General features: G+C 29.5%; 4 protein-coding genes across 4 annotated transcripts in view; all 4 read left to right on the top strand.

Annotated features, from left to right (window-relative positions):
• Phum_PHUM253810 (dystrophin, putative) overlaps positions 1-797 on the top strand; it is a gene marked incomplete at both ends in the record, with an annotated part of 11,861 nt that extends 11,064 nt beyond the window's left edge. The window contains 2 exons of the mRNA XM_002426403.1: positions 1-304; positions 695-797. The exon at positions 1-304 is cut by the window's left edge and continues 91 nt beyond it. Of these exons, the coding sequence (XP_002426448.1) occupies positions 1-304; positions 695-797 (407 nt within the window). The remainder of the gene's footprint in view (positions 305-694) is intronic.
• Positions 798-35,433: 34,636 nt separating this feature from the next.
• On the top strand, positions 35,434-35,888 carry Phum_PHUM253800 (uncharacterized protein; the record flags this gene model as incomplete). The annotated part of the gene is made up of 3 exons (XM_002426402.1): positions 35,434-35,457; positions 35,505-35,610; positions 35,851-35,888. 3 exons carry the CDS (start codon positions 35,434-35,436, stop codon positions 35,886-35,888), a joined length of 168 nt encoding a protein of 55 aa, XP_002426447.1.
• A 10,543-nt stretch (positions 35,889-46,431) lies between these two features.
• Positions 46,432-47,589, top strand: Phum_PHUM253790 (micronuclear linker histone polyprotein, putative; the record flags this gene model as incomplete). Its single annotated transcript, XM_002426401.1, has 2 exons — positions 46,432-47,261; positions 47,331-47,589. 2 exons carry the CDS (start codon positions 46,432-46,434, stop codon positions 47,587-47,589), a joined length of 1,089 nt encoding a protein of 362 aa, XP_002426446.1.
• Positions 47,590-58,591: 11,002 nt separating this feature from the next.
• On the top strand, positions 58,592-61,601 carry Phum_PHUM253780 (uncharacterized protein; the record flags this gene model as incomplete). The annotated part of the gene is made up of 4 exons (XM_002426400.1): positions 58,592-58,667; positions 59,701-59,912; positions 60,938-61,092; positions 61,367-61,601. The coding sequence occupies 4 exons, from the start codon at positions 58,592-58,594 to the stop codon at positions 61,599-61,601; spliced, it is 678 nt and encodes a 225-aa protein (XP_002426445.1).
• Between the last annotated feature and the right edge of the window lie 10,488 nt (positions 61,602-72,089).

Raw genomic sequence — 72,089 nt, 5'->3', positions numbered from 1 at the left:
CGGCACTGGGAACCGCTTTGGAACAAAGGGAAAACGTCGAAGGAAAATTAACGTCTTTGGAAAAATACACGGCTCGATTGGAAGTTGTAGCCGAATGGTTGTCGAGTGCGAAAAACAAATTGTCTGCTCCGAATCAATCATCGACGGACTCAATAATTGCCGAAGTCATAGATAGAGAATCCGAAATCAAAGAAGTTTTAGGAAATTTCACGAATTTGGAAAAGGAATGTAATGTCGTCGAACAAACTGTCTCCCCGCAACTTCAGGTATTTATTCTCAATTCGTTACTATTTAAACTATCAAAGTTTATTTTTGTGGGGGGAAACACGTTTGGAAGAAACGTAAAAAAGCATCGGTTTTCCGTTCATATGCCATCATTTTTTCAAATAAAATTGAAATACATTGAAGAGAGAAAAAAAAAAGGAAAAGATAGTAATAATAATAATAATAAGGAATAGGGTTGGCTGAATTCCCAGTTATGGCTGCCGATGATGTTGATGATTCTGTTGTCGAAAGAATCAAAAGTAAATAAAATAAAGAGAAATGAAAGAAGAAATGAAAGAAGAAATGAAAGAAGGAAAAAAAAAAAGAAAACCTGACATTCGAAAAATTATTATTATTTTTTTTTTTAGGCGCGCGTTCGATAAAATGAAAACAATTATTTTTTCATTTTTTTTTTTTTTTTAGGGTAAAGTAAAGAAGCTGCGAGAGGATTGGCAATATATAAAAAACTTCAATTCCGAAACACAAACACCGGAACTTCCTCATCATTATTCGACAAAGTTCAATTCGGGTGAGTTTTGTTTTATGTTTATTTACCCCCCACTACCCTCTCTCACTCGTCTCCCTCTCCCTCCTACGTTCGAGTAAATTTAAACGATGAAAATAGGATTTTTTTTTTTTTTTTTGTTTGTGAAATAGTAAATTGAATGCGTAATTGAAAATGGCGAATTATTACTGTTGAAATGAAAGAAAGAAGGAAAATGAAATGATGAGAAGGAGAAAATGTCATTTTATAAAAAGGAAATAGTGCGAAGTGTGATTTCCGTTTTTGTTCAAGTCTTTAACGATAAATCTTTTTTTTTTTCCTTTTTTTCCTTTTTTTTTTTTTTGGGGGGGTTCTGTACCTTCGCTTCCCCCCCCCTCTCTCTCACTCTCTTTCTCTGTCTCTTTTTCTCATTATTTTTTCCCTCTTTTGTAAATTTTTAAATCGTTTTCATGCTCATTTAATTTTTATTTTACTTTATTTTTACTTTTTTTTTTTGTTTTATAAATAATCTTGTTTCATTTCCTTTATTTCGCCATGTTAAAAAAATTGATGGCTTTGCATTTTTTTTCCTTTTTTAGTCGTTCTTGTTGTTGTTGTTGTTGCTGCTGCTGTTGTTGTTGTATTTTATTATTTCTTTTTTTTTCTGCTGCCTTACAACGGGAAAGAAAATTTCATGTTTAGAAAACTCGTTCATTCGAAGTTATTTTTCCCGTTAAATAATATAAAAATGTTTGACTTAAAGCGAAGGCTTACTTATTATTATTATTATTATTTGGTTAAAATCTGTTGCCAAAATATGAAAAAAAAAAAAATTGATTCGTCAACGTTAATAATTGTTGAATTTTTTTTTTTTTTTTTGTGATGAATACAAAAATCTAATCGATTGCAAAATCGATTTCTTTTATATCCGGTTAAAAATGTCGTCTTCTGCTTTTTTTTTTCTTTATTGTAGAGTATCGGCGATATCGTAATTAGTCTCGGACATTTTCCGAGTCGTGAAAAACCTTTTTTTTTTTTTTTTTTTTTTTTTTAATGTGAGTTTTCCTTAGTCGCGACCGAATCGCGTCGGAGTTTGTTTTTACAACAAACGCAAACGGTTGCGTCGTTTGTCTGTCGTTACAAAGTTTGTTATTCTTTTTTTCGATCGTTTTGTTATTTATTGAAAAAGCAAATCAGATGATTGACGATCTCGAAATTTCTTAAATCATTTTTTGATCGAGTTTTTCTTTTTGGAAAAACGTAAACAAAAGATTTCAATGCGTGAAAACTAAATTTTATTTACCAAGTAAAAAGTGTTCTTTATCGAAAATGAAAAGAGAGATTCTTTTTAATCATCATCATCATCATCATTATTATTATTTTTTTTAAATCCAAAGTTTTTGCCCTTTTTTTTTTTTTTCTCATCAGCTAATGGCCGTTCGAACTCATAATCTTTTATGTCTTTTTTTTTTTTCTTTTCCTTTTTTTTTTTTTTTTTCTCTTTCTCTTTCTCTTTTCTGTAAATTTTTTTCAATTATTAAATTCGTTTTATTGCCAAAAGATGTAATCAATAACGAGGTGAGACAAAAAAAAAAGAGAGAGAGAGAGATAGTAAAAGGTGATAAATGATGTGAAAAGTTTGCGAGAAAGTGGAAAAAAAAGAAAAAAAGAAAAGAAAAAAAAATTTCCCATCATTTAATTTAAAAAAAAAAAAAAATTTCTTTTTTTTTTTTTCTTTTTCATATTAAAGTCATATAATAATTTATCATAAAATTTTGTAGCCAATTAAAATCAAAATGCATAAAAAAAAAAGAAGAAAAAAAAACGGTTTTAATTAAAAATTTTTTTTACCGTCTTCTGCTTTTAAATAAAAATAATAATAATAATAATAAAAAATTTAATGGAAGAAAAATATCGTATCGTATCGTATCGTTTTTTTTTTTTTTTTTTTTAATTTGATTTTAAAACATCTGCCACGTGGCAGGTAGAAAATAATTTTCCTTTTTCGATTTTCTTGAGGTTTTCTTTTTTTTTTTTTTTCCTTCTTCTTTCTATGTTGAGATGATGTTTTGTGTAGGAAAAAAGAAGAAAAAGAAAAAACAAATAATAGAAAAAGCAAAAAGGTATGTGCTAAAAAAAAGAAAAAAAAAAAAGGAAAATCTAATCGAAATGACAAAAGAAAAAAAGAAAGAATGAGAAAAAACGTTGGAAAATCGTGGAAAAAGAAAAAAAACTTGTTTGAATGAGGGTGTCAAAAACGTGTCTCAAATATGAAAAAATCAAATTTTTTGTATTTTTCTTATTCAAAGGTTTTCGCCATTGTTTTCTCTTTTTTTTTTTTTTTTTTTTTAATATTCGAAATTCGACAGACGAGTTTTTAGCGGTTTCGAATCCGTTCAGGTGTTTTCGTTCTCTCGCTTTTCGATTTGTTTTTTGCGTAAATTTTCGTGTGAAATTCAGTTTAAAAAAAGGAAAAAAGGAAAGGTTATAAAAAATGAGATTTACGGTGTAAGGGAAAAACCTTTGCCCCATCCCCCTCCCCCTTTCCCCCTCTCCTTCTTTTTTTTTTTTAATTACAACTAAAAGGTTGAGTAATTATTAAAGGCTTAAAATAACAAGGTTTAATCACCCGAAGAATTAGAAGTTTTTTAATGGATGTAAAAGTTTTTTTTTTTTTAAAGGTTTTTCTTCTTATATTTATTTAGAAAAATAAAAATTAATTTTCAAAGGTTGTTGTTGTTGTTGGTTGTTGTTGTCGTTGTTGTTTTCGAACTTCCTTCTTTCCCTTCCGTAGAAAAGGTAACTGACCACCAAACGAAGGATTATTTCCTTCGTTATTATTATTATTTATGTGGGTTCGTTTGTTTTTAATTCAACTCTTGAGGTTTTTGTTTTTTGTTTGTTTTTTGTTTGTTTTTGTTTGTTTTTTTATTTTTACGACGTTTTTAAAATAAAATAAGAAGTGTTTCGATCGACGTTTGAAACAGATGAAAAAAAAATAGAAAAAGAGAAAGAAAGTTAAGTGAGTTTTTAAGTTTTTTTTTTTTTTTTTTGGCAAACATGTAAGAAAAATTTTATTACGGTTGTTGTTGTTGTTGTTTCAGGGCTCAAATATTTTCAACTTAAGTGCACTTTTGGTTTTTTTTTTCCAAAAGGCAAGGCAAGGCAAAAAAAAAGAAAATTGGGGTGGGGAGAGGGAGGGGGTAGAAAAAATAAAAGTCAAACTGATGTTTTTAATTTTGTGGTTTTTCAATTCTTGTCTTAATAAAAAAAAAATAAACAAACACTGTCACGTCGATTTACGAAAAGTATTGGGTAAAATATCGGGGAAAATGTGATCGTAAAAAGTCGTGGCAAAAGAATAAAATTCAATTCCGTTAAAATGTAATTACACGATTACAATCTGTGATGAAACTTATGAGAAAACGACAAAAAATGGAGGAAATTGTTTTTTTTTAAAGAATTTTTTCACTTTTTTTTTGCGAAGATTTTTTTTTTCACGTCGTGAGGATTCGAATTTAATCAAAAGAATGAAAGATCACGTTCTTTCTCTCTCTCTCTCTCTCTCTTTTTCGAAACAACCGTTTGTTATTACATTTTTTTTTTTTTATTGCCACCATTATATATTTTACCCTTGAAAAAAAAAAAAAATGGATGAATAGATAGATAGATAGATAGATAGATGGATAAATAAATAAATTTTATTACGACGAGAAAACATTCCACCACAAAACGTTCATCAAATAACGAACGGGGGGGGGGGGAAGTTTAAAAAATTTTATTTTTATCTTTTTACTATTATTATTATTATTATTATTATTATTATTATTTATTTTTATTTTTATAGAAGCAGAAGGTTCAAAAAAGAATGATGACGTCGGATACAAAAGAGACGAAGTCACGGATTATGGTTATCGTGGCCGATCAAGCTTCGGTAAGTTTTTTTTTTTTTTATTTATTTATTTATTTTCTCTTTGTTTTTCTTTCATTCTCTTTCTCTCTCTCTCTTTCTCTTTTATTTATGTTATTGCTAAAAAAAGGTTTAATGAAAATTCGTTTTTTGTGCGGTTTTTCTTATTAAAAAAAAGAAGAAATTCGTTTGTTGATTTTAAACGTTTTTTATGCGACAAAAGACAAAAGTTTTTCCGAGTCACATAAAAATTCGATCGATTAAAAAAATATATGAACAAAGTTGTCGAGGGGGGGAGGGGGTGTGTGTGGAAAGGAATCACCGGAAAAATTCGAAATAATAATAATAATAATACGAAAAGAATAAACCAAAGTAATAGAAAATTTTCATCATTATTTTATTTTTGTCGTTTTCTTATAAAAAGACAATTTTCATTATAAAACGTTGGAAAAATCAATGGTTGCAAAAAAAAAGAAAAGTTCGTACGGAAAAAGAGTAAAAGAAAAAAAAAAAAAAGATAAGTTGAAAAAGTGAAAAGGAAAAAAAAAAGGAAAAAAAGGAAAAAAAGGAAAAAGTTGAAGCTCGACGTAAGAACCTTGCTTTTTCATATAATATTCGTATATAAAGAAAAGAAGAGGAAAAAAGGAAAAGGAAAAGGAAAGGAAAGGAAAGGATTGGAGAGAAGGGAGAGAGAAATTTTTTTTTTTTTCATTTCCTTTTAAGAGATTTAAGAAAAAGAAAAAGTATTACTTAGTTTTAAAACTTGTCGAGTAAAGGGGGGTAGGAGTGGGTGTGCGTGTGTGCGTACATCATTTCATAGAAAAACTTATGAATTTTCCGTTTGGTGGTGGTGGTGGGGGTAGTCGCGGCGGTAAATGTCCACGATTTTGGAAAATTGTACGTGTGCGAAATGAAATTAAAATAAAATTGATTCTCGTTCAAATTTTGTTTGTTTGTTTGTTCGTTTGTTTGTTTGTTTTTCTTTCTTTAAACGTACAAAACGTTTGTTTTCCTTCCAGACTTTTTTAAATAAAATAACTTTAAATTAATTTGAGTCTGATGAATATTATTAAATTGTATTATTTTTTTTAAATTACGACGCTTTCGAATTTCTAACGAAGGAAATGAGTTGAAATCTTTTTTTTTTTTTGGGTTCATTAAATAAAATTAAATTTTGCATTTAAAAAAAAAAGAGGGGGGAAGGAAGAAAGAAAAATCGTGCTTGTAGTCGTGTTTTGTGTTCGGTTGGTTTCCGGTTTTTGTTTTCCGCCCCTTCCCCTCAACCCTCTTCCCCCCGATTGAAATTCGGTCGTTTATTATTATTTTTTTTTTTGTGCGTATTCGTGATAAAATGTCATCATCGTGATTTTGTTTTTTTTTTAGTCAAAATGTTTTTATTATTATTTTTTTTTGACATTTTGAAAAGCTCCCCCCCCTCCCCATTTTTTTGTCGTACGAATAAATTTTAAATAATTGGGAAAACGGCGGAAATTTTACAAAAAAATTAATGGAAGGAAATCCGCGAAATCGTCGAGCGCTCATTAAAAAAAAAAAAAACAAGAGAGAGAAAATTTTTTTTTAAAATGCGAAAGGTAAAATGGTTCAATTAGTAAATTAATTAATAATACGATGACGCCCCCTCTTGCCCCCTTTCCCCTAACATCCGAACGTTCGATTACCTACCTACCAACCTACCCCCCCCCCTCGCGATTCGCTCAAATTGATGTCGAAAGGTAAAAAAATTGTTTTTTTTTTTTTTTTTTCCTCCCCTCTCAATACTCTTCCGGTTTGTTTTCTCTTCCTGTTTTTTTTTTCCTTTTCTTTTCTTTTGTTTCTTTCTTTCTCTTCTCTTATTCTGATAAGGTTGACAGTTAATGAGTAAAATTTTGCTGTTTCAAATTTTGTTTATGAGGGTAATTCCGGTGATTGTTATAACGGGTTAAATTTAACCCCATAATTGATTGTAATTATTATTATGTAAAATGCGATAGTACCCGGATGATTCATTAATTAATGGTTTTTTTATTGTTTGTTGTTGTTGTTTGTTTCGTTTGTCTCTTCAACGTCAAAATTCGTTTCAACTGTCAAAAAGAGAAAGAGAAAGTGAAAAAAAAAATTTTCCGATATGATTTCAACGCATTCAAAAAAGGAGCGTTTTTATTTAAAAAAAAAAAAAAAAAGTATTTAAACGTTTTTTTCAATGAAATCAGAGGAAAAGTTGTATGAAGAGGCATTTGTTTTTGTGTTCATCCCTTGTTTAACTTATACGAAGTTAAATCAATTTAAAATTTTTTTTTTCATTTTTTTTTTTTTTTTTGGAAAGAACAACCTCGTTTGGGGCTATGTTCTGGATCGATGCTTTCTTCTCTCTCTTTCTCTCTTTTCCATGCCGTTCCATAAATTTTTTTTTCTCCTTTCTTTTTTTATATATACATATATTCCATCTCTCTTTCTTTCCTTTCCTTTACTTTTTTTTTACTCTCCCTTTCATTTTTTTTTTTTTTTTTATCATATTCTGTGTACATTAGTGAAAAAGCGTACACGGCAGAATTCCTTTCTTTCCCTTTCTCTCTCTCTCGATATAGAAATTTTTTTTTTTTTTAAAGTTGACAGAAACAATTTTGTAAAAAAATGTTGTCGCCTTTTAATTTTAATCTTGAGGAAAAAGTTTTCTTTTTTATAAGTGAGAAAGAGAGAGAGAGAAAAAAATAAAAATTTGAAAAATTATCGATAAAAAAAAAAAAATATTTTTTGCCTGTCAAAATTTAGTATTTGTTTTTTTTTTTTTTTTTAAATTGATTGTGGTAATATTTAGTTTGTTGGTTTTTATCAACTCCTACGTAAACCCCCCCATTTAATCTCCCTCTCAATCTTCCCCTCAAAAAAAAAACGGAGGGGAGAAAAAGTAAAAATAAAAAAAAAAAAAAAAAAAAATGTCACAGAAAGCGTAGAATTTAAAAGAGTTTAATGTCAGAAAAAGCTTTTCTCTGGAATTCCTGCCGCACCCTCACTTTCAACAGACTGCGTGGCCTCCCTTTAATTCCCTTTAGTTTGCCGGGAAAGTCGAGGCGTGTCGAATTCGGGGGAACAAAAAATTTTTTCTTTTTTTATTTTTTTTTATTTTCGTTTTTGTTGTTGTTGTTGTCGTTGTTGCGTTTTTCACATTGAAAGAAATCTCGCGAAATTTCCACGTGTTGTTTACTTTTTTTTTTTTTTTTTTTTTTTTTTACGGGGAGGAAAATCTTGGGGAGACAAAATTTATTGAACAAAAAAAAGAAAAACCTTTGGAAAATTTTTTTTTAGTAACGTAAGTACTAAAAATTGATTAGCCATTTAAAAATGATTTGACGTAAGATTGATTGATTGACTGATTGACTGACTATCTTTGGCATTCAATTTTGATTTTGTTTCTCAATATCCAAGAAATTTACGAATGTGAGGCCAAACATTGCCGACACCGGTGTCTTTGTTTTTTTATCGGTCCCTCAAATGGAAAATTTAAATTCGTAATAAAATTTTAAAAAAAAAGGCAATGAAGGGGGGAAGGTAGTAGTAGCATAATTAAAACTAAAATAAACGTTTTTTTTGTACGACCGAAAGAGGTTTAAAAAAAAAAGAGGGAGATGATATTACTTTTCTAGAATTTTCTATTTCTTTCCCTCCTATTTTTTTTCTGTTCCACGTTTTTCTTTGTTTCGAAACTCTGATGATCTTTATAGTATCTTCTTTGTAATATGAATGATTGATTGACCAAGATTGAATTTTGTAAATTTGCAATCTTTTTCCGATCGGCGATATCCAAAACGTTTAAAAAGAAGAGAAAACTTGTTCAGAAAATCATTTATTAAATTTTTATTATCATCATCGTCGTGTTCGTCGTCGTCGTGCGTGGTTGAGAAGACTTTTTAGACTTTCGGGAATTAAAAAAGTTTTTTATGTTTCTTTCTCTCTCTCTCTTTTACATTTTTCGAGAAAGGAAATAATAATAATTTATAAAATTTCGGTTAGGTAAATTTAGGGGGGAAAAGATTTTTTTTTTTTTTTCTTTACTTTTTGCCCTCCTGATATTTTATATATATTATAACGTTTATATAAATGTATGAATGTTCGTATGTGCGCCCTTTTCTCTATCATTTGGTTTGCGATAATGTAAAACTTAAACCCTGTCATAAATTTATTTGCACGTGGCGTTCCCTTTTCCGCCGGCTCCCCTCCTCTCCCTCCTCCCCAACCCCGACATTCATCCCTCTCTTTATGTTTTCGTGTTCATTCCTGGTCCCTCCTGCCATTCTTACTCATTTAATAAATTTTGTAAAATTTTCTTAGTCGAGATTTTTTTTTTTTGTTTTTTCTCCGGTGCTCTTTTATAATAAACACGAACGAAAGCCGGTTGTTGCTGTTGTTGTCGGTTTTTAATTTTTCCTTATGTTTTTCGGTTAATTTTCGTCCGAAAATGATGGGAGGCTTAAGTTTCTTTTTTTTTTAAGGGTAGTACGATTGTTAATGATTTGTTTGTCGGTTTGAGGATTAATCTCTTTATTTTATTTTTTTTTGTTTGTTTCTCTATTTCCACGATAGAAACCATAAAAGAAAAAAAAAAAAAACCTTTAAAACTTTTTCAGGCAGAAAAAATATACTTTTGATTCGCTTTGTGTTTTGTTTTTTTTTATGCGGGAGGGGAGAAATTTTTTGGGGAGGGTGTGACACGAAAAGGTATGGAAGAAGAAGGAAAAAGACAAACCACAAACCAATCGCAAAACATCACTACTATCCGCAATGCGGAAATTTTTATTTTGAATAATTTTTTTTTTTTTTTCCAACTATTGTTTGTCCTTTTCTTCTTTTTTTCTCTCTCTCTCGTCCTCCCCATCGCGCTCGCACACACCCACACACGTATATATTTTCTTTTTTTTTTTTTTGTCCTTTTGCTGCAGAAAACGCCTTTTCGTCGGTCGGGTAAGATTACGAACGCAAAAAAAAAACAAATAAATAAATAAATAAACATTTTATTTTATTTTATTTATTTTTTTTCCGAACGGAACGGATTATATATATATATATATATATATTTATAAAAAAAAAAAAGTCCCCCCCTCGTCGTCGTCGTCGTCGTCGTCAGCGTGTGCGTGGCAAAAAAAAAATCAACCCCGAAATAAAAAAAAGGAAAATTGTAATTTAAACCCGGATTCACGTTTGTTCAAGCTGTCGCGTTCCTTTGTTTTAATAAAAAAAAAAAAAAAAAAAAAAAAAAAAAAATAAGGTGGCGGTCAGTTAAAACTATCATTATTATTTATTTTTCTGGTAAAAGTTTTTAATTAATGTTTGTTTGTTTGTTTGTTGTTTGTTTGTATAATAAGAATCGAATGAAAATGCGTACCGGAGGGGGAGAGAGTGGAGGTTGGGAACAACAGGAACGGTGTTTCGATTTCGTTTCGTCGAAAAAAAATTTTTTTTTTTTTTGTCCTGAGGGTTATTTAATAAATAAAAATAATAATTATAGTAATAATAATAATAATAATAATAATAATAATACAATCGGAGAAATTGATTTAAAATCGAGTAAATAAAATGATTTGTTAATTTTCATTAGGTATAGGAAAGCGCGGTTAAATCCGGATTAAACAAAAACATGTTTATGTTAATTATTTATGTATCGAAACAAAAAAATGGGAGAGATCGAAAGGGTCGTCGTCGTCGTCGCCGTCGCCGTCGTCGTTTTTATGTATAAATAAATATTTCGATTATTAATTTTAATTAATTGCCTTGTTCTCGTTTAACGGAGAAGAAAAGGTTTGTATGAAGGATAGTGCAACGGGGATGCGGTCGAAAAGGTTTTTAAAAACCTTACATCACATCGACTTACTTCAAAAAAAAAAAAAAAAAAAAATTTAACTTTCATACGGCGGCCATCATTTTGATGTTAACCCTCGGTCCGTAATATCGACTGGGGATCGACGACAAAAAAGACCCGAAGCGAGAACGGGAGCGAGAGCGGGAGCGGGAGGAAAAGCAGGAGCAGGGGGGATTCTGTCTTTTAAATCAATTTCTTTTTTTTATTCCTTATAGTTCTTATAGAAAGGTTTACGGCGGATTAAATTGTAGTTTTTGTAATAACCATTCGATTTCATTTCTGTCGCATCTTTCCATCTTTACCTTTTTCCATCTTTTCCCTCCTCGTTTTTTCGATTCTTATTTCCATCGGTTTCGTTAAAAAATTAAAAAGAGTAATGATAATAAAAATGAAAATCTTTTTTTGTTTTATTATAAATAAATATCCGTCGCGGCTTTGCGTGAACGCGGATAATTATTTTCTTACGATAATTTAAACGCGAACCTTTTCTGTTGTTGTTGTTTTTTTTCTTTTATTTTTTCTCTCGCGTGAAAATTATTTGTTGTTATTATTATTATTATTATTATTACATCAGGCATTATGAGAATAAGTTTTTGGAAACGAAAGAGAGAGTGAAAAAAAAAAAACGCAAGTTTTATCATCATCATCATTTTTATTTTTTATTTTTTTTCCCGCCATTGACATGAACGAAATGTTTGAAAATTAATTAAAATCAAAATTTAATGAATGTTGGGGAGGTTGGGGAGAGAGGGAGGAAGTGAGAGGGGGGTAGGTACGTAGTCATGGTAATACAGATTAAACCTAACAGAACTTCATTAAAATTTTAAATCAAAAATCTAGTTTTAAGATTCTTATTAATATCGTTAACCAGAATTTACTTACAAAGAGAAAATAATCAGAGAATGTTTAGTTAATAATAATAATAATAAAGCCTTTTTTTTTTTAAATGCTTTGACTCGAGAGTAGAATTTCGAAGGGAAGCCTTCGTCAAATAGAACCTGGGAAAAACCGCCGCTTTCGTTTTCCCTCATTTACCGGAAAATATCAAAATAGAAAATTTTCCGAATAAAAAATAGTACGACATAGTATATAATAGTAGTGTGAGGGACAACTTGTTTTATTATTATTAATATCATTATCATTTTTCCATTGTTTATTAATGAATGAATGAATGAAATAACATGAGACCGTGTAAGAAACAAATAAATTGAAAAAAAAAAAGACTTAAATGAAATCACGAAAGAATATTAAAAAGTAAAATAACTGGAAAAATGATGAGGAAAGGGGGAAGAGGGAGGGGTAGTCGGTGGTGGTGGTTGGTAAGAGAAAGAAAAGAAAAAGGAAAAGAGAAAAAAGTTAAAAAAAAAAAGGAAAAAAATGGGAAAAATGAAATAATAACAAATAAAAATAAACTGTTTATATTTTATAACCTTTTTTTTTTGTTTTTCCTGGGGGTTGAAAAGAGGTTGACCGATGCCTCCTCACTTTTTTTTGTTGCTTTTGTTTGTGTGTGTGTGTATTTTCTTAATAAAAATTTGCTATGAAAAACAGATTAAAAAGGGTTTGTTTGTTTGGGGTTTTTTTTTATTTATTGTTTCGACGGAAAATTTCGTGATGTTTTCATGCTGTAGGACAAGAACATGAAGGGAGGAAGGGGAAGAGGGGGAGGGAAAAAAGAAAAACTCGCATCGCGGTTGCAAAAAAAAAAAAAAGAAAAGTGAAATCATTTTAATGTAAGATGAATGTAAACCCTCCACAAACTACACATCCCCAAACTCAGACACTTAAATGCGAAGAAAAGAAAGAGAAAAAAGGAGAGAAATACCTAAGAAGTGAGAAAGACAGAGAGAGAGAGAGAGAGAAAGAAAAAGAGAGAGAAGTACCCAAGAAGTGAAGGACAGACAGAGAGTGAGAGAGAGAAACGTTTATAAATTTTTAAAAAATCCCTCAAAATATAAATTTTTTTTCCCGTACCCCCCTCCCCACTTTTCTAAAACTCGTATTTTATTACCTCATTATTATTATTATTATTATTATTATTATTCGCATAATGACAGACGCCATTTTTTATTTTGTCGTCGTCGTCGTCAAATCTTCGAAATCTCGTATAAAAGTTTAATTTTTTTTGTAGAAACTCACGCTCGTTTAAATTAATTAAGGAATTTATTATAAACTCTACTTATTAAAATTTATTTTACCTTATTATATAAATCGATCGATCAAATCCTCGATTGATTGATTGATTGATTGATTGACTGAACGATTGATTGAAAAGATCGCATTACATTTTACTTTATTTATAATAAGGGTTTCTTTTTTTCTTTCGTTTTTTTTTTTTAGTGAGTTTTAATTTTGTTTTTTTTTTTTTTGTAACTGCTAATTAAAATCCTTGTTTTAATTTTACCTTTGAATATTTCATATTTAATGAGAAAACTTTATAAAAGGAAACAAAGGTTTTAAGTTGTTAACTTTGGAAAAAAAAAAAGAAAAGAAAATTTTTTTTTAAAACGCGCTTTGAGCGCTTGCGAATGATGGAAGAGGAAAAAAAAAACTTTTCTTACATTAACGAGGATCAAAAAAAAAAAAATTTTTTTTTTCATTGCTTTCCATTTTCCCGTTTTCCTTTTCCCACTCCTCTTTCTTCCTTCCTTCTCTTTTCCCCCTCCCCACTCCCCTACGTCACATCACTTTATTATTTTCATCCAATTTATTTATTTTCAATTAACAAGAGCAAATATTAATTAACTTGAATGATAACGATAAAGAAATGCGGATAAAAAAAAAAAATAAAATAATTTTCCCATTTCTCTCTCTGTCTCTCTCTTTCTCTCTCTCTCAAATAATGCAAAATTTTAAAATTTTATGCGAGCGTGTGCTCGTGCCACGTCTCGGATCCACCATCAAAATTTAAAAAAAAAAAAAAAAAAAATTGCGGAAACTGTTATTGCCGTATCCGGTCGTGGTGGTGATGGTAATGGTGGTGTTCCAGCAGTTTTTTTTTCATTTTTTTTCTTCGAAACCTGGAACTTTTTGGTTTAAAGTGAGTTAGGAGGGGGGTAGGGGTCGGGAAAAGAGAGAGAGAGAGAGAGGGAAATGAAATTTCACCGTATGCAAATATAAAAAAGAAAACGTTTTTTTTTTTTCCGATTACGATTTTTCGAATGCAACCGAAGTTTTTCCCTTGTTTTTTTTTTTTTGTTTTCTTTCTTTTTCTAAAAAAAAGTTTGTGTGTGTGCGCGCGTAAGTATTTTCCTTTTGTTTCGCGAAATTTGATAAAATTGATATTTTTACCGTCTGGGCTAAAAAAAAAAAAAAAAAAAAAAAAAAAAAAAAAAAAAAAAACTAAAGGAAAATATTGAAAATGAATTTTTCTTATTTATATTCGTTATTCAAATGAAAATTATCGTTTTTTTGGAATTATTTTACATTTTTGCGGTTGTTTAAAAAATATATAATATATGTATTTTAATAAATTTTACGAAATGGTATTTAATAATAATAATAATAATAATAATAATAATAATAATAATAATAATAATGATGATGATGATGATGATGATGATGATGATGATGATGATGATAATCGTTTTTTGTTGTTGTTGTTTTTTTTTTTTCTGGTTCGTTGTGTTTCTGAAAGATTGTTTTATTTCTATTATTATTTTTTATTTTGTTTGTTTGTTTGTTTTCTCTCTCTCTTTCTCGCTCTCTCCTTCTCTCTCTCTCTTTCTGTGTTTCTCTTTTTAGAAATTTTTAAGAATATTTAAGTCGCTTATAAATGAAACCAATAATTAACTTTCTTTTGTTATTATTAATCGAGGATTTTTTATTGTTGGTTTTTTTTTATTCCTCCTTGCTTCCCTCCTCTTCCCCTCTATCACTTTCCTCTCTCTCGCTCTTTCTTATTTAAAATTAAAATATTTTCAAGAGATTTGTCGCTAAGGAGTTTGGTTCGTTGTATGGGTTTCTTTGTTTTTCTTCACTCCCTCTTTCCGCCCTTTCACTCTCTTTCTCTCCATCATTTAGAATTCAAATTTTCTCTCCGTTTCCCTGTTTGTTTGTTTGTTTATGTTTATTAGTATTTTTCTTTTTTTTTCTCTATTTGTTTAAAAAAATTAAAAATCGATCGAAAAAAAAATTTTGCAAATCGCATGAATGATGTCACGATTTGATTTTTATTGACCGATAGACCGACCGATCGCGATCGAGAATTTTTCTTTTCTTTTCTTTTTTTTTTTTTTTTTTTTTTTTTGGAAAAAAACAATAAAAAGGCTGGAAAGGGAAAATGAAAGAGGTTTATTATTATTATTATTATTATTATTATTATTATTATTATTATTATTATTATTATTATTATTATTATTATTAATATTGCTGAGTCGTAGATATTTTTCCGACAAGATATTTTCTTCTTACATAAAAAAAAAAAAATAAGAAAAAAATATTCAAAGAATTTTTTTTTCTTATTTTTTATTTTTTTTAATATTAATTATTCGCCCTTTTTTTTAATTATTATTATTATTATTATTATTTTTGATAAAAAATTTTCCCCTCCCCCCGTTTCAGTCATTTTTTCGTTACTCGAATAATTTTTCTTTTTAATTTTTTTTTTTTTTGGAACGAGGTAATAATTAATTAAAATTTTATTAAAAATATATATTTGTTTTTTTTCTTTTTTTTTTTTAATATCGTTTTATTATTTTTTTTTTTATGGGGGTGAGTGGGAGAGGGTGGAGGGAAAAATGGGGGAGGGGTTTCTTTCGTTTTTTCGTCTTTAAGAAATCCTCTTTTTTTTTTTTTTTTCGTTTCTTGACAGCACTTGACAGTATTTTTTTTTTTTTTTTAAAACAAAAAAATGTCTTGATGAATTTTTATCCTTCTTCTTCTTATTCTTCCTCTTCTTCTTATTCTTTCTCTTATTCTTCTTCTTCCTTTTTTTTAAGGATCATTTCCCAGACTTGATTCGAGTATTCTTAGCATTTAATTTAAAAAAAAAAAAAAAAGTAATTTTTTTACAACCAACGTAAATTTATCACGGTGATGATAACACGGTTATATTCTATTATTTATAACCTTGCATATATTTTTCTTTCTCTAAACGCGGGTGTGACGACACACAAAAAAAGGCGCGAAAAATTTAAATTTAAATTTTTCAAACGAAGGAAAATTTCTTTTTTTTCTTTCTGGTTCCGGTTTCGGTTTTGTGGGTGCGCGTATGCCTTTGCGAATGAAATTTTCTTTAAAATAATAATAATAATAATAATAATAATAATTTAAAATAATAATGATGATGATGATAATGATGATTTTTTTAAGTCGTCGACAAATTGAAATCCGTCGGCAAAATTTACGTAAATTTTTGCGTTGCGTTAAAAAATTTGCCCAAGAGTCACGTAAAACTTTTTTTTTTTTTAATTAGTTTTTGATTAACACTTTTCGTGCAAATTTGTTTTTTCCCCCTCCTCTCTTGTTGTTTTCCACTTTTCTCGCGAATGCATTTATTGCGAATTTGTTTGTTTTGAAACTTTTTTTTTTTCCTGCTAATCGCGATTCCTTGCGGGTTTATATTTATTATAAACATTTCGAATGCGATACGAATAATAATCCACCCAAAAACGGAGAATGATAAAGAGAGATTGAAAAATAATAATAATAATAATCCGGGGGATATCGCGCGCGCAAAAAAAACAAAAATTTTCCCTAACCCATTTCCTCGTTTTTTATTGTTTCATTCGAAATAATAATAATAATAATAATAATAATAATAATAATAATAATGAAAAAGAGAATTTTCGATTTCCCGCCGCGGAGAATGAGAAAAGAGGTTAGAAGATTGATTGGTATCCTGCGAAATTTTTTACGTTGGTATCTCGGAGGTTTGGTTTTTTTTTTTCCTACCAAAAAGGTTTTCCGTCGTTTTCCAAAAAAAAATAATAAAATTTCCCGCGGAAAATTTTTAAACGAAATCGTATTTATTTAATTAATTATTTATTTATTTGAATTTACGATAAAAAGCAATCGGGAAAAGTTTCGTTTTTTTATCGGGGGAGGAATGGGAGAGATGGGGGAGGAGTTTGGAGTTTTATTTTTTGTTCGTTGATCAATCGAACGGATTTTCATTTCTCTTAAGGTAAACATAAAACGGAAATAGGAAAATCGAACGAACGGTTTTCGGTTTTTTGTCAAAAACTTTGGATTCTGATAATTTCCAACCGCGAACGCGGTTTTTTGTTTAATTTTTTTTTTTGGAAAATTTATGAGAAAAATTTTTTTGGAAAAGCGTTTTTAATTATTTTTTACCTCTCTCTCTCTCTTTAACTCGTTCTCTTTCATTTTCTTTCATTGCTCGTTTGGAAAAAGGCGGAAACGTGAAAGAAAATTTTCTTTTAGATTAGTGTGTGTATATATGAGCGCACGTTATTCAAAGTAAAAAAAAAAAAAAAAAAAAAAAAAAGAATTTATTATTATAATTAAATTTTCCTCCTGGAATTTTTTAGAATATGACAAACGATATATATATGTATTAAAATATTTTCTCTTTGTTCTGGAAAATTTTGTTAAAAAGGAAAATGAAAAAGGAATAATTTATACGGTTTTTTTTTTTTTTTCGTTCAACCGCGGTAAAAAGATTAAAATTAATTGAAATTTTCTTCTCAATTTCTCAATGTGAAAAGAAAAAAAAAATCATTTAATTTTAAAATGGGGAGGGGGAGTCGTTGAAAAAAAAAATATTCACATTTTTCTTCTGCTTTTCTTACTTATTGTCCTTTTTTCTCCTTTTTTTTTTTTTTATCAGTCGATAATGTTATCATTAACGTACACGTTTAAAAACCGAAAAAAAAAGTAGTAAAGAAAAGTTTATTTATTTGTTATTTTTACGGGGGGGGAGAAAAAGTGGGAGTGGAATGTGGGAGCGAGAGGCGGCGGGAGAAAAAGTGGGAGCGAGAGGTGGTGGGAAAAAAAGTGGGAGTGGAAAGTGGGAGGGAGAAGTGGTTGGGAGAAAGTAAAAAAAAATTCCAAAAGTCAAAGAAAAAGAATTTTCTTTTCTCTTTTCCAGTTTTTAAAAAAAACTAAAAGAAAAATTCATTTTTTAATTATTAAAAAAGAAAAAAAAAGTGATTAAATTTTTTCATTAGGAAAAATAAAAAATAAAAAAAAAAAAGATTTAAATTAAAAAAAAAGAAGAAATTATTATCATCATCATCATCATCATTATTATTATTATTTTTTCATTTGGTTTTTTTTTTTTTTTTGCGTCTTAGCAAAAGCAAATTTTGCGCCCGTTTGCGTGTGTTTCGCGTGAATGAGGAAAAAAAAATTAATTAAAAGTCTTTTTGGGAATTTGGGTTAGGATAGAGCGGGGAGGAAATGGGGAGGGGAGGAGGGAGGGAGAGAAAGGAGGGAAATCATTTTTTGTTTGTTTTATTGTGAATTAAAATAAAATGAAAAGCGAAGAATAGTAGGTAGGTAGTCTTTCTTTCACTCGTCGCGGTTGTTTCATGGGGGGAGGGGAAAACGAAAGAAAAAAAATTAAAATAGAATCCCAAGGATTTCGTTTTGTCCCTTTTTCAGAAAATTTCGGGAAAAGTTTTTACGAAATTAAATTTGACGCCACGGTCTTTCTCTCTCTCAAAAAAGGCCGAAGCCTTTGAAAAAGGGGAAAATCTCCACTTTGAAAAGTTTTGAGAAAAAGAAAAGCCAAAAGATTTGACCGATAGAGAGGGAGAGAGTATACACAAAATTTTTAGGAAACGACCACGATGAACCGTCGTCTTTTTCGTCGTCGCTTTCATCGTCAACAAAATCTTTATTCGATTTTCTTGTTTCCCCCTTTTCCCACCCCCCCCCAAAAAAAAAACTTTTTTTATCAATTTTTCAACGTGCACACACAAAAAGGTTTTTTTAATATTTGTTTTAAATTCTTTTTCCTTTTTTTTCTTTCTCAAAATACGTTTTAAATTTTGCAATTTGCGAGGGGGGTGGGGAGAAAGGAGAAGAAGAAGAAGGAAAAGGAAATCGATTAATTTTTTCTTCTATCGCTCCAGGTTGTTCAGGTTTTTCTTTCTTTTTTCAAAGTAAACGAATCAATTTTTTTTTAAAGGTTTTCCTTCGGAATGAAAATTTGGATAAGATAAATTAAAAAATTTTTGAATTTTTGACTGAGAAAAATTTAATTAATTGATAACACAATCGTGAGAATATTATTATTATTATTGCAGTTGCGAATTTCGTATAAAAAAAAAAAAAATTTGGAATGGATGATTTAAAATGTTTGAGGTAAAGTAGGCGTGGAAAATTTTTTTTGGGTTCGTTACTTGGATAAAAATAATTAACTGGAGCTGGAACGTACCGGTATAAAAAATTCGTTTTTTGTTTTGTTTTGTTTCCTATCCTTATACGTAAACGATGGAGAAAGAAAAAGATTTTGATGAGGTTTCGTTCGTTCGTTCGTTCGTTTGTTTTTTGTTTTTTTTACGTAATAAAAAAGGAAAAGGAAGGGATAGAGGAGAGGGGGTGTGTGTAGAGAGAACGGGAGAGATAAAAGGGTGGGTGGGGGAAGGAGTTGGAGAAGAAACGAGAAATTTAATATGATTAATATGGGTTCTACCCTGAGGAGAGAGAGAGAGGGAGAACGAGCTAGCAAAAGAAAAAGAAGAAAAAAAAATTAGCTTTATTGTTTTTAAAAAGTTTTTATAGTCGATGTTTACTTTGAATACACAACAAAGGAATTTTTTTTTTTCCTTTTCCTTTTTCATACGTCACGAAGAAAGAAAACTAATAATAATGATGATGATAATAAAATGAAAAAAAAATTTTTTCCCCTTTGTTGTGCAAACAGGCTTGCACACACACTCGCAAATATTTTTTTTTCTCCCATCTATCTCTTCCCCTCTCTCTTCCTCTCTCTCTCTCTCTCTCTCTCTCTCTCTCTCTCCAAATCTATCTCACACTTTCCTTTGACTGAAATGGCATATCAATTTTTTTATGTACAAAATTTTTCGTGTATTTATATTACGAACACGTAAAATATTCATCTTTTTTGAATTTAAATTCCATATTTCGCCATTAAATTCTCTTCCGAATAATAAAATTTTCGTTGGGGGGGTCGTAATTAGTTGAAAACAAAAATTTTTTTTTTAATATATAAATATATATATATATACAGTTCGTCTGCCATTGATTTTTCTTTTTTTATCCCCCCTTCCTCCCTGCTATATTTCCCTCTTTCTCACTCTTCTTTTTCCTATATCCATTTCCATCCCTTCCGTTACAGTATTTTTTTTTTGTTAAAACAAATAATGAAATAATTTTAATTAATTAATTAATTAATAATAATAATAATAATAATATCAAGGGAAAACTTTTATTTTTATTTTTATTTCCGGTGAGTTTTCGATGTGATAAATGACCGAACGGACGGCGGAGAACATGAAACGTTTCGGGGATGATCTTTAAATTTTTTTTTTTTACCCCTTTGGACATTCTGTATCAATTTACTCAAAGATTGGAGGGAGGGGGTCGTAAGGGAAGCAGAAGAAAGGGAGGTTGCTACTGCTACTGCTTGTTATTTTTTTGTTTTTTTTTGTTCAGGTATTCGACCGACGGTCGGTAGAAACCCGAAACTTTTCATAATTAAAACTTTTTTTTTTTTTTTTGGAAACGGTTTTGTTTTACATCGTTAGGAAAAATGGAGTCGAAGGCGGAGGGGGAAACTCAAAACAAAAGATTTTCTTTTCTTATTTCTCGTTCATTTCTTTATGTCTTCCCCATTCCACCCGTTTTTTTTTTTTTTTGTAAAATATTATTTATTAATTATAATTAATTAACCTTTTGAAAAAGTTTTTTTTGGCGAAAGGTTCTCTTCCTATTCTCGACGTAATAGGAAAATTCAATAAGATTTGTTTTGTTTTGTTTGTTTGTTTGCGCTGTTGTTTACAAAAAGGTTCGAATCGTATTGAAAATTCCTTACTGGAAAAATACGTTCTCTCTCTCTCTCTTTTTATTTCGGATAGTGATAATGATGATGGTGGTGGTGGTAGTGTTGATGATAAAAACGTTCGGGTCGTTTAGTTCCAGCGCATATATATATATTTTTTATTTATAAGATTAGTCTGAGCCAAGAGAAAATCGATCGATAAAATCTGGCACAAGATCACGAGGAAGGATTCCAAAAAAAAATGTCGTTAATTAATTGCAATATCTCGAAGCAATAAAAAGGAAATAATGATGATTTCAGTCATCGCATTAAAGAATTTTCCGGAAAGAGGAAAATTGATAAAAAAAAATTTTTTTTTTTTCTCCCGATAAACAAACGACGTCAAACATAAAAGATTTTTTTCATTTTTTATTCGTGTCTACTTGTAATGGGGGGAAAATCATAATAAAAAAATAAAAAAAACGGAAAACTTTGGAAAAAGTCGGAAAAGCGGTAAACGGAAAACGTGTCGCGCATATATGTGAAGATAATAATAATAATAATAATTGCAATATGTTTCTCATTAGATTTCATTTTTTTTTTTTTGTTTTTTTTTATGAGTTTCTTTGTTTTCAATAATGTTTTTTTTTTTTTTTTCATTCTTTTTCTTCTTCTTCCCCGTCATCATTCGATTTAAAAACCGTAAATTTTTTATTTTTAAAAATAAGGAGGTAAGAGGGGGGAGAGGGGAGAAGATAAAACACTTTTCGAATGTTTTTTTTTTTTTTTTTTAGTGTTTACTGGGAGGTCTTTTGACGTAAAACAAATGGTTAATTTATTACAGTTTTAAAATCGGTAGAGAGAGAGAAAAAAAAAAGAGGAGACGTTCGTGCATTAGTTCATTTTTATTACACGTTCGGGGGTATAACGAGGGGGTGGGTGGATGGTGGTGATGGCAGAGAAGGAGGGTTGAAAGATGGAGCGCTTTGCAAGAGGGAAAAAATTTAAAAAAAAAAAAAAAAAATCGTGTAAAAATTTTTTTTTCCGCGACGTCACGTATATTGAAACCGTCGCCGTCGCCATCATCATCATTATTTATTATTCAAATAAAGAAGTTTCTGATGCCACGTTTAATTTAAAAAAATGAATCGAGTTTGATGCTGTTAAGTGATTTTAATTAATTTTCACTTTAATTTTTTTTTTATTCTTCTTCTTTTTCTTTTGATATTTTCTCAAGTCAAAAAAAAAAAAAAAAGTTTTCATATTTTTTTTTTTTTTAATAAAATTAGACAACAGTTGTAAGTTTTTTTTAAAAAATACTTTGAAAAGAAAATTTAATTGTTCTAGAAATAAAAAGAAAAAGAAGATGAAAAAAAAAAAAAAAACTTTTGTTATCGGCAGCAGTAATTCTATTCTCGTTTTAAGTTTTTATTGTCGTGTCACCAACACCGTTTCTCTTTCTCTCTTTCTTTCCTCTTTCTCTCTTTCCGTTTTTAAAGAAGAGAAAGAGAGAGAGTATAAGTTGAAAAGTAATGAGAGAAAGGACGATATCCTTTTCCTTTTTTCCTTTTTTTCCTTTTTTTTCTTTCCTTTTTTTTCGTAGTGTGAACTTTAAATGGAAATTTTCTTTTTTTGAGTCTTGAGGGGAAGCGAGGGAAGGGGAGGAAAAATTAAATACAACAATGGAATCAAAAGAAAATCGAATGTGAAACCCGGGCGATAGGTAGGTCGGTCTCTCTGTCGAATGGAAAAGAAAAGAACGTGAAAGAAGAACAATAATAATAATTATTATTACAAGGTTAATTAATTTCGAACAATGATGATTCGGTTTAAGAGTTTTTTTTTTTTTTCTCCCCTGGACGAATCTTATCGAAAAATGATCGATTATCGATTTTTTATGGTTCGAAAGATTTGAAAATAATAATAATAATAATAATAATAATAATAATAATAATAATAAACCTTTTTCAAGTTGTCGAGGAAGAGAATTTAGCGCAAAGAAAATATTTTTTTCTTTTTTTTTTTTTAATATTTAAGAAAATTTATTATTATTATTACTATTATGAGTAATTAAATGATTTTTCATTACGAACCTAAAAGAAAAGAAAGGAAAAAATTTTTTTCTTTTATGGGTGTTTTCATTTTCCATTTCGAAAAAAAAAGGAAAAAGTTCAGAGGGTCGCGAAAGAGTTTTTCGAAAAAAAGGAAAAGAAAAAAAATTTTCTTCTTCTTCTTATCTCCCGAAAATATATTTATTATGTTTTTTTTTTTTTTTGTTAAATTCGAGTTAGTTTCGAGAAAAGTTTGTTTTCTTTTATCTATCTATTAACTTCCTGTTTTTTTTTTTGTTTTAAATTGCGAGGGAGGGAGGGAGGGGGCGGAAGGGGAGAAACGTTTTTAAATAAATTTTTTTTTAATAATCGGAAAATACGACAATGGAATTACGACGACGAAGTTCGTTTTTTTTTTTTTTTAATTTGAATCGTTATTGACAAAACGGATGAATTTCAACGCGTTGAAAATTTCTATCTATGAATTCCGATGAGTTTTCCTCGTTTTTTTCGCAAAAAAATCATCATCATCATTATCATCATCGGCATCGTTATCACATGACAACTTATCACGACTCGGACAAAATGGTTTCATTCCATCGTTTATTTTTTTTCTGCGTGACGTGGTGGTGGCGGTCGTTACAATAAAGAGGGAGCCGTGGAAAAGAGAAAAAAGTGATTGAATGAAAGTGGAAATGATTAGATTTCGTAGTAGTAATAATAATAATAATAATGTTTTAGTGGCTTAAAAAATTGAACGAATCATTTCGGAAATGTTTTTTCTTTTATTATTATTATTATTATTATTATTTATCTCGAAGGAGGTTAAAAAATTATTCGGTCAAACATTCGTCGTCAAATTTTAAAAGAAAAAAAAAGGAAAAAGGAAGATCGGCGCGTACGAAATTCACAGACGTAAAAATAATAATAATAATAAAAATAGTAGTCATAATAATAATAATGATAATGATAATGATAATAAAAAAAAGAAAAACGAATAAAATTTTAAGAGAGTCTCGTAAATTTATTTATTACAAAAAAAAAAAAAAAACAAACGTAAACATTTCGCAGGGATTTTCTTCACGCGGATTTTCATTTTCTCGATTATTGATTTATCGATCACCGATTGTTTGATCGATTGATTGATTTTTTACGATTTTTGAATTCGTTTGACTTTTTTTTTTTTTTTTTATTTCCGATAAGATTATTTATTTAACGAATAATAATAATAATGAGAAATTTAAAAGTTTGGATTGTTATTTGTTGTTGTTGTTAAAAATTAGTGATTAAATTGTTTTAGTTTGTTTTTTTTTGTTTCCGGTTCGGATGTTGGAATTCGGTTGTTGTTGTTGTTGTTTTTGTTGTTGTTGTTCTTTTCCCCCCGATTAATTTAAATTAGAAAAAGATAAATAAATAAATAGTTTTTGTATGAACGTATGTAAATAATTTTTAATTAATCGCGTTTTCGGAGATAACAGCGGGGAGGGGAGAGAGAGAGAGGAAAAGAGTTTTATTATTATTATTTTAGGTAGGAGAGAGAAAAAAAAAATTGCGGATTAGTCAAAATTATTTAAGGTGTTGATGAGGGGTGGGGGAAAGGAGGGAGGTAGGAAGTAAAAAAGCGAATTAATTGAAAGTTTTTTTTTTGTTATATACAAACACCTGTAACTTTTCCATCTGTTGAAAGAAAAAAAAAAGGAAAATTTTTTTTTCTTTTCTTTTTCTGAGCTTTTAACACGTTAACGGAAAATTATCGGGAAATTTTTTTTTTTTTTTGAAAATAAAGCAAATTTTTTTTATTTTTTATATAAAAAAAAAATGAAAAAATGAAAAATAAACAATTTTTCTAAAAATATATATATATATATATAAAGTGGTAAAGAGAGAAAGAGAGAGAGAGAGAAAAGGAAAATCGTTAAATAAATAAAAAGTTTACAAAAGAAGAAAAAAAAAATTTGCAATAGAGGAAAATCTAAAAAGAAAAAAAAAAAGAGAAAAAGATAGAGATAATAATAATGATGACGATGATGATAATAAATGCAATGAAATACTTCGTTGTGAGAGAGAGAGAGAGGGAGAGAAAGAGAAAGAAAAGGAAAAACTATAATTGAAATAAAAGTTTTTAAAAAAGTTTTTTTTTTTTTTTATTATTTCCCTTTCTTCGCTTTTTATTTTTTTATTTTTTTATCTTTTTATAGTCTTTATTATATATAAACTTGAAAAAAATAAATAAAATAAAATAAAAAACAAAAAAAATTTAAAAGAAAATTTTTGGAAAATTTTTTTACGTTTTATAAATTTACATACGCGCGTATATTTTTTTCGTTGAAGTAAAACAATAGGACAAAGGCGTTAAGAAATGAAAATTTTATTTATTTATTTATTAACTTATTATTTGCCTGGATATTTTCAAATTTGAGTGTTTAATATTGAAAATTTCCTTTTTTTTTTTTTCGAATTCGAAAACTTCGTCTGCAATCGGTTTAATATTATTATTATTATTTTTTATTTTTTTTTTTGGGGGTTTAAAAATTGACAGGAAATCGGGTTATAAATTTTTATTTTATACTCTATTTTTTTTTTTGAGTCTCTCTCTCTCTCTCTCTCTCTCTCTCACTCACTCTCTGTCTCTTTCTCTCGGCTTTGTTTGTTAACCGATCCGTGGAAATTTTTTTTTTTTATCATTTCGTCAAACAAAAGCACAAAAACAAACATTCATTTCATTCGCGTTATTGTTGATAAATAACAATAATTTTTTTTTCCTTTCGTTTGTTTGTTTGTTTTATTTCGATTTAACTTTTTGATTTTTCATGAAATTTGTCGCATTCGTCATGGGCGATTTTGAAATTTTTTGGAAACTACTGTGACGTAATAATTTAAAATGTGACGATAATGATAATAGTAGAAAATTCTTTTTTAAAATGTCACCATCGATTTTCCATCGTTCGAAATCGGATCGAGACTTTCGAATGAATGTTTGAAAAAAAAAAGAAAAACGAAAAAAAAAAAATGGCGGGTTGTCGTGATTAAAAAGTGGCGATCATAATAATAATAATAATAATAATTTTGTAAAAAATGCGGTTTGTTTTGATGTGAATGATCCAGTAAGTTTTATTAAAATAATAATAATAAAAAAACGCACGAAACAAACAAACAAACAAACGATAAACTATTCATTTGAAAAAGTCAGAAAGAGTGATGCGGGGTCGGGGAGCGGAAGAGGAGGGGAGAGAAAAAAATTAAATAACGTCAACTGAACAAATATTAAAAATAATGTTACGAAATTGTTTTATTTTTATTTTTTTTTTTGCCTTCAGGTCATTTTGTTTTATTTGATAAAAGTTTTATTAGCTGTCGTAAAGTTAGATCTCTCTCTCTCTCTCTTTCTCTCTGTGTCTCTTTCTCTGTCTTTCACAGTTTTATTCGATTTTGTTTTTTGCTCCAAATATAAAATAAACCTTTGACGTTTGTAATTAAAAAAAAAAAAGAGAGAGAGGATAATGAAAATGCAATTATAAAAAGTTATTTTCTCAAATGTAACCGATTGAAGATATATATAAAAAAATTTTTTTTTTCGTTTTATTTGTTGAAATTAAAAACAAAAAAAAATGGAGAGGGGAGTGTATGGGGGAAATCGAGGGGGAGGGAGAAATGAAATTAGTTGTAATGGATCAAAAGGTTACCGCCATTATAAAACCTGTCGTTTATTTCATTATTTTTCTGTCTCTCTTTCTCTTTCTGTTTTTTTTTCTTTTTTTTTCATTTCCTCGAAAACGAATTGACATTGGTTTTTTTTTTGTTTTGTTTTGTTTTTCATTTTTTTTTTTTTTAAAAAAAAAGATTGGAAAGGTAAAATATGAGATAAAATAAATAAATACGAAAAAAAGGAAGAAGAAAGAAAAGGGGGAAAAAAGAATGAAAGGAAAGCTTGAAAAAAAAAAAATTCAGATAATTTATGAAAAAAAAAAAAAAAAAAAAAAAAAAAAAGGAAAATTTTTCTTGTTCTTGCGAGTGAGTTGAGTCGGTTTTTTTTTTTTTTTTTTAATATTCGAGGGAGACAAACACCTGAAAAAAAAAAGAAAAGAAAAAATTGAATTTTTTTTTTTTCCTTCTCATTCGAGTCGCATTTAAAATTTAAAACCATAAAGTTAACAAAAAAAAAAAAAAAATGGAGAAAAAAAAAAAAAAGAAAAGAAAAATTTACCATCGTCAAAAACCTTTCGCCATTATTCTTTTTTATTCCCTTTTTCACCCAAAAAAAAAGAAAAGAAAAGAAAAAAAATGTCTTATATTTTGCTATCGTTTAATTTTTATCTTGTTCGTAGCAAAAGTCGCTGTAATTTATATTTTAAATTACGTAAAATTATTATTAATTGTGAATTTATATCGGGAGAGCATGAAATTGGAGTGGGGAGGGGGGTAGTAGGGGAAAAGATGATAAAAATAGGATATGAAAAAAATTCCTATTGTTGTGATATACTCGTGACGCCTCTTCCCCTTCCCCCTTCCACCTCCCAGTCGATTAAGGTCAAAGGTTATGTAATTGATTTGATTTTTTTTCCACAGATGGTGGAAATGGTTGTAAATCATCACGTGAAGTTCGATCGGTGGAAGTTCAAACTCCCACCACGGCCACATCATCCGTCAGTTGTCCTCAAGGTCCACCAACTTCGCTTTTTGTTAGCTTCGAGAGATCGATTCTTCAGGTAAGATATTTTTTTATTTTTTTTCTCCCCCCCCCTCTCTCCTAAGTTTAGGAAATTTTGAAGGTTTCGCTTTGTGATCGGAAAATCTATTGAAAAGTTTTTTTTTTAAAGTTTAATTTTTCTCCTCCCTTCCCCTCCCCTTCCCCTCCCCTTTTCTTCCCCAGCCTCCTCACGCCCCCCCCCTGAACGCCCCAGAACCTAAAAAAAAAATAATGATGATGAAACGCGCTTAAAAGTTTATGCTATAAAAAAAATTATTTATTTTTCGCGATTTTTAATTTTTTTTTTAAATATTTGTGTAATTTTGTTCATTTCCGTGTCGTATCATACGGGAAATGGTGGGGAAAATTTCGACCAATCAGAATTCGAGAACGCGCCGCGGGTATTTAAATTTTAAATGGAATTCCCACGTTAACTTTGTATGTTTACTTTTTTTTGTTTACTTTTCTTTGTTGGCAAGAATAAAATAAATTATTAAAAATCATAAAATAAAAATATTATTAATATTATTATTATTATTATTTTGTTGTTGTTTTTTTTTTTTTTTTGTTCGATTTCGAATCATGAAAATTTTACGTAAGAAAAAAAAAAATTATAAGGAAAGGAAAAAAACGTAAAAATTTTCGTCCCATCAAAGTTTTGTTTTTTTTGAAACGTACGATTTGATTATGTTTAAAAAAAAAAAATGAATATTGTCGTCACAAAAGTAGAAAAAACACAAAGAAAAAAATTTTAAAAAAAACTTTGGATGAATGGGAAGAGGGAGAAGGAGAAGAAGAGGAGAGAGGGAAAAAAATTTTTTTTTTCATTCCGGAAAATTTCAAAAAGAAAAGAAAAAAGTCAAGATTGTTAAAAAAGAAGAAGAAAAAAATTTTTTGATTAGTTTTTCTTTTTTTTTCTTTTTTTTTTTTTCCTTATACTTTTTCTCATTCATTTTTTTTTGCGTTTCTTCTGCTTCTTTTTTTCTTTTTCTTTTTTCTTCTTTTTCTTTTTTTTCTTTTTTTTCTTTTTCGAGTTTATTTAAAAATGATTTGAGAAAAAAAAGAAAAAAGAAAAATACAGCAAATTATATTTAAAAGAAACGAATTAAGTGGAGAAAAAGTTTTTTTTTTATCACGAATTTCCACATGGTTCGCATAATAATGATAATGATAATAATGGTAATAATTTAAATTAATAATAAACGTTTTGCTTTCACTCTCCCCCCTTTTCTCCTCTCCGCTCAAGTCGTTGATTTTTTTATTATCGTCCTTATTATTTTTTTTTTAAAAAAAGTAAGTTTTACATTTGTTATTTATGATTTCCCGTTTGTTGTTTTTTTGCGTTGGTTGTTGTTGTTTTTGCAGCTGTCAAATCGTTTATTTAAAAAAAAGTAAAAAAAAAAGAAAAATTGAAATTTATGCCTGACAAAAAACAACAACATCAGCAACAACAACAACATCGAAAGAGACTTAATTATCGAGGCGTTAGAAAATTTTCCGATCATTTTTCAAAAGGAAAAAAAAAAGCCGATGCAATTTTTTTTTTTTTATGTGTGTTTTTTTTTACTTCGACAAGTAATTGATGGTTTACAATCAAAAAACAATAATGATAATAATAATAATAATAATAATAATAATAATAATGAAAACATTAACGAAAGAAAAGAAAAAATATACGGTGAGAAAAGGAGAGAATTAATGGCGATGAAAAAACGGCGGGGGAAGGGAGGGAAATACGGGAAAAAAATTTTTTTTTTCTTTTTCGTTTTTGTTTAAACAATATTTCTTTTTTTTATAAACAAAAAAAAAATTGTTCAGGTGCAAAAAGAAAAAAGACAAGGAGAGGGAGAGAAAAAAAAAATTTTTTTTATTTTTTTAAAGTCGAAAATGCGGAAAATGAATGAGAAAGAAAAAGAAAAAAGGCGTTACAATAAAAAATAAAAAATAATTCATTTCTTTCCTTTTTTTTTCCAGTAAAATAATGACTTTCTCCAGTATTAAACATTTTTTTTTTTTTGTAAATGCGTATAAAAATTATTTCCAAAAGATTTTGGAAAAACGAAAAGAAAAAAAAGGAAAATCATTGTATTTTCCGCACTTTTTCTTACTCCTCTGATCACAAATCACACCTGATATTTTGTTAATTCCACGACGCGGAGTGTGAACGTGTAATTCGTAAAGCAGACGACGTAGCTGTAGGTTTAGATTTTTCGCGACCTAAAATTTCTGGAAAAAAAAAAAAAAGTTTTCACCGGCGTAGTAATAAGAGTGAAAGACATGAGAGAATGAAAGTGAAAAAAAAAAAAAAATGAATTATTTTCCACCCGCCCCGCTTCGCCTTTCCCCTCCACGTCCCCGCCCCTTGCTCCCCCCACCAACTTTGTTCAGCAATTTTGAAAATTGTTATAAATTGTCTCAGACAATGGAGAAGATTAGAAAAAGGTTGTCACTTAACTTATTGCTGACACATTTCAAGGTGACACACTCGGTTTTTACGAACAAAAGCATTTTCCATAAAGAATTGGATGAGGGAAGAAGAATTTACTCGCTTCAAATCTTGTCAGTCTAATAATAATAGTAATAATGATAATAATAATAATGGCACCTTTTCTTTTTCTTTTACCGACTACTCTTCAAAAAAAAAAAAAAAAGAAAATATATGGAAAACTAAAAGGTTGTCGTTGTCTGTTTATTTTTGTCGATTCACGTCATAAGTTTGCTACTTTTGTTTTTTTTTTTTTTCCTTTTTCAATCATTTTCGTAAATTAAACGAAATGATCATTTCGTAAAGAAACGATGGAAAGATGAGAATGAAAAGAAGAAGAAGAAGATGAAGATGAAAGTACCAAAAACTTGACATCATTTTTTTTTTTTTTTTATTTAATGTTTTTTACGGGTTTTTAAATGATTAAAAAAAAAAAAAAAGCGATCCAGGAAAAGTTTTTAAAATCGACAGCAATTTTTATTGATGGGAATTGAAAGAGAGAAAGAGAGAGAGAGAAAGAAAGTGAAAGTGAAAGATAAGTAAACAAGGAGATAAAAGAGAAAGAGAGAAGGAAAAGTAATTTAAGTGAAATAACCGAAAATGAAAATGGAAGCGGCCAAATTTTTTTTTCTTCTTTTTTTTTTTAATATTCGCCGGAGGGTGAGAGGGGTTTTTTCTCCTCTCACCTTCCCTTCCCACCTCCTTTCCTTTTCACAATCAATTTTCCCATTTTAAATAAATCATTTTAAAATCGAAGCGGGAAAGAGGTTTGAAATGTTTTTTTTATTTTAATTTTTATTATTATTAAAAAAGGCATTTAAAAAAAAAGTTGCATTTGATTGATTTCGTTTCTCCATAACAAACAAACAAAAAGTTTTTAATTCACATTCAATGAAAATTTATCGTCCGAAAAAAAAAACAAACAAAAAAAATTAAAATTTTCAATCGCCATCCTCCGATTCGATTGGAATTGGTTGTCAACATTTAAATTTTTAGGTTGGTGCCACCACCATCATCACCACCACCACCCCCCTCTCCTCATCCCTGACTCCCTCCTCTTTCATCCCTAGAATGTTTTTTTTTTTGTATTTAGTGCCTACTACGGTCAATAATCGTTTCCGTTTTAGTAGAAAAAATAAAAAATTTCTTTTCTCTCTCTCCGGTAGTAGTAGAATTTATTGGAAAATACCGACAGAAATGCTGTCGGTTTTCCAAAAACTCACTTGTCTTTCTCTCTTTTTTTCTCTTATGATTTTTCCGCGAGAATTTTCCGTTTTCCTCACACTAAAAAAAAAAAAAAAATCCGATTTTTTTTACCGATTTCGTCAAATAGTTGATTTCATTAAATTAAAAATATTAATTTGAAGTGGAGGCGTGGAAAATTTAACGGTTTCACACGTTTTAATGTTTCTTTTCCCTCCCTCTCTTCCTCCCTGCCCCCCACTTTCACTCCCTCCATAACCGACATTAATTAATTTGTCGTCTGTAGCGCGAGTGAAATTAAAATTGAAAATTCTCTTGGAGCAACTGCAATTAATTTAAAAAAATTTTTTTCTTTTTTAACGTCGCGAAAAAACGCGAAATAATTTGATCGCTGTTGAAATGGTGCTGTTGTTGCTGTTGTTGTTTACATGTTTTTAATATCAAACTTAACGTTTTTTTTTTTTTTTAACAGATAAGAGACTGCTTATCGTTGGAAGAAGAAATGTTAAAACAACAATCCGTCGTCGTTGGCGATGTCGATGACATTATGCAAATATTGGACAAGCAAAAGGTAAAAAAATTTTTAATTTTCTTTTTTTTTTTTGGCCCCCCCATTTCGTAAGGGACCGCTTGAATCATTCGTTTGCCATCTGTCGGATTTTTCCAAAAAGTAAATAATGATACGTTTGAAAATGTAGTTCGGGAAAAATCTTTTGAGCGGCGCTGTTATCGCATTAAAAAAATTTTCCTTTATTTATTTACTTTTTTTTTCCGTTTCGGTTGTTGTTTGTTATCATTTGCGGATTTTATTTTTTGTGCAAACAAACGATAGGATAAAAAAAAAATTCATGATTTTTCCGGGCGATTCGTAAAAAGATTTTTTTTTTTTTTTTGATAAAAAAGGGAAAATTAAAATCATCGATGACGAAAATCAATAAAAAAAAAAAAAAAAAAGTACACATTTAATCTTATCAAAGTTTTAATGGATGCTTTTAATTTTGGTCTAGGGGTTTCCCCTTTTTTTTTTTTTTGTTTCTCTTCTTCTTCCGGAATTTTTTTTTATATTATTATTATTATCATGTTCTTCGAGTCCTTTTTCGGTTTTTGAAAATATTTTAGAATTTTCAAATTTTTGGAAAATGCGTCAGAGTAAAAAACTTATATTAAATTTTTTTTTCTCTCTACTCTACGTCGCGATTACAAAATGTTACACGATAATTTATTACCTTTTTTCTCGCAAGACATCTACCTTATCATCATCATCATTATCATCATTATTATTATTATTACTACCGGTATTTTTTCTTTTTTTCGTTTTTGAAGTCGGCGGTTTTTAACATCGTTTAACACTTTTAACATTTTGTTCGTCTACTGCTGGTAGTTTTTTCCAGAAGTCGTATCAGGTTCTCACACGCACCCATACACACATATGAGGTCTTCGGAGTAAGTGGTTGAATGAAGCATTATGGTGCTAACGGTAAAAAATGTGGTATGGCTTCAGGTGCTGCCACTAATACCGGAAATATTTCCCATTACACCTTGATTCGTTCAATATCCGGTTTGTTGGGCTTCCCTGTTTTCCAGTGCGCATTCAGTTGGTACGGCCCCTTCTGTTGTTCTTCGTCACCATGTTTTGTTACCGTTCTTCGGTTGTTTCTTCCGTTGCATACCATCATAACTCATGCGTATTCGACTTTAGTTTGTCAACCGAGGCCAGGCATGCGTCCTTGTCGAAATTTTTGTACCGGATTACGCGGGAATCGAATTTCCAATCGATTTCTCACTAAATGAAACGTAAGAAATTTATCATCATCATCATCTTTATTATTATTATTATTGTTGTTGTTTTATGTATTATTAAAATAAGTAAAACGGCAGAGGAAAAACTGACATAAAAAAATATTTTTTGGCAAACTTTTTCGTTTTCCATTTTTTTTGTTTTTTTCTGTCCATTGTTTTTTTCCCTTTCGTATCCTTTCACGAGAGAAAAATTGACGTAAAAGGAAAAGGCAAAAGGAAAAGGTAAAAGGAAAACGTAAAAGTTGATGGGAGGAAAAGAGAAAAAAAAGAAGGTAGAGTTGTAGAGATTATTATTTGGCAGTTAATTAATTACTTTATTAATTAATCTTCACTTTATTTTGGGGGTGGGTTGGTTGGGAGAAGATGGGTGGAGAGAGGGGGTGGAAGTGGTTTAAAAAAGTTTTTTATATAAAAAAAAAGTAAGGAAAGTTTTTTTTAATATTTTTTTTATAATAATAATATTGTGCGTGGGAAAATGAATGCACATCCGATTAACCGATCGGGGAAAGGAGGAGGAGGAAAAGGAAAGAGAAAAAAAAAAGGTTCGGCAGAAAAAAGGTTTTATCTACTTACTCAGTAAATAAGTTATTGGTGGAGGGGGAAGGAGAGAGGGAATAAAGAAAAGATTTAAAAACTTATTCGAAAACTTAAATAGTTGAAAGATTTTGAAAAGTTTTCTACGACAGTATAAAATATTTAATCGAAAAGTCGAATCCTTATGTATATAATTAAGAATTGGAGGTTGTCGCGCAAAAACAAACGGTTGTGTTTTTCGTAATAATGATAATGATGATGATGATTATGTAATAAAACGCTTGCTGATCAAACCTGAAAGTTTTTGTCGAGAGCCTGGTTTCTTTTCGGGTATATTCGCACGTGAAAATGAAAACTAATCGACTGTCTCCGAACGTGACGACGTTTGGAACATTCTAGAACAGTTGATGGGTGAAAAAAAAAGTTTCCGGGGGGTAAAAAACGGGGAGAATCGTATTTATACTTACTGGGAAAAGTTGGAAAAGCCAAAACGTCAAAAAGTGGATTAAAAAAAAAAAAGAAACTTTCGTCCGGAAAATATTTAAAAAATTTTCTTTTTTTTTTTAAATAAAAAATAATAATAATAACGACGCTTTAAGGGATTTTGAAAAATTTTTTCCCAAAGGAAAAGGGTGAGAGAAGGGAAGGGAGGAAAAAAAGAAAAACTTTTTTGTTTGTCTAATTTGAATAAAAGAAAATTTTAATTTTTTTTTTTGTCGGTCGGACGGTTGGTCGGACGTGTATCAGAAAATAAATAATTTTTTTTATAAAAAATTTTATTCACGTCCTTTATTTTTTTTTTGGGGGGGTGGAGGAGGAGTGGAAAGAGGTAGGAAAGGAGCAGCCCATCGAGAAGCGCGAATGGAAATTTCTTAAACGTTTTGACATAAGAAGGAATTTTAAGCGATGAATTTTCTCGCGAACTCTGAATTCAACAGAATCATCATCATCATTTGTCTTTTCGTGGCGACGGTGGTGGTGGTGGTGGGGTGATGAAAACGACGATATATCGATCGATCGATCTATCGAATTTCTTGCCCTTACGAAAACCATTTACCTAAAATCAAATTTATTCATTCATTCCTTTGATTTATGCACACATATTATCATTCGGGTAATAAATCAAAGGAAAACAATTATTTACAAAAGTCGCGAAGTCAAAATTAAATTTTTTTTTTCCTTTTTTTCCTTTTTTTTTCCTTTTCCCCTCTCCTTCCCACCTTCCTCCCCCTTTTTTCGACGTCTGCCTATTTTTTTTTGGTTTTTTCTTCGATTTCAATCCTGAAAAAAAAATGACTACGGAAGCATTTTTAAATTATTAAAAATGACATTTTGGAGATTTAAAGGAAAAATAATGATGATGATGATGATGATAATAATGATGGCGACGACGTTCGTTCTGTAAAGTTAAACGCGTGATTTGAGATTGATAAGGTGGCGTTTAAATTAAATTATTCTTATCGGGGGAAAAAAAAAAAAAAAGTTTTAGTTTTCTCCAGCCTCAAGTCCCATTTTTTTTTTTTTTTCCTTCTTCTTTTTCCAATCATCGAAAGCGCGTGCGCGCACACGCACCCCGCACGCACGCATACGTATAGTATATATATATATATATATATATATATATATATTTTATTATGCTTTATCTGATTGCAATAAAAATTTAATTTAAAAAAGGCGGCATCCGTTTTCCTTCTCATACCATTTAAAGTTTTTCTTTTTTTTTTGAAGTTTTCCAGAGTTTTTTTTTTTAAATTTTTCCTTTTTTTTTTTTTATAACTCCATAAAAAGAAAAAAAAAGAAAAAGAGAAAAAAAAAGAGTGAGAATTTTTTTTTTTGTTCGAGTTTATTACCTTATTTGTTTGAATTATATATGCATATATTCGTTTTCATATTTTTTTTTCATTATTATTATTATTATTATATATTATTATTATTATTATTATTATTATTATTATTATTATTATTATTATTATTATTATTGTAGATCGAAATTAGAAATCGATTGGAGTTTTAAAAAAAAAAAAAAAGAAATTTTATAAAAATTCAATCTCGTTTATATTTCTCATTTTAGAATTTTATATATAATAATACATGTTTGAATATTGTCATTTGTTTTGCGGAAATGTGGCGCGGCGTGGCGAAAAATGAGGGGGCGGGTAAAAGGGGGAGGGACGGGGGCTTTCCTCGAAACGGAGAGGGGCGGGCAAACCACACAAAAGTTTTTATTATATGTGTATATGTTATAATTGTAATGCTTTTAAATTTTTTACCGATGGTTTATCAATAAACTGTCACGTTTTACCCTTTTATATTTTATTCCAGAATGTTCTTCGGGAATTGGAACAGAAAAAGCCGCAATTAGACGAACTCGTACACACGGCAGAAAATCTTAAAGCGGAACCCAATCGACAGCAGCTTCACGGAAAAGGTGAGTTTTTTTTGTCGTTTTTAATATTTTTTTTCGGAAGACTCTAAACGATAGGGGATGATTGTAACGATGATGATGATGATGACGGTGAACGAATGAAAAAAAGAAAAAATTTCGCAAAGTAAAAAGCATTAAATTTTACTTTTTATGAGTTTTCGTTTTCGACGTTCTTAAAGAAAAGAAGGGGGGGAGGGAAAAAGAAAAAAAATTTGAATAGTGTTCATTAAAACCTTTTTCAAGTCCTTTTGGAAAAAGGACTCATGACGGTTGTTATATAAGGGTTAAATAAGTCGAAAGAACGAACCTTTTCAAGAGTTGTTATAAAAGGGATAAGGAGAGACGGGGGCGAGGGCGGGGGGTTGAAAAAGAATTTTTTTTTTTTTTTGTTTGACTTCGAATTCACATTGTTTAACTCTTGGAATTTATTATTCGTGTCTAAGAAAAAAAAAAAAAAAATTTCTGTCTTTTTTTCGTTTCTTTCTCCTGCCACGTTTTTTTATTTTTCTTATCCTTTTAAAATTTAAATTTTCACTTTTTAATGTATTTTTATTATCGTGTTTTTTATTTATTTGCGTTATTATTATTATTTATTTGTTAAAGAGAGTTTGTTTTGTCGAGTGTGCGAATTGAATTGAGTTGTTGTTGTTCTCGGTGTTGTTTTTCTAGTCTTATAATTTTGGTAAGTGTTTTCTCTCTCTCTCTCTCTATCTCTTTCTCGAAATTATTTGCGTAAAAACAAAAAACAAAAAACGAATAAATTATTATGTGTCACTGAAAAAAAAAAGGAAGTGAATACACTATCGCACGTATATACACGCGCACAACAAAACCTTTTTTCGCGATTTCTTTTGTTTTATACAGTCGTGAAAGAAAAAAAAAGGTTTGTGTGTTTTCAAAGAAAATGTTTTTAAAAAGGGAATAGAAAAAGAAAAGAAAAGGAAAAAAAAGGATGTGAAGAATATATACAATGCCTTTTGATCTTTATTTTTTATTTTTATCGTGTACGTACACAAAAAGAAAAAAAATGTTCTTTCTATTTACACGTGAATACGTTCATAATTGAACGTTTTTTTTAGTTTTCTTTTTTTTTTTTTTTCTTTTTCTTTTTTTTTTATTTATAAATTTTGATGTTGATTTAAAAAAAAAAAAAAAAAAATCTCGTCTGATTATTCTTTTTGTTGTTTTTTGTTGTTGGCAATTGTGGTTGTTGTTTGTTGTTTTTATTTTTTTTCAATTTTATATTTTTAAAATTTGCCCCGCGTACCTGTCGGAAAATCTTCACAAACAGCTTTTTTTGTTTTTTTTTTCCTTTTTGAAACGCGAAATGTTTGAGCGTTTGATGATCATTATTATTATTGTTATTATCATTATCATTATTATTATTATTATTATTATTATTATTAAATTTTTTTTTCTGCAACCATTGCGGATTATATATACGTTGGAAATTTAATTTTTTTAATTTTAGTTTTTTAATTGTTTTTTAACTTTTTTTTTAATTTGGTTTTTCTGCGATTTCATCAAATAAAAATACGCATTGATTGATTGATTGATTGATTGATTGATCGATCGATTCGTCTGTCGAACTTATATTTGTACGAAATTTATTTTCTGAATGTTCGTCATTACCGTCGGGAAAAAAAAAAAAAAAATTTTTTTTCCTTTTTTTTAAATCAATCAATTACTCGAAATTTTGATCGATTTTTCAATGAGAATGATTTGAAGTGTCGATTATTGTGATGATGATGATGATGATAATAATACGTTTATAAAATTGATATGATTTCGAAACCGTCAAAACCGGAAGCGGATGAACAAAAAAAAAAAAAAACGTCGAGAGTTTCGTTGCTTTCACTAATATAAAAATTCTTTAAAATGCCGCCGTTTGTAGTATATTCGAACGTTTGTCGTCGTGACGTCAGGTGTCGTATCGTTCTTAATGCATTTTTTCGTTTTTTTTTTTTATCCCGTCCCCCCTAAAATTAATGCGTAATTTTATTAATTAATAAATTATTCAGGTAATTCGAGTTGTTTTGTGCGCGTGCGCGTTTTATTATTTTCCCCCCGTCAGCCACACAACACGCTTTTAACTTTTTGTGTTTTTTTTTTTTTTTGGGGGGGGAGGCGGAATTTTCTATTCAAGTCTTCGTTTAAAAAAAAAAAAACTTTGTATAGGAATCAAATTGTTATGACGAGTAATTTCGTCTGCTCTCGACGTTTGATTCGAGGAATTTTTGTTGTTGTTGTTTAGAAAAGTCGTGGGTTTAGAAAATGTTTTTATCATTTTCGCGCGCCTTTTTTTTTTTGGTCGGAGGCGGCTCACGCACGATTTCATTTATTTTTGTTCATAGTTTTTTTTTTTTTAAAAGTTTTATCATCTTTTCATTCAAAATTTTCCCTTTTATTATTTTCCTAATTCTTTATCAACGTTTTCTCTCTCTCTTTTTCCATTTTTCCCGAATTCGCGCGTAAATGTTTTGAATTTTGGCAACAAAAAAAAAAAAATGTTTTTTTGTCTTACACTTTCGTCGCTGTTTAATTGTCTTTCTTTTCGTCGCTCTTTATTTAAATCCTTTTTTTTGCGAAGACGTTTTCGAAACGTGTTTATTATTGTTATTATTATTATTATTATTATTATTATTATTATTATTATTATTATCGTATTTAGTATTTAACTTACGCTCCGTTTTGTTTTTGCCTTTTATTTTCATTCATTTCATGCTTCGAATGTTTTGATTAATTACGAAAAGTAGTCTTTGCTTTTTTTTCTTTTTTTTTTTAACCTTTTCAAATTTGCAAATTTTTGAATTTTTCCACGAAATGTTTTTCATGTTTGTTTTGTTTTGTTCTCTTTTCTCTCTCTCTCTCTCTTTTCACCGTTTCACGTGAAATAATCGTACGTATTTACGTTTTTTCATCCGTTAATTTTTTTTTTGTAATTAAAAAAAAAAAAAAAGGTCGTTAACCTATTTAAAAAATCGTGAAAAGCTTTTTTTTTGTTTGTTTGTTTGTTTGTTTAAAATTTATATTACATTTCATTAATTAAATTTTATGGTTTTTATTATTTTTAATTATTATTAATAAAATGAGTTCTAGTGCTCTTCACGCCCCTCGAATCGTTTCCACAGACAGCTTTTCAAAAAAAAAAAAAAAATTAAAAATTAATGAATTAAAAAAAAAAAAATAATAATAATAATAATTTCAAAGGACGAAAATGATTTTAAGAGAAAAAGTTTTTCTTTTTTTTTTTTTAAATTCGATTTTAAATTTAATTATTCGAAAAGGAAAAGGAGGAGTAGGAGGAGGAAGAGGAGGGAAAAAAAAGAAAAGAAATTCTTAGCTAATTCGAAAAAGAATACAAAAGAAAAACGGAAATAAAAAGAAAAAGAAAAATCGTTTTTGTTATTATTGACTGAATGGGAAAACACTTGGATGAAAAGTTACGAAAAGAAAAGAAGAAAAAAAAGAAAAAAAATAGAAAGAGGAAAAAAAAGGGATTTTCATTTTTGCACATGCTCGAAAAAAAAAAAAAAGAAAAAAAAAAGTGCGTGTTGGTTTCGTGTTGAGAAAAATTTTTGAGGAAAAGAGAAAAAAAAAAAGAAAAGAAAAGAAAAGAAGAGAAAATTGTTGTTTTCTTTTTGTATTTAATTTAAAACGAGAAGAAAAAAAAAGGAAAAGTGAAATTTATTTATATTTACAAAGAGGTTTTCCGAAATTGAAAAAAAAAACAAAATAAATAAATAACGGGCGAAAGCGAACGAACGGATGAGAAACGTAAATAAAAAAATAAAATAAAATTTTAAATAGATATTCATCATCATCATCATCATTAGCTTTATACTCTATGAAACGAACGAACGGGCGATAACGAAGAAACTCGTCGTCGTCGGCGACAAATTTAAAAACAAAAATGGAAAAAACAGTTTTTCCACACATACATATACATGTGTATAAGAAAATAGAGAGAGAAAAGCGAAGGAAGAAGGCGTTCGATCCGTTCGTTTCGTTTCGTCGTTCGTTCGCTTTTTATTTTTCATCCCGCAAGCTCTTCGATATTCTTATTTCCCTTTTTTTTTTTTTTGGAGCACGTGAGTGAGCCCGCCATAGCCTAGTCGCGTTCGGTTTTTCCACCGAAGCGGATGCGCGCTTTTCGGCACGAACACAAGCACACAAAGTCACGGCGACGGTTTTCGATTCAATGTATTATTATTATTATTGTATTTTTTTTTTTAATATCATGTTGAAAACGTCGTGATTGTTATTATTATTATCATTATTATTTTTTATCATATCCGTGTGTATTCATATCGTATTTTTGTCGCGAAATTCGGCGTGTTTTCGCGGAGAAAAGAAAAGAAAAAAAAAAGGTGAATTTTCGTCATCGATTTATATTTACATTAATTTTTTTTTTTGTTACTAAATTTACCGAAATGAAATTTTAATTGGTTTTGTTATTATTATTATTATCATTATTATCATTATCGTTATAGTTGTGTAAAAGTTCGTTAAGGGGTTGAATAGAATTGACGTCACGGAAATGGTAAAAATACAATTTGATTGATTGATAAAAAGATTTGTGTGATGATGATGAATATTATTATTATTATTATTTCCACCGCTTACTAGTAATTAATTAATTATTCGTTTCAATGAAAAGTTTTTTCTCCCCCCCACCACCTCCCTCTCTAAAAGAAAATTTTTTTTTTTTGGAAAAAACCCGTAAAAAGGGGGAAAATTTGTCACCTTTTATTTTCAATCACATTTACGGTCACATTCGTATTATATACGTTTTTCCCCGAATTTTCTTTTATTATTATTATTATTATTATTTTTGTTGTTGTTGTTGTTCGTGCTGTTGCTGTTGCTGTGATTCGAACGCGTAATTTAAGAAAATTAAACGTGAAAACGAAAACGAAAAAAAAAGTAGGTAGTTCAGCACATAGTGGTAGTAAAAAAGTTTGTAGTAAGAGAATTTCCGGTTCTTTTCTTTTCCTTTTTTTCCTTTTTTTTTCTCCTTTTTCCTTTTCTTTCTTTTCTTCATCATTTTATTTATTTTCGTTTTCGTTTCGTTTCATTAAAGGAGAAAATTTAATTTTTTTTTTTTTTTTTTTACTTTTCCCGACAGAAAATTTATTTAATTTACAAAATGAAATTTTTTCTTTTTTTTTTTTTTCTTTCCGTTATTTACTTTTTTTAACCGTCGAGACGAAATAATTTTTTAAAGGTATTAAAAAAAAAAAAGGCAATAAAAAGAGTTTGGGGAGATGGGGGGAGGGGAGGTAAAAGAAAAAAAAATTCCACCAATTTTTTCGCCGTTTGTCGTTTGTATCGTTTGTTTCGTTTGTTTAATTATTGTTTAAGTAAGACGTTTTTACCCGACTCGTACCGGATGTGTACGAATTAATTCATTAAAGAGAGAGAGAGAGAGAAAGGAAGAGCATAATTGATTGAGTGTTTTCTTTCGCTTAAGGATGAATTTGAATTTCCGGCGGAAAAGAAACGATTTTCCTTTGGGGGGCATTTCCGTTTTTTCGATATTTTGAAAAAATTTGACGACTCGTTTTAAAAAACGAAATGAACGCGACGTTTTCATTCGCGTTTTCTTTTACTTTTTTTTTTTACGGACGAATAAAAAATAATAATAATGATAATAATAATAATAATAATAATAAATTTTATTACCTTTTTCTTAAATGGTTTATACGACGAAATGGGGCGGGGGGGGGGTGCGTGAGTGAACGATGTCGATAAATTAAATTAAATTTATAATGTTGCCTTAAATTATTTACGTACGCGAACGCCGCGTTTTTTTTTTGTTGTTGTTGTCGTAAACTTACTTTGCGAAAGTTTGATTGTAAGTGAAAGTTTTTATTTCCCTCTCTCTCTCCCTCTCCCCCCCGGAAAAGAAACAATAAAAAAAAGCGTTGATGATAATAATAATAATAATAAGCAACGCATGAAATGGGAATCGATATGTGAATTAAGGTCGTGGCATCAATTGAAAAAAATTGAAAGATTGTTAAAGTTTTTCGTTTTGTTTTTGGGGTCGAAAAGTTTTTTATTTTTTCTTTTTTTTTTTTTTTTTACGTATTTGTGGAAATTGTTTTTACGGTCAATAAGAAATAATAATAATGATGATGATGATTTTTACGTTAAGTCATTCGTTTTAAAAACCGTAAATTTTTTTTTTTTAAATAAATTTTTTTTTTTTTTGCTTCTCCGAACTTTTTGCGGGTTGAGATATATGGAGATATGATGATAATAATGATGATTATTATGGAGTTGTTGTTGTTGTTGATGATGATGATGATAATAATATAAAAAATATATTATTATTTTTTATGGGTTGTTGAGAATTTATAATAATGGACAAATTACTTATTTATTCATATTTTTTTTTTTTTTTTTCGCGATCCACTTTAAAATATATAAAAAAGAAGATGTACGTGTGCGTGCGTGCGTGCGTGAGTTTTGTGTATATGCTTGCATAAAAATATGTATTTGCGTACGTAATCGTTTTTAAAAAATTTTATAAATGGCTTTTTCTGTCTCTCTCTTTTTATGTCTGCTTTTTATAAACAAACGCGCGCGCCATGTTGCAAACTGAATATAAATTCTTGGTTTCGAAACTTTTTCTTTCTTTTTTTTTTTTAATATTCAATGGTCGGAATCGGTTTTTTGTATATTCGGCGCACAGAAAGAAAGATCCGCCATGGTTTTTCTTTTTCCCCCTCTCTCTCTCTCTCTTTCTCTCCCCGATGTAATAAATTGTCCGTTTGAAAAATAAATTGATCCTTGGAAAATTCTTTATTAGTTTCACTCTTTCTCATTCTCTCTTCTCGTTTGTTATTTTTTTTATTTTTTTATTTTCTTCTCTCTCACTCTCACGTTTTCCGTTCGAATAAAGGAATTTAACAATGATGGAAGAGACGACGGGGAAAGGGGAAGGGGTAGGGGAAGGGGAATTTTTTTTTTTTTTTGGAAAAATGTTTCAAGTTATTTTATTAATTTTTGTTGAAAATTTCAATTTCCTGATAGAAAATTTTATAATTTATATCATCGTGTTTATATTAATATTAAATATATTCTGCGGTTTTTAATAACTCGAATAACTAAATCGTGATTTTACTCCTTTCTCTCTCTCTCCCTCCTTTTCTCCCTCCATCCACCCACCTCCCTTTTCCCCGAAAAAAAGAGGAAAATTATTCGTCATTTTCGCCTTCATTATCGTCCTCATCATCGTCGTCATCATTATCAAAATCAAAATGATTAAAATTAGATTAACACGACGGGGAGCATCGGTAAAAGCGGGGGAGGAAGGTATTAGGGGGGAAGAGAGGAGAAAATATCGAGGTTTATATTTCCTTTTCGAAATTTCGTCTTGAAAAGATCGATTTATAATCATCATCATTATTATTATTATTGTTGTTCACATGGCTATTAGTTTAAATGAAAGTTTTACGTCACGTTTTTTTGGTGTAAACAACAACAACAACAACAACAATAATAATAATAATAATAATAATCACTGAATTTTTCCCATTTTTATTTTTTCGTTTTTTTTTTTCTTCTGCATTATTCTTTCCCCTCCTTTTCTTCTTCTCTTCCCCCCCTTTTTCTCTCTCTCTCTTTTTCTTTCATTTAATTCCGGAATGCCATCGTGATTCGCATTTCCTTCGTTGAAATCCCCCCACACTAACACACGTGTTCTTGTTATTATTATTATTGTCGAGTTAAAAAAAAAAAAAAAAATTTATTGCCGTAAGAAACGCAACGGAAAAATATTATTAATATTATTATTATTATTATTATCATCATCATCATTATTACATTTTATTTATTTGTTTATTTACTTATTAATAAGTACGAAACGGAAACGTTAAAAAAAAAAAAAAAAAAAAAAAAACTTATCGTTATTAATTGGATTTGAAATGAAATCGTTTTAAATTGTTAAAAATTTCTACGCGTTTTTAAAAAGTTAGAGAGAGAGAGAGTGAGAGAGAGAGACAAAAAAAAAATTTAGCAAATCAATAAATAAAAGCAGAGGCGGCGGGGGCGGTGGCGGTGGCAGCGGCAGCAGCTACAGCAGAAACGGCAGCACCAGACTTTTCTTTTTTTTTTTTGTACCGTTTTTTTTTTTATTTTTTTTTATTTAAAGTTAATTTCGTTTCTGTCGCTCTCCCCCCTCCCTTCCCCCCCTCAAAAAAAGGTTAAAAATATAAATTTTATTTTGAATTTAAAAAAAAAAAAAAAAAGAAAACCTTTTTAATACCTGAAGTCATTAATTTTATTTAAAAATAAATTCATTGAAAGTTTTTTTGTTTTAAATTAAATGATTTTGTAATATTTTCGGTGTCATTTTTTTCCCCTGTTTTTTCTGTTTTTTTTTTTTTTTCAAGGGATTCAGGGAGGCAGCCGTGGGCGTGGGGGGGCGTGGGAACGGGGGGTAATTGGTTGTTTTTTTGACGAAACGATGGCAGAAAAAAAAAAACCGCCGCCGCCGCCGGCGCGAGGTTTTTATTTTCTCTCTTTCATTCTTTCTTTCTTTTTCTCTTTTTTAAAAGTAATTAATGCAAATCTTATTAAAAGCGTGATAAAATAAAGAAGAGGGAAAGAGAAAGAAAAAGAGAAAAGAGAGAGAGAGAGAGAGAGAAAAACAACGTCGGTTGGTTAAATTTCGGTGAAAAATATATAAGGAAAACCTTAAATGAAAAATTTTTTGGAATAGAGTCAGATTGAAAGCATAGAACAAAAGGAAAATCAGGAAGAGGAGGTAAAGGAGGAGGAGGGTGGAAGGGAAAAAGTGGGAGGGTCGGAAACTGGGAAGGTTTAAGGTTTCTTTTCCTCATTATATATTATTATTATTATTATTATTAAAGGTTTTAAATGACTCGGAGCATTTAAATTTTTGCTTTTTTTTTCTTTTTTCCTTTTCTTTTTTTTTTTTTATTCCTAATTTGAGCTTAAATGGTATTAAGTCTTTCTGGAAAAAAAAAGTCTGGAAAAAACTTCATCTCTCTCTCTCTCTCTCTCTCTTTTTTCTCTTTCTGTCTCTTTCTGTTTTCGCCATTCGTTTTCTATTTTCGGATTTAATTTTCTTTCTTTTTTTTTTAATTATATGATGCTAACAGGTTTTTCCTTTTTTTTTTTTTTTGATAAGAAACTTTGATAACGTCATTTTCTTATTATTATTATTATTATTAATAAACATATAATGTTTTTTTTAAGAGAGAAAGAGAGAGAGAGAAAAGAAAGAGAAATTTAAAAACATGGCGGAGGTTTTTTTTCTTGCCTCTTTTTCGTACATAAGTTAAATTTGATAACTTTTCTTCCCTTCTCTCTCTCTTTCGCTCTCTCTCTCTCTCTCTGTTTTTCTCTTTCTCTTCTGGAGAATTTTTCGAGTCCCATTGAAAATCGTTCGTTTGAATTTTTTTCCATGCACGCTTTCATTTTTTTCATTTTTTTTTTAAGGACTTGAAAAAAAAAAAAAAAATTTTCACTTTTAATATTATTATTTTCTTTTCAATTTTATTATTTTCACTTTTTTTTTCTTCACTTACTTGTTTGTTTCTCTCTTTTTCTCTCTTTCTTTTTCTCTTTCTTTTTACCGTTTATTTTCGTTTGTTTGTTTGTATTTTTTTATTTTTATTTTATTCTATTTATTTATTTATTTATTTTCCACGAATGTTTTTTTTTTTTTTTATAAGAAATCCGTTCAATTTTTAATTGGCTCTCGTAACGAGTTTTTTTTTCTCTCTCTCTTTTCGTTGGGAAAATTAAAAATAAATGAAGTCGTTTTTATTTATTTTTCAATGTTTATATTTTTCTATCAATGGAGTTTTTTTTTTGGTGGGGAGGAGAGGGGGAAGAGGAGGTTTTTGAAAATTTTTTTTCTTTACCTTACGTGAATGAGATCTGGATAAAAGGAGGAAAAAAAAAACTGAAGACTCTCGGAAATTTCATTTATTTATTTATTTGTTTGTTTGTGTTTGTATGTGTGTTCGAAAAAAGATTACTCGTAATCGTTTTCGAATCAAACCGGATATGACGTTTTTTTTTTTTTGTTTTGAGAGACGAATTAGGAAAAAAATGAAAAATGTTGTAAGGATGACGATGACTTTTCATTTCGATTTTTCTAGAATTTTCTCGAATGTTATCGAACATATGAAATGTTTTTATTAAACCCCTTTTTTTTGTTTAGCTTATGTAAACAAATTTTTATTAATGACGTAGATTTCGGCTAAACATAAAAGAAAAGAAAAAAATTCGCGCCGTTGAAAATTAAAAAAAAAAAAAAGAAAAATGTTTTTGAGAATGTCGTGACGTCATACTCGTGTTTTTTTCCTTTTCCTTTTCCTTTTTTTTTTCTGCTTTAACGGTCTCGTTCGCTTTCGTTTATTTTTATATTTTTTATTGTTATTTAATGGTTTCTTTTGACGATCGAATAGAATTGGAAATAATAGAATTAAAGTTCAATAAAACTAATGAAAGTTTTCTTTTTTTTTTTTTTACAAATTTATTGAGGGAGAAAGAAGGGAGGAAACAAATAACAAAAAAACTCCCGCCATTTTGCCGCCATTTTTTAAATTTCTTTTTTTCGAATCGAATGCGAAAAAAACGAAAATTTTTTTTTGAAAAAAGGCATTTCCCGCGTTTTTTTTTTTTTTTTTTTTGTTTCGTTTTTCAAAGCTTCAGAAAAATTTTATTTTTAATGTTTTCAGTTTCTTTAATTTAAAAAAAAAAAGGGGGGGAGAGGGTTTTGTTTTTTGTGAAAGTTCAAAAGTTCAAATCGACAGTAGAAAAAAAAAAAATGAAATAATAATGTCGCACGACGAGCAAAGGAAAATAAACGATTCGTTAATTAATTCGGAATCATCGAATCCGTCTCGAAGTGATTTCCGCGAAAATCCCGTTCAAAAGGCGGAAAAAAGCGAAGTCGAAGTGGGAGTAGGAGGAAATGGGAGTGGGAGCGGGGGCGGGAGTCGTTCGCCGAATTCGCAACTACAACAACAACGAATTCAAATCAATCACATAAAAAATTTTGAAAGTCAATCTCAGCGTGATACGCGTTCGAAATTATCACCAGGAGGAGGAAACGTGAGCCAAAGATTACAAAATGCGAAAACGTTCCTAGGAGGGAACAGAGCCAACGAGGAATGTTCGACCAATGCAAAATCGAACGGGGAAAAACTTTGCGTAAGCCAAAATAAAATTTTAAATTATGGATCCATGGGACGGAACAGACGGAGCGAACACAGAAATTCAAATTTTGAAAGGCGGTTGAGTTACGGTTACGATTCTCAAAACGTTCGAGACGTAAGAACGACGACGAATCCGGCGTTTAATAAAAATTTCATGATGCAAACGGGAAGTTTGGAAAGGGATGGAAATTATAAAATGATGACGATGATGAATAATTCGCCCTACAACTGTTCCTCGTTGAAAAGAGAATCCATGCGAAACATGGTCGACTACCGGCAAAATCCAACGAACGGAAGAATGAACGTTTCGACGAACAAATCGAACAATCATCATCCTAGTCATCATCAAATTTCGAATTCGTCTCCTTCGAAAAATTCGTCGACGGGTAAAAACGTCGCCGTTCCGACGGAGAAATCAAACGAGGAAAACGCAACGTCGAAAGATTACCGGTATTTTCCGAGTCGAACGGAATCGACAAATCGAACGTCTTACTATTCGCACGTGTCGCGTTTGGAAAGGTCTGGTAATGACGAATGCGATGGAAGAACGACCGTGAATGCGAACGTCAAACGTTACAGCTACGATTTTGATAAATCGTCGTCCGTGAAATCGGATAGACACGTTAATTGTGTGGGATACAAAACGGAATCCCCGGAGAAATCCACGGGGATCGTCGAATACGGGAAAGATAGGCAAAGGTTTTTGCCACAACACCCGCCTCCGGGCGGTCCTCCGCCATTTTATAATCCTCCTCAACCACCTGGTAAGTTGTTGTAGAATTTTTAATTATCTTCCATCGAGTTTGTGTTGTTGTTTAATTTTTATTGAGTTTCGATCGTTGACAACCGTAATTAAAATTATTTAAATTTCCTTTCATCGAAAAAAAAAAAACGTTTTGACACGTTCGCCACGAAATTTTCAATACGCGCGGAATCGGCAGCGACGGTGGCGGCGGAAGCGGCAGCAGGCGGCGTCAAAGGAAACTTTACTACTTATTTTAATTTTTATTTTTTTATTTACACGTTTGCAAACATCAAATTTTAATTAGAATTTATTATTATTATCGTTTTTGTTTTTGTTGTTGTTATTATTATTAATTATTTAAATTATTACTTTTATTATTATTATTTCTACATGTGTTTTGTGAAAACGGTGTTGAATTTATTCGAATTCTTCGAATCTCGATTCATGTTGATGATGATGATGATGATGTTTTTATTGAAATTTTCCCTTTTTGAAAAGCGTCGCTTACGCCATTTTTTTTTTTTTTTTAATATTTCTCTTACGGCGCTTTTCTTTCTCTGGGGATTTTTTTTTTTTTTTTTACGAAATCGTTTAGTTTATTTTATTTTCAACCGTATTTCTTCAAAAAAAAAATTTCCACGTAAGATTTCCAGGAATTTAGAGTCAGGAATTATAAAATAAAGCTTTAAAAATTTTCATCTGGTCACATTTGGTCCTCCTACCGGCGATTTTCGCCACTCGTGAATTTAAAATTCTTTTTCAAATACCTTCGGGGTGGTAGCGTTGCTGTTGTTGCTGTTGTTTTCTTTTCTCCGTTTTGATATTTTAATTACTTTACTTTACTATTATTATTATTACAGTTGCTGTTGTTTTTGTTTCAAAATTAAATAATAAATTGAAAGTTTTTAAAAAAAAAAAAATACCGTAGTCGTTAAAAATTGTTGTTCTAAGTTTTCTTTTTTGGGGGGGAGGGGAGGAGAAGGTTTTTCGTTTCTCGCTTCCTTGTTAAAAAATCACGATTTCGTTGCTCCCTCTTTTTTTTTTTTTTTGGAATTTTCCAACAAGAGGCTCTTTTTTTTTTTAAATAATCATTTGCGAAAGGATAGGGAGCGGATTTGTCAGAGGGTAAAGTTTTTGAAAAATTTTTCGTGGGAGAAACAAGGAAATTTCGTTCGTTTTTGTAACAAATTGAATAGTAAGAGTCCCCCGTTTTAATTTGAGAATTTACGACGTGCTAACAATCGATAGAACGCCTGGCTTCTTTTTATTCTTATTCTTATTCTTCCAACCCTCTCGTATGCTTGAACGCCGCTTTCATTTTCTCTTTTCCGTTTTTCTCTTCTGGAAAAAAAAAAAAAAAAATTTTTTTAATTTGAAATTTTTCTATATTTCCATGTTTTTATAAATTTGTTTTTTTTTTTTTTGCAAAATTTACACGAGATATTTACGTCGTTTTTACGTTAAAAGTTAACGGAAATCGTTGATGACGCGCACACACGCGAACGTTGGGAAAACGATTCATATTTTTCTATCGCAATAATCGATGTTGTTTATATTAGATTTTTGTTTATTTTAATCATCGTATTGAATCCGTTGCTAAATGGTAATTATCATTATCATCATCATCATTATCGTCATCATCATCATCATCACCTTATCAAAATAATGAGGGAAATTGATTTAAGACTCCATTAGACTTGGCGCACGATCGTTAAATTTCTTTTCTCACAATTTGCTGGTGCTGGTTTTTCCCCCCTTCCTCCTCCCCCGGAGGAATTTTAGTCGTTTTATAGGTTTAAGATTAGTTGTGACGTCATTAGTATGACGCAAGGATTGAAAGGAAGTGAAGGCGTCAAAAAAAAAATAATGATTGAATGAGAAAAAAGAGTCGAGAGTTTGGTGAAGTTCGTCGATTGAATGAAAAATTCGAAAATTCAATTTTAATAATAATAATAATAGGTATAATAATAATGATGATGAGGAGAATTTTATAATTATTATTATTATTACTCTATCGCTTCTTCTGTCTCTCTTTTTTTTCCTTGACATTTTTGAATGTGCCGAAAGTTCCCTCCCTATTTTTTTTTTTTTTTGCATATCAAGAAATATCAAAGGTAAAATTTCTTTTTTTTCTTTTTAACGGGAAGATCAATGACCCAAAACATAAAAAGGAAAAAAAAGGAAAATTTCTAGAAATACAATATGAGATTTCGAATGGGGGGAAGGGGGCGTAAGTGAGAAAACATAAAATAAGAAAAAAAAAATTTCTTTTTCTTCTTATTCTTCTTATTTTCTATAAATTGAGTTAAAGCGTTATGATTATTATTATTAATAATTTTAAAAATTAAACTTTTCATACGGAATTTATTATCATTATTATTATTATTATCATTACTTTTGTGAATGTAATTCGTCTTGGAATTCTTATTCGTGAATCCTTTTTTTTTTTGTGCGTAACGCTCGAAACGTTAAAATATCAATAATTTTGTTTCTCAATCTTTTGTACGCGTATCTCTCTCTCTCTCTCTCCTCCCTCTCTCTCTCTCTCTCCTCCCTCTCTCTTTTCTCCTTCTGCCTCTTTTAATTTATATTTTTCGTATTTCTCCCTTTAGGTTATTCAATATTTATAAATTTTTTTTTTTTTTTAATGGCTACAGGGCCGAATATTAAAAAAAAAAAAAAAAAAAAAAAAGAGAGAGAGAGAGAGAGGGAGAGTGAGAGAGTGAGATGAAATAATTATTCTTTCGTTTTCTCGAGTAGTGGTAGTAGTCGCCTTCTGATGACACGTTAATAACGATTTTAAATCTGATTTTAATTAAAAAAAAAAAAATTTTTTTTTAAATTTTATTTCGTCGTTAAAAGTTTTAATTAAAAATAATAATAATAATAATGATGATGATGATGATGATAATAATAATAATCATTTGATTTTATGATTTTAAAAAGTTGAGTTTTGTGAATTGATGTTGATTTGATTTAACAAAAATGTTTTTTTTTTTTCCTTCTGTAATCGCGCCTGGAGAAAAGTTTTTTGCAATCATTTCAAACGATAATAATGATTATTATTATTATTGTTATTATTATTATTATTAGTGTCGTTTTGTTTTTGTTAATGAATCGTATTTGTTTTTATTTTCTTGTGACTGGAGGAAAACAACAAATTCCGGAAGTTTTACGTAATGCCATGATAACAACGTAATGACGAAACTAAAAACAAAAACAAAACAACGACAACAAACAAACAACAAACAAAATTTATACAAAAACAACAATTTTAATTATTTAAAAAAAAAAAATCGATGATAAGAAATAAACAAACAAAACGAAATCTGGAAAAGCGTAAAAAAAAAAAAAAAAAAAAAAAAATATTGAAAATCACATAAGTCGTCTTATACAAATTTTCCAGTTTTTTTTTCTCTCTCTCTCTCCCTTTTGCTCTCTCTCTCTTTCTCTCATAAGAAATCTATGGGATAATACGTTCGTTTAATTTTACACATAGTTTTTTTTTAACTTTGGTTGTGTTTTATCAGTTGTTAACTTTTAAAATTAAATCCGTTGGAACGCTCGAGAAATAAATAATAATAATAATAATTAATATTATTAATTATTTAAAAACAAACGGATGTGGTGTTCGTTTGTTTAATTAAAATTTAAACGTTATTATTATTATTAAGTAAATATATTTATTTATATATTTGCTCTCTGATCGTTTCCGGTTTTCGGTATCGTTTTTCCAAAAAAAAAAAAAAAAAAAACGCACGCATGTAAACGTAAAAAAACGTACGCGGACGCCCGTACAAACAAACACGTTTACGCAAAACTTATGTGAGAAAACCATGACGACGACGGCGCGTAAAATCAGCTGGCACCTGTAACCGTTCGTAGGAAATCAATAAACGAGAAAGAGAAAGAGAGTGTGAGAGAGAGATAGAGAGAGAGAAAAGTTAACATTTTCCTATTTTTATATCATTTCATTTTTATTTTTTATCTTTTACGTACATTTTACGTTTGTTTCTTTGTCTGTTTGTTTGTTTGTTTGTTTGTTTTATTTCCTTCTTTTTCTACTACTCATCATTGTTTTACAATTGATTTCTTTTTTTTTGTACGAGATGTTCTGTGCTCTTCAAATTAGAACGTTTCTTTCTACGACATTTTATTTTTTTTTCCGTTCATCGTCGTTTAAAAGGCGAACGGCTTTTTTTTTTTTAACTCTCGTACGAAGTCAAAAAAAAAAAAATTCAGGGAAGAAAAGATTTTTATTAAACTACATTCCATTCGTGATAGATCGTGTGCGTTCGTTACGAACGGTTCCGAACGGTGAAGCGTTCATTAAAAATCGACACGTAATAATAATAATACGAGCGAAGCACACAATAAAATATTTGATTTTTTTTTTTTTTATTTGCTTCCTTTTAACGTCAATCAAATAATTTTTCGCTCATATTTAAAAATTAATCCGCACGTTTTTACCGAATTAAAAAAAAAAAAAGGAACGTCGAAAATTAAATCGACGAACGTATTTCTCTCTCTCTCTCTCTCTCTTTTTCTCATTATTTTAAATTGTATTAATAATACACGTAAAGCGTCGGAGAAAGGGGGGGAGAAGAGAGGAGGGAGAAGGATTTCGTGTTACGTAAATTATTTATTATTTATTTATTTACTTATTTAATTTATTATAAATCGTGTGAGAAAGGATTTGAAACGTTCGTAGTTGGAAAATTCGAGTGTTTTTCTTTTTTTTTTTTTTTTTTTTGACGAAACGCGATTCCTAAACGATGATGACGACGATTTAATAATTTATTTACGCATCGTCGAATCCGTTGTGTGTTGTCGAAACCGTTCGGGGAACGAACGTGGCAAATAAACATACACGTTCGTTCGAACGATGTCTGAGATATTTTCCTCTTGAAACGGAAAACGTTTCGAATAAAAAAAAAGGAAATGAAAGAAAAAAATAAATCATAGAGTAAATAATTATTATTATTATTGATGATTAATGATCGTTGATGAAACGTTAAGTCCGAATGCAAGTCAATATATATTAATGATGCACGAAAACGTGTTGTGTGTCGTGGTATTAGAAAAAGTAGTTTTTTTTTATTTTTTTACATTCTAAAGTCACGCATTTTAACCCCGGAGGGGGAAAAAATTGGGTTTATATATATTTTATTTTTTTTGTTTGGTAAAATCTTTCCCGGTAACGAGGGGGAAGGTGTTTTCGTGATATCGATTAGCTTTTTAGGTGCCAAACTATAGTTTATAGGGAAAAAAACGGAAACGGAAGTGAAAAAAGAAAGAAAAGAGAAAGAAAATCGGTGGTTTGAAAAGAAAATTTTCTTTGCTAAAAGAAAATAATAAAAATAAATCTTAAAAGTTAAATGAGATTTTTTTTCTTTTTTTCTTTCTTTGTTTTTTTTTGGGGGAGGGGGAGGAAAGAGAGAGACAGTCGCGCACGCAAGAAGACAAAGATAAAATGATTGGAAAATTTTTTTAAAATTGGTTTTCATCTTGCGAACGTCCGTCCATCCGTCCGCCATTTCACAAAAATTAAATTTTTTTTTTCCAATCGGATAATTTTACTCGTTTTATCATTATCGTCATCATCATCATTGTATCACCACCACGGTTTGTTTGTTTATTTGTTTGTTTTTGTTCAAATCGGATTTGGCGCCATTTTTTTTTTTTTAAATTTATATTTCTTTTCTCTACGTCGAATTGTTTTGTTAATCTTTGTCCAAGTTGATTTGTATTCAAAACTTTGGGTTTCATTTTCGTTTTAGGTTTTTTGTTTTTATTTTTTATTCATTTTTTGTTGCTGTTGTTGTTGTGTTTGTTCGATTTCGAAACTGCCATTTTTGAAAAATTTATGGTTTTTTTTTTTTTGCGTCTCGTTTTTATTGTTTCGAAAGGAAGAAAAAGAGAGAGAAAAAAACACTTTTTCTCCTTCTTCTTCTTCCTTTTCTTTTTTGTAATAATTTAAAAAAGATAAAAAAAAAAACATTCGATAAGTTAAAGTCGTTTCTTTTTCTTCTGCTTTAAAAAAAAAAGGAAAAAATAAAAAGAGGTGATGATGATGATGATGAAAAATGAAAGGCTCAATATTGTTTTCCGATGGTTTTTGTTTTTTCGTTTCCTCCTCGTTCAAAAAAAAAAAAAAAATTAAGATGTTTGCTTGAAATTTTTCTTTTTTTTTTTTTTCGTGCTTTTCATCTCACTTTAAAAAAGAGAGAGGGGGCAGAGAGAAAAAGGGAGGGAAAGAGGGAGAAAGAGAGAGATAAGAAAATTGGTAAAATTTGGTCGCGAGTTAAATCCACCTCGAAAGTTTTAGTAAATGAGAAAAATCAAGTATTCAAGGGTCGTCGTCGTCGTCATCATCGTTGCACGGTTTTTCCATCGTCTTAAGTTATCATTATTATTATCATTATTGTGACGTAGAAAACGGAAGAAAAGCGTTATTAGTAATAGCAGACGATATTATATCGGATCAATTAGTTGGCGACGGAGAGAGAGAGAGAGGGAAAAAATAAGAAAAAATTTTTCTTTTTAAAAACATAGTAATAGAGATTTAAAACGTCAATAATATTTTTCGAATTAAGTTCCTCCCCCTTCCTTCCTTCCTCCCTCCTTTCCAATTTTCCCTTCGCCATTTTTTTTTTTTTTGAATTTCTTATTTTTCGGCTTCTTAAAAATTTTAATTTTTGTGAAATTATTTTGTTTATTATTAACATTTTAAAGAAAGAAAGGAAAAAGGATTTGGGGGAGTGGGGGGGCAGGTAGGGAAGGGTAGGGGGCAAGAAGCGGAACGTTTCGATTTTAATCTCCTTAATTATTCACATGAATCATTCAATCGATGCATTTAATGCATGTTAATTTGATTTTTTTTGTTTTTGTTTTTTCTTTAATGACGACTCAAAATTTTTTACTTTTTCCCATTCGAAATTTTCTTATGAAATAGGGGGAGAGAGAGAGAGAGGGGGGGAAGAAAGAAAAAGTTTGCGAAATTTCCATATGTAAAAATTAAAAGGTGGGAAATTTAAAACTGTTGAAATATGGCCGCGATTTCAACGAATTTGTTTTTTTTTTTTTTTTTTTTTTATTAAATTAAATTTGTTCGCGCGTGAGCGTATCGTCACGTCGAAAACCGTTCGAATCCGTCAACATATGCAACCGTTCAGATTCTGACAACATTAAAAAAAAAGTAAGAAAAATTTCGCGTCCATTTTATATACCCCCGCTCAACCGACCGAATAAAGAGTCCATTTAAATGTTTGGAAACTCTATATAACGCGAAAGTTTTGAAACTCGCGAAATTTTATTTTCAATTATCTTCTATTATATTAAAATTTTTTTTTTTAAATTCGGTTGTCGGATTACGAAATAACGAATTTTCATACGGAAAAAAAAAAAAAAATTTTTATAAGTTTTTATGATCGGTTTATTTATTTATTTTTTTTTTCTAAGCGGAATTTAATGAATTTTTTTTTTTTTTATTAAATGGCGACGAAATAAATAATTTAATAAATAAATAAATAAAATGAATGACATAATTTCGCGTTTTAATTAAATAAATAAAGTTAAAAAAAAATTAAAAAAGTTTTCGACGGAAAGAATGAAAGGGTTGAAAAATGAAAAGAAAGAAAAGAAAAAAATGTTAAAAGTCAATTACGTATTAACGAAGCAATTTTTTTTTTTTTCTATTTTTTCAAGAGAGTGAAAGAGAGAGAGAGATAGAGAGTAAAAGAAAGAAGTGAAGAGAGAGAGAGAGGAGGGGGGTAAGAATTTGAGAAGCCATATTTAAAATAAATAAAAAATGAAAGAAAGAAAATTCGGCAAGATTTTATTTTTTATTTTTAAAGGAGGTTTAAGATCAAGTGAACTTCCCTCCTCTTTCTTTTCCTCCTCCTCTCCCGTCCCTCCCCCTTTTTATTAAATTTCTTTTTTTTTTTAAAGTTATCAGTATTTGAAAAAAAAAAAAAAACTGAAAATTTGAAAACGGGAAGAATCAGGGGTGGAAGAGAGAAAACGGGAAAAACCTTTTGAAACCTTTGAAACCTTTCGATCAATTATTTACGATGTTGATTCGTTTTTAAACCTTTTTTTTTACCTTTCCATAAAAAAAGGAAAACGTGTAGGTTAGAAAAGGTTAGGCAAAGGTTTGAAAAGGTTGAAAGAATAATGAAAATGTTAATGATGATAATAATAATAATCACGAATGTTGTTGATATTATTATTATTATTATGGCAGAGATCAATAAAAAAATTTTTTTTTTTTAATCAGTAAGAAAATCGAACGGGGTTGAGGTGGGGGAGGAAAAGGTTGAAAAGAAAAAAAACGATAATAATTGAGTCGAAACTATTTTCCGGTTTCCCCCCCCCATCTCACCGTCAATTTTCGGTTTTTCTTTCGCGAATGGAAAAAGTTGAAGGTAAAACGAACGCGAAAATAAAAAAAAAAATTTTCGGCATATAAAATTTCTTCATTAAATTTTTTTTTTTTTTTGGCCTTTTACGATCGGCGTTCGGTGTTTTAAAAAAATGAACGTTTAATAAAATTGCTCGTTCGTTTTTTTTTTTCATAAACGAACGCCGGAACTCGAAAAAAAAAGTAAAAAGTATATAAATATAATTTTTTGGGGGGTTAGGGGCCTAATGCGTTCGATGAAAATTCGATTTATCGAACGGGCGTTCGGTTTATGATTTAAAAAAAAAAAATTTTACGCGTTTGATTTTTTAAACGTTCCACGTCGTCGTCGTTTCACCATCTTTTTTTCTGTGGGGGGAGAAAGGGGGAGAAGGGGGTCGTTGGCAAAATTTTTCACTTCCCGTCCCGTCTAAAAAAGTCCGAAGAAAAACGACTTTGGGGTTGTAAACTTTTGTCATGCCATCAATTAATATAACGTTTTATGACGTTTTATTTTGCTTTTTTTTTTCTTAAATAAAAGCAGAAGAAACTTAAAAACTGAAAAACTTTTTTCTTCTTTTTCTTATTCGAGTAAAGAATTTTCTAGACGTTTGTTTTTAGAATCATGAAAAGTTTTTGTAATTCTTACGGAAAAGAAAAAAGTTTTTGTTTCTTCCTTTTCAAAAAAAAAAAAAAAAGAAAATTTTTATTACAGCGTATACATATAAATATTTCCGAACGGTTATTATCATTATTATTATAAGAAATTTTTTAACATCCGCTTTATAACGTTTTTACGTTCGGTTTCCCTTCCCCCTCTAGGTTGCTTATAATTAACGAAAACGTTTAAAAGTTTTTTTTTTTTTAGGTGCGGAAAAACTTGACGATAATTTAAAAAGTCTTTTCCGGTTCTTTTTTGTTTTTTCTTTTTTTTTTTTCTCCAGCGAAGTTTTTAATTTTTTCTTTCTCTTTCTTCTTTTCTTCTTCTTCTTTTCTTATTCATTCTCCCCGAACGTAGTAAATTAATTATTTATCTTCTTCTTTCTTTTTTTTTTTTAATTTGTTTGTTGATTACGTACGTGCAATTTGTTTATTTCCGGTTTTTTTAATTATTATTATTTTTTAGAAACGCGAGCTTTTTTTTTTTTTTGTCTTCTTCTTTTCATTCTTTGTTTGTTTGGAAAGCAAGGAAGAGAGTGAGGGGGGAAGAGATCTCAAACGTAATCGCGGGTTTTTATCGGTTTTAATGCCATTTAGAAGTCATTGTTCACGAATTTTCCGAACGTTTTCACTCTTTAGCGCGAAACATTTGTTAAATGATGAGAAAAGGGAGAAAATTTTTAACACAAAAATCGAATATTCGAATCGTTTGTAAAACAAAAAGGAAAATTGCGTACGAAATCGTCACACAAACAAACGTACAGACAAACACAAACACACAAACGCGCAACATTCAATTGTTTCCATTGAGTTTACATTTAATCGTTTTTCTTTTGTTTGAAACAAATGTATATATACGTAATTCACGTGAATTTTATTGTGAGGTTAAAGGGAAACAATGAGAGAGAGAGAGGGGAGGGGAGGGGAGGAGGAATAGGTACTCCAGAAAAGAAAGAAAAAGATGGTGAAAAGCTTTTTGTTGTTCACATGATTTCGCTTGTATGTGAAGAGAGACGAGCGAGGCCCCCTCCTTCAGATTATAAAGAAGTTTTCTTAAAGAATGAAACGGTTTTCTCTCTCTCTCTCTAAAAGATAATCAATAATTAAACGACTTTGATAATAACGAGTTTTTTTTTTTTTTTGAAAAATGAAAGAGAAAAGAAAAGAAAAAAAATTGATGAATGGATTTATTTTACAAAAAAAGAAGAATAAAAAAAAAATAATAATAATAATAATAATAATAAGTCGTTAATAACATTTAAAGAAAATAATGATGATTTTGTTTCGTGACGTCAAATTTTATTATTATTACTATTATTATCATTATCATTATCATTACATCGTTTCCATTTTGGTTTTTTTTTTTTTTTTTTTTACTAAAAATTACGAAACGGAAAAAAAAGCGAGCACGTTAAAAATTTTTTTTTTTTTTTTAAATATTTTTAACAAGTTTTGTGTAAAAAAAAAAAAAAAAGAAAAGTTAATTTTTCCGAATCGGGAAAGAAAAGAGAGAGGGGAAGGAACGGAGGGGAGGGAAGGAGAGAAAGGGAGAGAGAGGGGAGAAAACAAGTATTCGCAAGTGTTTAATTAAAATTTCGTTTTATTATTATTATTATTATTATTATTGTTGTTGTTGTTGTTGTTGTTGTTATGATTATTATTTTACTCGTGTGTAAAAATTAATTTATTGTTTGTTAAACAAAACAAAACAAAACCGGAAACGAATGTCACGTGTTCATAGAATTGGAAAAACGATTTTTTTTTATTTAATGAAGAATCCGTCGGTCGGTCAATCGGTCAATCGGTTATCATTACAGTTACGATTTTTCTTTTGCCACGTCGTTGATGATGTCATTGATCGATCGATTGATCGATTGATTGATTGATAATCATCACTATTAGTTTTTTTCTTTTTTTTTTTTTATTAATTTTTATTTCTGCCATTATTATTATTATTGTTGTTGTTGTTCATCCATGTATTTTTTATCTACAGTGAGTTCAACGGTGTCCTGCGCTCCGGTTTTCGATCATCTTCGTACTTGCTTAAAAGGTAACCGACCCCATTTTGTCCTTGTAAAAAAAAAAAAAAAAAAAAAAAAAAAATTTGGGGGTTTTTTAAATTTTGCTTTTTTTATTTTCTAAGGTTGGTTGCATTGTCGAGCACAACAACAAGTCGGAAAGCTTTTTGGTTTTTTTTTTTCTGTTTTTTTTCTGGTTTTTTCCTTTTCTTTCGGGATGGGTTTATCATTATTATTATTTTTTTTTTGTTTGTTTGTTTGGAATGTAATTTTTGGGTTTTTTGGCTTTTTATTACGTATATAACTCATGATATCACGCATCATATCAAAATGGCGGTTGTTGTGTTTTTTTTTCTCTCTCTCTCTCTCTCTCTCTCTCTTCACTCCACATACACTTTATACGTATTTTGTTGTGAGCGTGGGCGTTCTTTTATCTCTCTCTCTCCTCTCTCACTCTCACTCTCTCACTCTCTTTTCGGAATAATTTTTTTTTTTTTTTCTTAAAAATTTTTATTTTGCTCAAAGGTTGATTTTGATGTTTTTCCATCGCTGCTGTTGCTGCTGCTGCCGCTGCTGCTGCTGCTGACCGTGCTTTAATTTATTTTTACTTTTTACTTTTTTTTTTTATTGCTTTAATAAAAAGAAAAAAAAAATTTTTTTTTTTTATTCTTGAGGGCAAATAAAAATATATATATAATTTCATCATGTGGAATTTTCATTTTTCATATGTTTTCTCATGTGTATTTATTTTTCTTTTTATTTTTATTTCATTTCGTTTCATTTTGTATTTAATTTTTCCTTTTTTCCTTTCAATTTCGCGTAAGGATTTAATTTAAAAAAAATATTAAAAATGTCGGATTTTTCTCATCAATTGGTCTTAAATAAAGAGAATTGATGCAAGCGTAGGTATCAGGTATCAGGTTTTGTCGTCTTGCGACAATTCTCGAAATTTTTTTTCCTCCCTCCCTCTCTTTCTTTCTACCCCCATTTTCCCCTCTTTTTTTTATAAAGGAAAAAAAAGGGATGATTTTTAATTTGTTTTTTTTTTGTTTTCTATGTCGCCAGTAACGAAATTAAGGGAGCATTGGGATGAAACAAATTCAAAAGTATTGCAGAGAAAAGCTCAACTCGACGCCATGTTGGGAGATTCTCAAAGGTACGAAGCGAAACGACAGGAAGTCGACGCTTGGCTGACCCGCATGGAAACGAGATTGGAAAGAATGGGAACCGTCGGACACACGGCTGACGTTTTAGAAGCTCAACTTCGCGAGCAAAAGGTAAATTTAATTATTATTATTATTAATATTAATTTTCCGGAGCGAAACGGTCGCGGAAATTTTTTTTGTAAATGATAATAATAATAATATGGTGGTGATCGAAGATGCGAGAGAAAAAAATTTCGTTTTCCTATTTTAATAATTTTTTTTCTTTTCCTTTCGTCGTTTGAAATAATAAAAAGATTTTTTGATTTCTTCAAAAGTGGATTTTCCGGGGAGAGGGAGGAGGGGGAAGAATGAAGGAAAATAGGTAACGAGGTGGTGATGGTAGTGGCGGTGGGGGGAGTTAATTACCTTTACGCCGCAGTCAAAAAATTTTTGAAAATTTATTATTTCATCGGGTCATTAACTTAAATTTCTCCCCCCTCCCTTCTTTCTTTTTTATGACGAATCGATTCGTTTTTTCTATTTCCGGTGAATACGTGAAAACTTTTCCTGTCGTTTTTTTCCAACGTGTCCCCCTAATTTTTTTTTTTTTTCTGAGGCCCTCGAATTCCGAGAAGTACACCCTTCCAAAAAGTCGTAAATTTTTTTTATTATTTTTTTTTAGGTAAATCTAAGAGAGAGGGGGAGGAGTGAGGGGGCGTAATTAATTTTTATTCGCCGTCTTGATATTTTTATTATTATTAAGATTATTATTTAAACAGACATGGAACCTCTTTGCTCTCCGATACGCCCTCCGATAAATTTTTATATATATATTTTTTTTTCGGTTGAGTGACGTTAATGGAAAAAACACGACAAAAATCTCCCCCTCCTCCCCACGAAATGTTTTCTTATCGCTTCTTATTATTTCCCTACCCTCCATTTTCGAATTTCGTTTTTTTTTTCGGGGTTAGGAGGGGGATTAAGCGTCTCCCTCTTCTTTTAATGTTGTTTGTCGTTATCGCGAATGTGAATGAATAAATAAACGTAAAAAAAAAAAATTAATAATAATAATAATAATAATAATAATAATTTTTTTAATCGAGTAATTAATCAGTAATAAAAAATAAAAAAAAATTTAATTTTCTGTTTTTTTCCAGTCGTTTCATGCTGAACTTCATCAATACAAATATCACGTGGAACTTTTTAATACGTTAACTCAAAAGTTGATAGCCGTTTATCAACAGGATGATACTACCAAAGTTAAAAAAATGACTGAACAAATAAATCAGCGTTATAACAATCTCAATACTAGGTGAGTTTTCCACCCAGGCACGCACCTACGCACCCCCAATTTTAATTTCGTATTAATTTGATTAAGAAAAGTAAGAAAATTTACCCAAAGATGCGAAGAAAATTTTTTTTTATAATTTTCCTTCCAAGTTTTTATTTTCTTTTTTTTCCTTAAGGGAAGGGGATAGGGGATGGGGGTCTGTGAAGAAAATCAGAAGAAACAATCAAACTTTTTTTTAAAAAATCGTGAAAGAAATAAATAAAAGTCATTTATATTTTCCTCTTTTTCATTTCAGTATCGTAAATCGTGGAAAATCTCTTCATTCGGCGATGAATTCGTTACATAATTTCGATAGATCGATCGATAAATTTTTAGCTTGGCTGTCAGAAACAGAAAGTTCATTAGAAGGAGTCGAAGCGGATGTTGACAGATTGGGAACGAGAAGAGATCAGGCTGCTCTAAGACAGCTTCTTCCACGTATAAAGGTACGATTGAAAATCATTTTTTTTTATTTTTTTGGAAAATCGTGATAAATGTTAGAGAGAGAGAGAGAGAAATTCTGATAAATTAAGACGAATCGATTTGATATTCTGTCGCCATCGTCATCCTCTCTCTCTCTCTCTTCTTCTTCCCTTTATCATCATTATCATTAATACGTTTAAAAAAAAAAAAAAAAAATTCACGTCACGGACATTGAATAAATAACGGGCGGAGATTTCGTTATCGTCGTCGTCGTCGTCGTCGTATTAATTATAAAAAATTATTCTTTTCATTTTTTTTTTACTCTTCCTCTTCTTCTTCTTTTTCTTTTTTATCTTCTTCATCTTAATTTTCTTAAGTTTTTGTTTATTTTTCAAGTTTGGAAAAAAAGAAAGAAGGAGAAGAAAAAGGAGAAAAAAAAGTAAAGTACGCGTGCCTAAAATTTATTTATTTATTTATTTTTATTCGATCAAAAATCTCATATGGGAATAATAAAAAATGAATGGAGGGAATTGGAGACCGGAATGGGAGGGAGGGAGAGACGGGAGATGGGGAGGGAAAGGGAAAAAGAAAGAACAGGAAATCGGATTATTTAATGTTTGTATTTATATATATATATATCCGTTTTACCAGATTTTTTTTCTCTCTCTCTCTCTCTCTCTCTCTTTACGAAGTGCTTTCGCGAAGTCGATTTTTTTTTTTTTTTTTACATCTATCATCATCATTATTATTGTTTTCGTGTTTGTTAATATTATTATTATTATTACGTTTTGATATATGCATACATGTATTTTCTCAAGTGGCGCGATGTCTTTAACCTCTGTGAAAACAAATTACATGTATGTTTGTCGTCTGGAAAACTTTAATTTTCGATTAGATTTCGAATTCGCTGTTGGAAAATCGTAACGAAAGCAACGACCTATATAATTATCATCATTATTATTATTATTATTATTATTATTATAAGTTTAGATTCGACGATAACGATGATGACGATATTAAATAAAATAAATTCGCACTAGCAGTATTAGTAGTTGTAGCAGAAAGTTACTATTATTATTATTATTATTATTTCACGCTTCGAGTTTGTTGCAAAAAAAAAAAAAAACAAAAATTGTTATTATTATTTTCACTTTTATTAATTATTATTATTAGTAGTATTATTATTATTATCGTTCGTTTTTTGTGCACGCGACACACTTTACGTAATTATTTCCACGCTTCCTTCCCCTTCCCTTCCCTCCCCTCAATTCGCACTGCAAAAAAAAAACAGCAAAAATGACAGAAAAATGATGATTGTAATTATTTTAAAGGGGGGAAAAAAAATGGAGGAAAGTATAGGATGGGGGAAGGATATAGTAAGGGAGACCTGAGGCCGGGGTCCGGGGGGAAAAGGCTCCTGGGAAAAAGTTGTTTTAAACGTTGGAAATCCATTTTAAATCCTTTTGCTTAAACATATTATAAACATATAATATATGTTTGTCCGTGTTGTGTTGTTCTTTGGTTATTATACAATTCATAATTCTCTGATTGTTTTTCATTGTGTGTGTTTTAAACATTATTTCATTTTGAATTTAAAACTCTCTACCTCTAGATTATTTTATAAATAATTGTACGTGTTTTCTTGTTTTACCTTTTTTTATAAAACTGGACGCCGTTGTTTTCCTATTGTTCGTTTGTTTGTTTGTTTGTTTGCTAGATACGGATTTGAAATAGTAAAGTTATTCTCGACGAAGAGAGATTTAAATTTTATCGTGGGATTATTTTTTCGTGGTTTTTCTCGATTTAAAAAAAAAAAAAATTTTTTCAAGTCGTTTTTAAACCAAGAATTTTTTTTATAAGCTGGGAAGGGGAGGGGGAAGAAGGAAGGGAGGAGAAAGAATGATAAAATAATAATAATGATAAAGAATTTGATTTCAAATCGATTGGAAAACTTTGTCGTATTTTTTTTTCTTTTTGAAAAATTTTAAAAATCGAAAAAAAATGAGTTTAATCGATGTAACATTATTATTATTATTATTATTATTATTATTATTATTATTATTATTATTATTATTATTATTATTATTTGTTTGTTGTTTTTTTTTCTGTAGTCTCAAAAGAAAAGAAACGGAAAAAGAATTAAATAATAGGAAAAGTGAGAGAATTTAAAAAAAAAAAAAATTAAATTTTCTTTAGAAGAAATCTTATTAACGTTTTTATCTTGTTTTCGAAAACGAGAAGAAAAAAAAATTTTCAGGTTTTTATTTCCCTTCCCCCCCCCCCGAAAAAAAAAGAAGAAAAAGAAATTGTTTGATTGGATTATAAATTTTTAATTTTATTATTTTTTTTCTCTCTCTCTCTTTCTCTTTCCGGCGAGGTTTGCTTGTTGTAGTTGTTATTCAAGGTAGTTATTTTACGGACTTTTTAATTAACGGTTCGAATTCTTAATTTTTTTTTGGTAGTGGAATAAGAAAAAAAAAATTTTTTTTAATACAGAATAAATAAAACGTTAGAGGGCGCGAAATGCATAGAGAAAATAAATCAAAACGCGGGTTTCGGTGACACCGACTCCATTTTTTTTTTCCCCCACCACAAAAAAAAAAAACTGACACGAATAATGAAGCCGTTCGATTGACTAAATTGTTTCATTCGAAAGAAAATTTTCCGGAAAATTGTGTGCTGCTTCCTTCCATTTTGTTTCTTTTTTTTCTTTCCTTCCCTCTCTCCCTTTTTCCTCTCTTTTTCTTCTTCTCTCTCTGTCTTTCTATCATTCAAACTTTAAAAAAAAAAAAAATATCCAAAAAAATGAAAATGTCTGAAGTGGAAAAGCAAATAAATAAAAACAAAAATAAAAAATAATAATAATAATAATTTTTTTTGTACGAGGTTTTTCTGAACAAATTTAAAAATTTAAACGTCACTTACAAAACCGAAATATTTAATTTTTATTTAGAAAGGTGGGGGGAGGTTTTTTGTAATCGTTTATTTCTATAAAAAAAAAGGTAACTTTTACGATTGTTCATTTATTATTATTATTACCTTTTACGTTAGAAAATTGTAATCGTTAAATTAACCGTTTTCGTTATTGTAAAATTTTCCTTTTTTTTTTTTTTCACGGAAATTAATTTTCCATAAGATCCCTACGTTTCACTAATGAGATTATCGTCGACAACGTAATAAAAATTTCCTTCAAGGCTTAAATAATTGTTTTTTTTTTGTTTTTTCAACCGATCGTTCTGCCATTTTTTTCCCTCCCCCCCCCCTTTTCGATTGGATACATTTTTGAAAATGTTTTTTTTTTGGCGCCATCGCGTTGCGTTCGTTATTTTTTTTATTCTGTTTTTCAACTATGAAATATTTTTTTAATTTGTTTATGAGGATTCGCGGTAATTTTCATCGAATCGAAATCGGATATAAAAAGAAAATTTTTGTTTTTTTTTGTTTGTATTTCATGAATGTGGAAAATGCGTTCACGAATTTATAGCGACATCTATGATGCTATGCACGAATCACTCCACCGCCTTTTATTATCGGTTCCGCGTCGGAGTTTTCCACGATTTTAGTTTCATTTTTTCACCGTTAGAGTGGGATTCGTCGTTTTGTAAAAGCGCCCCCTGCGAAAATCAATGAGCGACCGTTTTTTTTTTTTTTTTTCATTTTTTTTTTAAACCTCTCTTTCTCTCTCTCTCTTTATTTCCTTCCTTTACCAACTTTTCATTTTAAAAATGAATCGAAAAACCTGCGGTTTTTTTCTCTATTTTATTTTATTTTATTTTATTTTATTTTTGCGGTTTTTCAAAAAGATGGAGCGACGGGTTTGGAATTTGAAATTTGATCATTTCCGGGCAAGTCGATCGGTGGGTCTCTTTCATTAAAATCTTTTGAAATATGGTATCCTGTCTAATTTTATTGTTTTATTTTATTTCGATGGTGATGACGACGATCACAGGGTCTTAAATTTTTTTTAAAAAATGCAATATGATTTTATGACGTCACACCCGGAAAACCGAGATCTAGGTAAAGAAAAGTAATTATTATTATAATATGATTTTTTTTTTAATATTTGATAAAGTCTCATCCACTTTAAAAAAATTAATTAAAAAAAAAAAAAAAAAAAAAAAATGTAATTGAGTTTACGAACGACATTAATTTCAAAATAAGAATCGATTTTTTTTTTAATTTTTTCCTTTTCTCATGTTGTCGGATGCCAAATAAGGAAAAACCGTCTAGGATTCTTTTTAATAAAGAGAAAGAAAGAGGGAGGGAGGGGGAGAGAGAGAGAAAGAAATTTATTTCGTGTAAAATACAAGGTTTCAAAAATATTATTAATTAATAGTTAATTATCAAAATCCTCTCCAGTCGGAAATAAAATCGTTTTGTTTTTGTTTTTGTCGTTAATTAACGTTAATTCGGATTTTATAAAATTACACGATTTTAATTAAAAAATAAGAATTTTCCTTTTTTTTCGGTAAATGATTTGCTTTTTTTTTTAATAATAAAAGCCGCCATGTTTGGAAATGCATAATTAAAAACGTTAGTCGCGAGAGGAGTCGTGGCAAGAGAAAAACGTCGAAGGATTGCGTGCGCGCGCGCGCACAATTTCGCGCGTTTTCGCGCACAGTCCACGAGTAAGATAAAAAATAAATAAATTACGGGTAAAAAAAAGGAAATAATTTTCTTTTTTTTCTTTTCTTTTCTTTTTTTTTTTTGTCGAATTATTTCATTGATGTAAATCGAGTTTAATATATATAGATATATATCGTGCGACAATTAAAAAAAAAAAGGAAAAAAGTGGAAAAAAAATAATAATAATAAATCTTTTGACTTTTTCCTTTCGGATGATTTTAAAAATAAATTTTATCCGAATTACTTTGCGATTCTATAAATAAGTTTCAAATCTTTTTTTTTCTTTTTTCTTTTCTCTTTTCTTTTTCTTACTCTATGACGTGTCGGTCTCTAAAGGGTTGTAATTTTTCCTTTTCCTTTTTTTTTTTCGTTTTTGTTTTTCAAATTCATTTCGTTTAAATCTCGTCAATTTTTTTTTTTTTTTTAACTTGATGCCGGAAATTCTTTCCTTTAGCCGGAAACGATCCCTTTAACGTTGATATAGATAAATATTTTTTTTTTTTTTGTTTCGAAACCGGAAAAGAAATAAAAACTTTTTGACGTTGGAGTGTCAGGTCGAACGTTAGAAAATGAAAAAAAAAAAAAAAAAAATTTATTTTTTTTAATTATTATTATTTTATTTTGCTTAAATTGTTTTGAACTTTTCGGGAAAAGTTTAACGGGAAATCGTCGGGGGGAAGGGAAGGGGGAGGAAAAAAATAAGAAACTGTGAAAATTAATTATAAATGAAAACCGAAAAATTAAAAAAGAGAAAAATGCAATTTTTAATTAAATTAAAAATCCAGTTTAGGGTTTTTTTTTTTTTATTAAATATTATTTTCTCCAAAAAAAAAAGAAGGAAAATCTAGAAAATATTTTTATTAAAAAATAATAAATTATCATTTTTATTATTAATTATTTATTATTATTATCATTATCGTCGTCGTCGTCGTCGTCGTCTAACGTTTTTTTCCTCCAGTTTCATTTTTTTTTTTTTTTTTTATTCCATCAAATTTGTCATTAACATAAAAAAAAGAGGAAAATTCTGGAATTCTAGAAGTCCGTAAAATTTCAATTAGTATTTTTTTTTTTTTTAAATATTTTTCCCGCCAAAATGTTTTTGAAATCGTTCGTTATCATAATTCGTAGTCGTTCGTTTTTTTTTTTTTTTTAAGCAAACAATAAAAAAAAAAATTTATTAAATTTTTATTTTATTTTATTTGTTTTTATAATGATTGTCGAAGATTTTTCTTTAAAAAAAAAAAAAAAACTAGAGATTAATTGGTTGTTGGTTTGTGTTTGTCGGTCGTTCGGAGATTTACGTTCGTTAAAAATTTTCTATGAGAACGTGACGAACGTGAAAAAAAAAAAAAACGTTTTCAAACTCACTACGAGAGAACGCGATAAAATTTATTTGTAATCAACCGCAAAAAAAAAACTCGTAAACGTTTTCTTTATCCTTTTTTTTCCGGAAAATTTTTTTTTTTTTTTTTTAATACGAACGATTCCAGGACGATATCATATCGTTCGATATCGTTGAACGTTTGTAAAGAAGGGGGTGGGGGGAGAATGCACTGGAAAAAACAAAGGAATAAAAGGGATGGGTAGGTGGGGGGAAAAAGATTTAATCACGACAACCGTGCCTTGAACCTTAGAATAATGCCGGATTTTTTTGAAATGATAATAATGGCGATGATGATAATGCGTGGAAAAGTTTCTCTTTTTCCTCCCCCTGTTCCTCCCACGTCCCTCCCACCACGAAAACTGTCGCGAAATAATCTAAAAGTTATTCACAAAAGTTGGCGGGTTTTCATTCTCTCTCTCTTTTTTTTTTTATATATTTACGGCACCCTCAGGATGCTGCCTGGGAAATTTCATAAATTTATTATTTATTAACGGCTTTTTTTTTTTTTTTTATCAGCGTGTTTTTAAATTTTCCCTCTTAAAATAATAATAATAATACGAAAAGAGTGTGTCTGGATAAAAAAGAATTTTTTTTTTCTCTCACTCTTTTTAAATGCGAAGGTTATTGTTATTATTATTAAGTCGAAGTAAAAACTGGAATATCGATAAAAACGTTGATGTAAATTAAAAAAATTTTCTTTTTTTATTTTATAAATTTTCACCGCGATGGCGATGGCGGTGGCGGTGGCAATGGTGGTGGTGGTGTCGGGAGCGGTGGCGGAAGCCATGGCGGTGGCATTTTCCAACGTTGGAAACGGAAATGTTTAAATTATTTATCGGTTTTTGTTTTTCCTTTTTTTTTTTCACAATTCCTGGAAAAGGTTAATCGTTCGATATTTGTTCGATATTCATTCGATACTCGTTCGATATTTGTTCGATACTGTTCGATATTTGTTAGAGACTCGTTCGATATTTAATTGATACTTATTCGATATTTGTTTGATACTCGTTCGAGATTCGTTCGATACTCGTTCGATATTTGTTCGAAATTTGTTCGAGAATCGTTTGATATTTGTTCGAGACTCGTTCGATATTTATTCGATACTCGTTCGATATTTGTTCGATATTCGTCGAATAAGTTGGAGTGAAAATTATTTGCGTGTTTAACAAAAAAAAAAAAGGAGGGAAAGGAAAGATAAAAGAAAAAAGTTAAAACTGCGTCCATGGATGCGTGCGTGTTCCAGAAAGTGAAATTTTCTTTTCCCAACCGGCTTTTCTCTCTCTCTCTCTCTCTCTCTCTCTCTCTCTCTCTCTCACTCACTTTTTTAAAAGGTGTAAAAGTTAAGTAACGACGACTACAAAAAAAAAAAAAGAAAAAAATGAGGGAGATAGGCTCGCGTTTTTTCTTTTTTTCTTTACTTTTACGACGCGGCTGGAAAATTTTGTCCAAAAAAAAAAAAATAATAAAACAAAAAAGAAAAAGCTGAATTTTTTTTTTCCCTTTCGTTGTCGGGGGGAGAGTGGAAGGGAAGGGAAAGGGGATGGAGGTGGCGGTTTATGCGTGCGCGTGCGAACGAAAGAGCGAACGCTCTTTTTTTTTTACAACGTTAATTTATGTTTTGTTATTATTAATAATAATAATAATAATAATAATAATAATAATAATAATAATAATAAAATTTTACCAACGTCGTAATTGTAGTTTAAAGTTTTTTTTTTTTTCCAAAGCGTAGCTATCGTAATAAATATTGTAATAAAAATAAAAAAATTTTTTTTTTACATAAAATCGAGTTTTTCCATTCGGGTTTTGCGTATTCTCTTAACGTTCCTTATCTACTGCCACGTTGTTCGATCGTTTATCACGGTTTACACAAGTCAAATGGTATTATTATTATTATTTGTTTTTCCCTCCTTCCCGAAAAATTTTGTTGACGCCATTAATTAAAAAAAAAAGGAATTTTTGATTTATTCTTAACTGGAGGCTTTGGGAGGAAAAACAAAAAAAAATTTTTTTTCTTTCGGTTTATTGTATAAATAAGTTTTATTATTTTGAACCCTTTAAAATGTCAACAGTGAAAACTTTGTCGTAATGATAATAATGATGATGATGACGATGATGATGACGGTGTCATTGCTGGAAAAAGAGAAAAAAGCATAATTTAATTCCAGGTAAAAAAAAAAAAAAAAGAAAACTTTTGTGACACATTGACAGTTTTTGTAAAATTTTTTTTGAAATGTTAGATGATGAGTAGGGATAGGGTGCCGGATGAATGATTGACTGACTGACTGACTGACTAATTCACCAATTGAACGAAGGAATGAATGAATGAATAAATGGATTCAATTTTTTATTACTTATAAAATTAAAATGAAGCTTAGATCCGGAAAAAAAAAAATTTTTTTTTTTTTGTTTTCCAAAAATTTTTGATACTTAACGGAAAATGTTTGACTCGAAAAGGGTAAAAAGGTACGTGAAAGGTTTAAAGTTTTGTAAAAGGTGATTTAAAAGAGTGGGGAGAAGAAAAGTATAAGAAATAATTATAATACTGGAATGAAGAAGAAAGAAAGAAAGAAAAAAAAAAAAAGATGGAGTGGTAGGAAAATTTTAGATTTTTTATTATTCCCTTTTTTTTTCTTTCCCTCTCTCTCTTTCTCTCTCATTCTCTCTTTCTCTCTTCTTCTTTTTTCAGAATGTAGCAAAACAAAAATTTCATTTTTTTTTTTTTTTGTTTGTTTTAATTTTGTTGTTGTTGTTAAGAAAGAACCGGAAGGTTAAATTCAGTGACCTTACAATGAAATATTTGGAGGAGGAGTAGGTAAAAGAGAGAGAGAGAAGGGGGAAAGCGAAAAAGAGTAAGAGAGAAAGTCGTAGAAGGGGGGAAGGGGAGAGAAAAAAAAACACACCGCCTTGGTTATAGAACAAAGGTACGTCGGAATCAGAGCGGAAAAATCATGAATAATCACAAAGAGAAAATGGAAAAGATAGATTTTAAAGCATTTTACTTATTCAAATGATAAAAGACAAAAACAAAACACAAAATAACAGAGAGAGAGAAAGAGGTAGAGAAAGAGAGAGAAAAGAAAATGAGTGACGATATGTGGTGACGGTGGCGGTGGCTGATAACAAAAATTTTGTTTTACGTCACTACTACTCTTTTCTCTTTTTTTTTTTTGTTTTTGAGAAAAAGCTCATCAGTTTTATACGGTTAAAATTTTGTGTACATTCGAAATCACTTTTCCAGAGAATCCCGTCCACATACTCACACGCACACGCACATCCTGGATAATCCTGGATAATCATTCGGATTAACATTTAAAAATTTGACATTGATTAGTTAGTTAGTTGTTATCTCGTAGTTGTGGTATATTCAAACGTTTTTAAGTTTTTTCGTTCCAACCGATTTTTTTTTCTTTTTTTTTTTTTTTATTACACGGGGGCCTAAAATTCAAATTAAAAATTGTGGGGAGGGGTAGGATAGGGTGGGATGGGGAAAACTGGAAAAAGTTAATTCTGGATATGTAAATGTAAAAAAAAAAAGAATTTAATATCGGGAGTTTTTTGTTTTTTTAATTGGTTTATTCGATTTGGCATCTGGTTGAAGATAAGATCGTCATTAGCGTTTGATCCTTTTAATGTTATTACCGGGATACTATCTCTCTCTCTCTCTCTCTCTTTCTCTCTCTCGTGCGTGCATTTCCGGTTATGATAATAATAATAAAAACAAACATTTTAAATAAATAAAAAAATGAATGTGTTTTTTCCTTTTTATGCTTTTTATTTTTCATTATCGTAATAATAATAATAATTATTATTATTATTAAATATGAAAAAACGATCGTGTATCTCTCTCCTCTCTCCCTCTCTCTCTCTCTCTTTATCTCTCTCACCTTTCACTTTGTCGTTGACTCGAATGAATGTTTAATTTTGAAAAACGATTAAACCATGCGTGAAATAAAGCCCTCATCAAATTTTATATCATTTTATTTATTTTTATTTAAAAAAAAAAAAAAAAAATGGTGGTAAGTGGGGGGAAAAGGGGAGTGGGAAGAGGGAGAAGCTGAATGAATAACCAACCGCAAACGGTTTTTTTTTTTTTTTACTCGAAACGACTAAATTTATTATTATTATTATTATTTGCGTGATGTCTTGAGTTTTCATCGCACAAAAAAAGTTTTCCCTTTGCCCTCCTCCCCTCCCTCCCCGCGTAATTTTTTAATTGAAACCTTGTTCTTTGAGTGTGCGAGAGTTTCTGTAGTTTTTTTTTTCTCTCTCTCTCTTTCTCTCTGTACGTTTAAATTAAACGGTTGACGTTAGAAAGTGAATTAGTTGTCGTAATAAAAAAAAAAAAGAAGAAAGGAGGGAAGGGGTGGGGGAAGGATGGAGAAAGGATGGTAGAAAAAGATGGAGAGAACCTTTTGTTTTTTTTGTTCACATTCCAAAATTTCAAAAAAAAAAAAAAAAAAAACCTATTTTGCATTATTTTATTGTGTTCATAATAAACAAAAACATTTTCAAAAAAAAAGAGGGAGGGGGAGGGGTAGGGGTG

This window comes from Pediculus humanus, genomic scaffold, assembly GCF_000006295.1.
Source record: "Pediculus humanus corporis 1103172107627 genomic scaffold, whole genome shotgun sequence".
NCBI classification, from domain to species: domain Eukaryota; kingdom Metazoa; phylum Arthropoda; class Insecta; order Psocodea; family Pediculidae; genus Pediculus; species Pediculus humanus.
The sequence above is the reverse complement of the archived record's forward strand: the minus strand, read 5'-3'. Positions and strand labels throughout refer to the sequence as shown.